Source organism: Sus scrofa, chromosome 18, assembly GCF_054392235.1.
Source record: "Sus scrofa isolate SSC_HxYL_T2T_F1_AM1 chromosome 18, Sscrofa_HxYL_maternal_Yorkshire_Landrace_v2.0, whole genome shotgun sequence".
Classification (NCBI taxonomy): domain Eukaryota; kingdom Metazoa; phylum Chordata; class Mammalia; order Artiodactyla; family Suidae; genus Sus; species Sus scrofa.
In genome coordinates, this window is record NC_139400.1 from 4,033,689 (window position 1) to 4,105,777 (window position 72,089).

Here is a 72,089-nt window from a genome sequence, read left to right on the forward strand (position 1 = left end):
TCCACTGCAATCAATCGGGATGCTTTGGGCCATGGTGCATAAAATCCACTGCATGCAATCATGCTGCATGGAATCCACTGCATTCAATAGGGTTCCATTGCTTCACGCTGCATGGAATCCACTGCATTCAATCACGCTGCATGGAATCCACTGCATTCAATCGGGATGCATTTTACCACGCTGCATGGAGTACACTGCATTCAATCACAATGCATGTAATCCACTGCATTCAATCTGGATGCATTGGGCCATGCTGCATAAAATCCACGCATTCAATAGGGTTCCATTTCTTCACACTTCATGGAATACTGCATTCAATCACGCTGAATGGAATCCACTGCATTCAATCGGGATGAATTTTACAACCCTGAATGGAGTACACTGCATTCAATCACAATGCATGGAATCCACTGCATTCCATCGGGATGCTTTGGGCCATGCCTCATAAAATCCACTGAATTCAATCGGGATGCCTTGGGCCTCGCTGCATGGACTCCACTGCATACAATCAGGATCCATTGCGCCACAATGCATGGAATCCTCGCATTCATTGACGCTGCATGTAATCCAATGTATTCAATCGGGATGCTTTGGGCCATGCTGCATAAAATCCACTGCATTCAATCATGCTTCATGGAATCCACTGCACTCAATCATGCTGCATAAAATCCACTGCATACAATAGGGTTCCATAACTTCACACTGTATGGAATACACTTCATTCCATCACGCTGCATGGAATCCACTGCATTTAATTGGGATGCATTTTACCACGCTGCATGGATTACACTGCATTCAATCATGCTGCAGGGAATCCACTGTATTCAATCGGGATGTTTTGAGCCATGCTGCTTAAAATCCACTGCATTCAATCAGGATGCATTTGGCCTCGCTGCATGGACTCCACTGCATAAAATCTGGATCCATTGCGCAACAATGCATGGAATCCTCTGCATTCAATGACGCTGCATGGAATCCACTGCATTCAATCGGGATGTTTTGGGCCATGCTGCATATAATCCACTGCATTCAATCGGGATGCCTTTGGCCTCACTGCATGGACTCCACTGCATACAATCGGGATCCATTGCGCCACAATGCATGGAATCCTCTGCATTCAATGACGCTGCATGGAATCCACTGCATTCAATCGGGATGCTTTGGGCCATGCTGTATAAAATCCACTGCATCAATCATGCTGCATGGAATCCACTGCATTCAATCATGCTGCATAATATTCACTGCATTCAATAGTGTACCTTTTCTTCACACTGCATGAAATACACTGCATTCAATCACGCTGTATGGAATAAACTGCATTCAATCGGGATGCATTTAACCACGCTGCATGGATTACACTGCATTCAATGACGCTGCATGGAATCCACTGCATTCAATCGGGATGCTTTGGGGCATGCTTCATGAAATCCACTGCATTCAATCATGCTGCATGGAATCCACTGCATTCAATAGGGTTCCATTTCTTCACGCTGAATGGAATACAGTGCATGCAATCACGCTGCATTGACTCCACTTGATAAAATCGGGATCCATTGCGCCACAATGCATGGAATCCTCTGAATTCAATGACGCTGCATGGAATCCACTGCAATCAATCGGGATGCTTTGGGCCATGGTGCATAAAATCCACTGCATGCAATCATGCTGCATGGAATCCACTGCATTCAATAGGGTTCCATTGCTTCACGCTGCATGGAATCCACTGCATTCAATCACGCTGCATGGAATCCACTGCATTCAATCGGGATGCATTTTACCACGCTGCATGGAGTACACTGCATTCAATCACAATGCATGTAATCCACTGCATTCAATCTGGATGCATTGGGCCATGCTGCATAAAATCCACTGCATTCAATCGTGCTGCATAAAATCCACTGCATTCAATTGGGTTCCATTTCGTAACACTACATGGAATACACTGCATTCAATCACGCTGTATGGAATAAACTGCATTCAATCGGGATGCATTTAACCACGCTGCATGGATTACACTTCATTCAATCACAATGCATGGAATCCACTGCATTCTATCAGGATGCTTTGGGCCATCCTGCATAAAATCCACTGCATTCAATAGGGTTCCATTTCTTCACGCTGCATGGAATCCACTGCATTCAATAGGGTTCCATTCCTTCACGCTGCATGGAATCCACCTCATTCAATCGGGATGCATTTTACCACGCTGCATGGATTACACTGCATTCAATCGCAATGCATAGAATCCACTGCATTCAATCGGGGTGCATTTTACACCGCTGAATGAAATCCACTGCATTTAATCACGCTGCATGTAATCCATGGAATTTAAACGGGATTCATTTTACTAAGCTGTATGGAATTGACTGTATTTAATCACGCTGCATGGAATCAACTGCATTCAATCGGGATTCATTTTACAAGGCTGCATGGAGTTCACTGCATTCAATCACAATGCATGGAATCCACTGCATTCAATCGGGATAATTTGGGCCATGCTGCATAAAATCCACTGCATTCAATCATGCTGCATGGAATCCACTGCATTCGACCATGCTGAATAAAATCCCATGCATTAAATATAGTTCAATTTCTTCACGCTGCATGGAATCCACTGCATTCAATCAGAATCCATTTTACAACGCTGCATGTATTACACTGTTTCAATCACGCTGCATGGAATCCACTGCATTCAATCGGGATGCTTTCGGCCATGCTACATAAAATACACTGCATTCAATCATGCTGCATAATATCCGCTCCATAGTATCCCCTGCATTCATTCATGCTGTAAAAAAACCACTGCATTCAATAAGGTTCCATTTCTTCACGATGCATGTTATACACTGCATTCAATCATGCTGCATTTAATTCACTGCATTCAATCGGGATGCATTTTACCACGCTGCATGGATTACACTGCATTCAATCACAATGCATGGACTCCACCGCATAAAATCGGGATCCATTGCGCCACAATGCATGGAATCCTCTGCATTCAATGACGCTGCATGGAATCCACTGCATTCAAAAGGGATGGTTTGGGCCATGCTGCATAAAATCCACTGCATTCAATCGGGATGCATTGGGCCTCTCTGCATGGACTCCACAGCATTACATCTGGCTGCATGGACTCCACTGCATTATATCTCGCTGCATGGAATCCTCTGCATTCAATGACGCTGCATGGAATCCACTGCATTCAATCGGGATGCATTTTACCAGGCTGCATGGAATCCACTGCATTCAATCGGGATGCATTGGGCCTCACTGCATGGACTCCACTGCATTCAATCGGGATCCATTGCACCACAATGAATGGAATCCTCTGCATTCAATGACGCTACATGTAATCCACTGCTACCAATCGGGATGCATTTTACCAGGCTTCATGGAATGCACTGCATTCAATCACGCTGCATGGAATCCACTGCTTTCAATCGGAATTCATTTTACCACGCTGCATGGATTACACTGCATTCAATCACAATGCATGGAATCCACTGCATTCAATGAAGCTGCATGGAATCCACTGCATTCAATCGGGATGCTTTGGGCCAGGCTGAATAAAATCCACTGCATTCACTCGGGATGCATGGGCCTCGCTGCATGGACTCCACTGCATTAAATCTCGCTGCATGGAATCCTCTGCATTCAATGACGCTACATGGAATCCACTGCGCTCAATCAGGATGCATTTTACAACGCTGCATGTATTACAATGCATTCAATCACAATGCATGGAATCCACTGCATTCAATCGGGATGCTTTCAGCCATGCTGCATAAAATCCACTACATTCAATTGGGATGCATTGGGTCTCACTGCATGGACTCCACCACATAAAATCGGGATCCATTGCGCAACAATGCATGGAATCCTCTGCATTCAATGACGCTGCATTGAATCCACTGCATTCAATCGGGATGCTTTGGGCCATTCTGCATAAACTACACTGCAATCAATAGGGTTCCCTTTCTTCATGCTGCATGGAATACACTGATATCAATCACGCTGCATGGAATCCACTGCATTCAATCAGGAGGCATTTTACCAAGCTGCATGGAATCCACTGCATTTAATCACGCTGCATGGAATCCACTGCATTCAATCAGGATGCATTTTTCCAGGGTGCATGGAATCCACTGCATTCAATAATGCTGCAGGAAACCACTGCATTCTATCATGCTGCATGGAATCCACTGCATTAAATAGGGTTCCATTTCTTCACCCTGCATGGAATCCACTGCATTCAATCACGCTGCATGTAAACCACTGCATTCAATCGGGATGCATTTAACCAGGCTGCATGGAATCCATGCATTCATCACGCTGCATGGACTCCACTGCATACAATCGGGATCCATTGCGCCACAAGGCATGGAATACTCTGCATTCAATCGGGATGCTTTGGGCCATGCTGCATAAAATCTACTGCATTCAATCATGCTGCATGAAATCCACTGCATTGAATGACGCTGCATAAAATCCACTGCATTCAATAGGGTTCCATTTCTTCACACTTCATGGAATACTGCATTCAATCACGCTTCATGGAATCCACTGCATTCAATCGGGATGAATTTTACAACCCTGAATGGAGTACACTGCATTCAATCACAATGCATGGAATCCACTGCATTCCATCGGGATGCTTTGGGCCATGCCTCATAAAATCCACTGAATTCAATCGGGATGCCTTGGGCCTCGCTGCATGGACTCCACTGCATACAATCAGGATCCATTGCGCCACAATGCATGGAATCCTCGCATTCATTGACGCTGCATGTAATCCAATGTATTCAATCGGGATGCTTTGGGCCATGCTGCATAAAATCCACTACATTCAATCATGCTTCATGGAATCCACTGCACTCAATCATGCTGCATAAAATCCACTGCATACAATAGGGTTCCATAACTTCACACTGTATGGAATACACTTCATTCCATCACGCTGCATGGAATCCACGGCATTTAATCGGGATGCATTTTACCACGCTGCATGGATTACACTGCATTCAATCATGCTGCAGGGAATCCACTGTATTCAATCGGGATGTTTTGAGCCATGCTGCTTAAAATCCACTGCATTCAATCAGGATGCATTTGGCCTCGCTGCATGGACTCCACTGCATAAAATCTGGATCCATTGCGCAACAATGCATGGAATCCTCTGCATTCAATGACGCTGCATGGAATCCAGTGCATTCAATCGGGATGTTTTGGGCCATGCTGCATATAATCCACTGCATTCAATCGGGATGCCTTTGGCCTCACTGCATGGACTCCACTGCATACAATCGGGATCCATTGCGCCACAATGCATGGAATCCTCTGCATTCAATGACGCTGCATGGAATCCACTGCATTCAATCGGGATGCTTTGGGCCATGCTGTATAAAATCCACTGCATCAATCATGCTGCATGGAATCCACTGCATTCAATCATGCTGCATAATATTCACTGCATTCAATAGTGTACCTTTTCTTCACACTGCATGAAATACACTGCATTCAATCACGCTGTATGGAATAAACTGCATTCAATCGGGATGCATTTAACCACGCTGCATGGATTACACTGCATTCAATGACGCTGCATGGAATCCACTGCATTCAATCGGGATGCTTTGGGGCATGCTTCATGAAATCCACTGCATTCAATCATGCTGCATGGAATCCACTGCATTCAATAGGGTTCCATTTCTTCACGCTGAATGGAATACAGTGCATGCAATCACGCTGCATTGACTCCACTTGATAAAATCGGGATCCATTGCGCCACAATGCATGGAATCCTCTGAATTCAATGACGCTGCATGGAATCCACTGCAATCAATCGGGATGCTTTGGGCCATGGTGCATAAAATCCACTGCATGCAATCATGCTGCATGGAATCCACTGCATTCAATAGGGTTCCATTGCTTCACGCTGCATGGAATCCACTGCATTCAATCACGCTGCATGGAATCCACTGCATTCAATCGGGATGCATTTTACCACGCTGCATGGAGTACACTGCATTCAATCACAATGCATGTAATCCACTGCATTCAATCTGGATGCATTGGGCCATGCTGCATAAAATCCACTGCATTCAATCGTGCTGCATAAAATCCACTGCATTCAATTGGGTTCCATTTCGTAACACTACATGGAATACACTGCATTCAATAACGCTGTATGGAATAAACTGCATTCAATCGGGATGCATTTAACCACGCTGCATGGATTACACTTCATTCAATCACAATGCATGGAATCCACTGCATTCTATCAGGATGCTTTGGGCCATGCTGCATAAAATCCACTGCATTCAATAGGGTTCCATTTCTTCACGCTGCATGGAATCCACTGCATTCAATAGGGTTCCATTCCTTCACGCTGCATGGAATCCACCTCATTCAATAGGGATGCATTTTACCACGCTGCATGGATTACACTGCATTCAATCGCAATGCATAGAATCCACTGCATTCAATCGGGGTGCATTTTACACCGCTGAATGAAATCCACTGCATTTAATCACGCTGCATGTAATCCATGGAATTTAATCGGGATTCATTTTACTAAGCTGTATGGAATCGACTGTATTTAATCACGCTGCATGGAATCAACTGCATTCAATCGGGATTCATTTTACAAGGCTGCATGGAGTTCACTGCATTCAATCACAATGCATGGAATCCACTGCATTCAATCGGGATAATTTGGGCCATGCTGCATAAAATCCACTGCATTCAATCATGCTGCATGGAATCCACTGCATTCGACCATGCTGAATAAAATCCCATGCATTAAATATAGTTCAATTTCTTCACGCTGCATGGAATCCACTGCATTCAATCAGAATCCATTTTACAACGCTGCATGTATTACACTGTTTCAATCACGCTGCATGGAATCCACTGCATTCAATCGGGATGCTTTCGGCCATGCTACATAAAATACACTGCATTCAATCATGCTGCATAATATCCGCTCCATAGTATCCCCTGCATTCATTCATGCTGTAAAAAAACCACTGCATTCAATAAGGTTCCATTTCTTCACGATGCATGTTATACACTGCATTCAATCATGCTGCATTTAATTCACTGCATTCAATCGGGATGCATTTTACCACGCTGCATGGATTACACTGCATTCAATCACAATGCATGGACTCCACCGCATAAAATCGGGATCCATTGCGCCACAATGCATGGAATCCTCTGCATTCAATGACGCTGCATGGAATCCACTGCATTCAAAAGGGATGGTTTGGGCCATGCTGCATAAAATCCACTGCATTCAATCGGGATGCATTGGGCCTCTCTGCATGGACTCCACAGCATTACATCTGGCTGCATGGACTCCACTGCATTATATCTCGCTGCATGTAATCCTCTGCATTCAATGACGCTGCATGGAATCCACTGCATTCAATCGGGATGCATTTTACCAGGCTGCATGGAATCCACTGCATTCAATCGGGATGCATTGGGCCTCACTGCATGGACTCCACTGCATTCAATCGGGATCCATTGCACCACAATGAATGGAATCCTCTGCATTCAATGACGCTACATGTAATCCACTGCTACCAATCGGGATGCATTTTACCAGGCTTCATGGAATGCACTGCATTCAATCACGCTGCATGGAATCCACTGCTTTCAATCGGAATTCATTTTACCACGCTGCATGGATTACACTGCATTCAATCACAATGCATGGAATCCACTGCATTCAATGAAGCTGCATGGAATCCACTGCATTCAATCGGGATGCTTTGGGCCAGGCTGAATAAAATCCACTGCATTCACTCGGGATGCATGGGCCTCGCTGCATGGACTCCACTGCATTAAATCTCGCTGCATGGAATCCTCTGCATTCAATGATGCTACATGGAATCCACTGCGCTCAATCAGGATGCATTTTACAACGCTGCATGTATTACAATGCATTCAATCACAATGCATGGAATCCACTGCATTCAATCGGGATGCTTTCAGCCATGCTGCATAAAATCCACTACATTCAATTGGGATGCATTGGGTCTCACTGCATGGACTCCACCGCATAAAATCGGGATCCATTGCGCAACAATGCATGGAATCCTCTGCATTCAATGACGCTGCATTGAATCCACTGCATTCAATCGGGATGCTTTGGGCCATTCTGCATAAACTCCACTGCAATCAATAGGGTTCCCTTTCTTCATGCTGCATGGAATACACTGATATCAATCACGCTGCATGGAATCCACTGCATTCAATCAGGAGGCATTTTACCAAGCTGCATGGAATCCACTGCATTTAATCACGCTGCATGGAATCCACTGCATTCAATCAGGATGCATTTTTCCAGGGTGCATGGAATCCACTGCATTCAATAATGCTGCAGGAAACCACTGCATTCTATCATGCTGCATGGAATCCACTGCATTAAATAGGGTTCCATTTCTTCACCCTGCATGGAATCCACTGCATTCAATCACGCTGCATGTAAACCACTGCATTCAATCGGGATGCATTTAACCAGGCTGCATGGAATCCATGCATTCATCACGCTGCATGGACTCCACTGCATACAATCGGGATCCATTGCGCCACAAGGCATGGAATACTCTGCATTCAATCGGGATGCTTTGGGCCATGCTGCATAAAATCTACTGCATTCAATCATGCTGCATGAAATCCACTGCATTGAATGACGCTGCATAAAATCCACTGCATTCAATAGGGTTCCATTTCTTCACACTTCATGGAATACTGCATTCAATCACGCTTCATGGAATCCACTGCATTCAATCGGGATGAATTTTACAACCCTGAATGGAGTACACTGCATTCAATCTCAATGCATGGAATCCACTGCATTCCATCGGGATGCTTTGGGCCATGCCTCATAAAATCCACTGAATTCAATCGGGATGCCTTGGGCCTCGCTGCATGGACTCCACTGCATACAATCAGGATCCATTGCGCCACAATGCATGGAATCCTCGCATTCATTGACGCTGCATGTAATCCAATGTATTCAATCGGGATGCTTTGGGCCATGCTGCATAAAATCCACTACATTCAATCATGCTTCATGGAATCCACTGCACTCAATCATGCTGCATAAAATCCACTGCATACAATAGGGTTCCATAACTTCACACTGTATGGAATACACTTCATTCCATCACGCTGCATGGAATCCACTGCATTTAATCGGGATGCATTTTACCACGCTGCATGGATTACACTGCATTCAATCATGCTGCAGGGAATCCACTGTATTCAATCGGGATGTTTTGAGCCATGCTGCTTAAAATCCACTGCATTCAATCAGGATGCATTTGGCCTCGCTGCATGGACTCCACTGCATAAAATCTGGATCCATTGCGCAACAATGCATGGAATCCTCTGCATTCAATGACGCTGCATGGAATCCACTGCATTCAATCGGGATGTTTTGGGCCATGCTGCATATAATCCACTGCATTCAATCGGGATGCCTTGGGCCTCACTGCATGGACTCCACTGCATGCAATCGGGATCCATTGCGCCACAATGCATGGAATCCTCTGCATTCAATGACGCTGCATGGAATCCACTGCATTCAATCGGGATGCTTTGGGCCATGCTGTATAAAATCCACTGCATCAATCATGCTGCATGGAATCCACTGCATTCAATCATGCTGCATAATATTCACTGCATTCAATAGTGTACCTTTTCTTCACACTGCATGAAATACACTGCATTCAATCACGCTGTATGGAATAAACTGCATTCAATCGGGATGCATTTAACCACGCTGCATGGATTACACTGCATTCAATGACGCTGCATGGAATCCACTGCATTCAATCGGGATGCTTTGGGGCATGCTTCATGAAATCCACTGCATTCAATCATGCTGCATGGAATCCACTGCATTCAATAGGGTTCCATTTCTTCACGCTGAATGGAATACAGTGCATGCAATCACGCTGCATTGACTCCACTTGATAAAATCGGGATCCATTGCGCCACAATGCATGGAATCCTCTGAATTCAATGACGCTGCATGGAATCCACTGCAATCAATCGGGATGCTTTGGGCCATGGTGCATAAAATCCACTGCATGCAATCATGCTGCATGGAATCCACTGCATTCAATAGGGTTCCATTGCTTCACGCTGCATGGAATCCACTGCATTCAATCACGCTGCATGGAATCCACTGCATTCAATCGGGATGCATTGGGCCATGCTGCATAAAATCCACTGCATTCAATCGTGCTGCATATAATCCACTGCATTCAATTGGGTTCCATTTCGTAACACTACATGGAATACACTGCATTCAATCACGCTGTATGGAATAAACTGCATTCAATCGGGATGCATTTAACCACGCTGCATGGATTACACTTCATTCAATCACAATGCATGGAATCCACTGCATTCTATCAGGATGCTTTGGGCCATGCTGCATAAAATCCACTGCATTCAATAGGGTTCCATTTCTTCACGCTGCATGGAATCCACTGCATTCAATAGGGTTCCATTCCTTCACGCTGCATGGAATCCACCTCATTCAATAGGGATGCATTTTACCACGCTGCATGGATTACACTGCATTCAATCGCAATGCATAGAATCCACTGCATTCAATCGGGGTGCATTTTACACCGCTGAATGAAATCCACTGCATTTAATCACGCTGCATGTAATCCATGGAATTTAATCGGGATTCATTTTACTAAGCTGTATGGAATCGACTGTATTTAATCACGCTGCATGGAATCAACTGCATTCAATCGGGATTCATTTTACAAGGCTGCATGGAGTTCACTGCATTCAATCACAATGCATGGAATCCACTGCATTCAATCGGGATAATTTGGGCCATGCTGCATAAAATCCACTGCATTCAATCATGCTGCATGGAATCCACTGCATTCGACCATGCTGAATAAAATCCCATGCATTAAATATAGTTCAATTTCTTCACGCTGCATGGAATCCACTGCATTCAATCAGAATCCATTTTACAACGCTGCATGTATTACACTGTTTCAATCACGCTGCATGGAATCCACTGCATTCAATCGGGATGCTTTCGGCCATGCTACATAAAATACACTGCATTCAATCATGCTGCATAATATCCGCTCCATAGTATCCCCTGCATTCATTCATGCTGTAAAAAAACCACTGCATTCAATAAGGTTCCATTTCTTCACGATGCATGTTATACACTGCATTCAATCATGCTGCATTTAATTCACTGCATTCAATCGGGATGCATTTTACCACGCTGCATGGATTAAACCGCATTCAATCACAATGCATGGAATCCACTGCATTCAATCGGGGTGATTTTGGCCATGCTGCATAAAATCCACTGCATTCAATCGGGATGCCTTGGGCCTCACTGCATGGACTCCACTGCATGCAATCGGGATCCATTGCGCCACAATGCATGGAATCCTCTGCATTCAATGACGCTGCATGGAATCCACTGCATTCAATCGGGATGCTTTGGGCCATGCTGTATAAAATCCACTGCATCAATCATGCTGCATGGAATCCACTGCATTCAATCATGCTGCATAATATTCACTGCATTCAATAGTGTACCTTTTCTTCACACTGCATGAAATACACTGCATTCAATCACGCTGTATGGAATAAACTGCATTCAATCGGGATGCATTTAACCACGCTGCATGGATTACACTGCATTCAATGACGCTGCATGGAATCCACTGCATTCAATCGGGATGCTTTGGGGCATGCTTCATGAAATCCACTGCATTCAATCATGCTGCATGGAATCCACTGCATTCAATAGGGTTCCATTTCTTCACGCTGAATGGAATACAGTGCATGCAATCACGCTGCATTGACTCCACTTGATAAAATCGGGATCCATTGCGCCACAATGCATGGAATCCTCTGAATTCAATGACGCTGCATGGAATCCACTGCAATCAATCGGGATGCTTTGGGCCATGGTGCATAAAATCCACTGCATGCAATCATGCTGCATGGAATCCACTGCATTCAATAGGGTTCCATTGCTTCACGCTGCATGGAATCCACTGCATTCAATCACGCTGCATGGAATCCACTGCATTCAATCGGGATGCATTGGGCCATGCTGCATAAAATCCACTGCATTCAATCGTGCTGCATATAATCCACTGCATTCAATTGGGTTCCATTTCGTAACACTACATGGAATACACTGCATTCAATCACGCTGTATGGAATAAACTGCATTCAATCGGGATGCATTTAACCACGCTGCATGGATTACACTTCATTCAATCACAATGCATGGAATCCACTGCATTCTATCAGGATGCTTTGGGCCATGCTGCATAAAATCCACTGCATTCAATAGGGTTCCATTTCTTCACGCTGCATGGAATCCACTGCATTCAATAGGGTTCCATTCCTTCACGCTGCATGGAATCCACCTCATTCAATAGGGATGCATTTTACCACGCTGCATGGATTACACTGCATTCAATCGCAATGCATAGAATCCACTGCATTCAATCGGGGTGCATTTTACACCGCTGAATGAAATCCACTGCATTTAATCACGCTGCATGTAATCCATGGAATTTAATCGGGATTCATTTTACTAAGCTGTATGGAATCGACTGTATTTAATCACGCTGCATGGAATCAACTGCATTCAATCGGGATTCATTTTACAAGGCTGCATGGAGTTCACTGCATTCAATCACAATGCATGGAATCCACTGCATTCAATCGGGATAATTTGGGCCATGCTGCATAAAATCCACTGCATTCAATCATGCTGCATGGAATCCACTGCATTCGACCATGCTGAATAAAATCCCATGCATTAAATATAGTTCAATTTCTTCACGCTGCATGGAATCCACTGCATTCAATCAGAATCCATTTTACAACGCTGCATGTATTACACTGTTTCAATCACGCTGCATGGAATCCACTGCATTCAATCGGGATGCTTTCGGCCATGCTACATAAAATACACTGCATTCAATCATGCTGCATAATATCCGCTCCATAGTATCCCCTGCATTCATTCATGCTGTAAAAAAAACACTGCATTCAATAAGGTTCCATTTCTTCACGATGCATGTTATACACTGCATTCAATCATGCTGCATTTAATTCACTGCATTCAATCGGGATGCATTTTACCACGCTGCATGGATTAAACCGCATTCAATCACAATGCATGGAATCCACTGCATTCAATCGGGGTGATTTTGGCCATGCTGCATAAAATCCACTGCATTATTTCGGGATGCATTGGGCCTCACTGCATGGACTCCACTGCATACAATCGGGATCCATTGCGCCAAAATGCATTGAATCTTCTGCATTCAATGACGCTGCATGGAATCCACTGCATTCAATCGGGATGCTTTGGGCCATGCTGCATAAAATCCACTGCATTCAATCATGCTGCATGGAATCCACTGCATTCAATCATGCTGCATAAAATTCACTGCATTCAATAGGGTTTCATTTTTTCATGCTGCATGGAATCCACTGCATTCAATCATGCTGCATGGAATCCAATGCATTCCATCGGGATGCATTTTACCAGGCTGCATGGAATTCACTGCATTCAATCAACATGCACGGAATCCACTGCATTCAATCGGGATGCATTTTACTAGGCTGCATGGAATCCTCTGCATTCAATGATGCTGCATGGAATCCACTGCATTCAATCGGGATGTATTTTAACACGCTGCGTGGTATCCACCGCAATGAATAACGCTGCATGGAATCCAATGCATTCAATCGGGATGAATTTTAAAAGGCCGCATGGAATCCAGTGCATTCAATCAGGAACCATTGCGCCTTGATGCATGGAATTAGTGCATTCAATGAGAATCAATTGCACCACACTGCATGAAATCCACTGACTCAATCGGGATGTTTTGGGCCATGCTGCATAAAATCCACTGCATTCAACGGGATGCATTGGGCCTCGCTGAATGGACTCCACTGCATACAATCGGGATCCATTGCGCCAAAATGCAAGGAATCCTCTGCATTCAATGACGCTGCATGGAATCCACTGCATTCAATCGGGATGCATTTTACCAGGCTGCATGGAATCCACTGCATTCAATCGGGATGCATTGGGCCTCACTGCATGGACTCCACTGCATTCAATCGGGATCCATTGCACCACAATGAATGGAATCCTCTGCATTCAATGACGCTACATGTAATCCACTGCTACCAATCGGGATGCATTTTACCAGGCTTCATGGAATGCACTGCATTCAATCACGCTGCATGGAATCCACTGCTTTCAATCGGGATTCATTTTACCACGCTGCATGAATTACACTGCATTCAATCACAATGCATGGAATCCACTGCATTCAATGAAGCTGCATGGAATCCACTGCATTCAATCGGGATGCTTTGGGCCAGGCTGAATAAAATCCACTGCATTCACTCGGGATGCATGGGCCTCGCTGCATGGACTCCACTGCATTAAATCTCTCTGCATGGAATCCTCTGCATTCAATGACGCTACATGGAATCCACTGCGCTCAATCAGGATGCATTTTACAACGCTGCATGTATTACAATGCATTCAATCACAATGCATGGAATCCACTGCATTCAATCGGGATGCTTTCAGCCATGCTGCATAAAATCCACTACATTCAATTGGGATGCATTGGGTCTCACTGCATGGACTCCACCACATAAAATCGGGATCCATTGCGCAACAATGCATGGAATCCTCTGCATTCAATGACGCTGCATTGAATCCACTGCATTCAATCGGGATGCTTTGGGCCATTCTGCATTAACTCCACTGCATTCAATAGGGTTCCCTTTCTTCATGCTGCATGGAATACACTGATATCAATCACGCTGCATGGAATCCACTGCATTCAAACAGGAGGCATTTTACCAAGCTGCATGGAATCCACTGCATTTAATCACGCTGCATGGAATCCACTGCATTCAATCAGGATGCATTTTTCCAGGGTGCATGGAATCCACTGCATTCAATAATGCTGCAGGAAACCACTGCATTCTATCATGCTGCATGGAATCCACTGCATTAAATAGGGTTCCATTTCTTCACCCTGCATGGAATCCACTGCATTCAATCACGCTGCATGTAAACCACTGCATTCAATCGGGATGCATTTAACCAGGCTGCATGGAATCCATGCATTCATCACGCTGCATGGACTCCACTGCATACAATCGGGATCCATTGCGCCACAAGGCATGGAATACTCTGCATTCAATCGGGATGCTTTGGGCCATGCTGCATAAAATCTACTGCATTCAATCATGCTGCATGAAATCCACTGCATTGAATGACGCTGCATAAAATCCACTGCATTCAATAGGGTTCCATTTCTTCACACTTCATGGAATACTGCATTCAATCACGCTTCATGGAATCCACTGCATTCAATCGGGATGAATTTTACAACCCTGAATGGAGTACACTGCATTCAAACACGCTGCATGGAATCCACTGCATTCCATCGGGATGCTTTGGGCCATGCTGCATAAAATCCACTGCATTCAATCGGGATGCCTTGGGCCTCGCTGCATGGACTCCACTGCATACAATCGGGATCCATTGCGCCAAAATGCATGGAATCCTCTGCATTCAATCACGCTGCATGGAATCCACTGCATTCAATCGGGATGCTTTGGGCCATGCTGCATAAAATCCACTGCATTCAATCATGCTGCATGGAATCCACTGCACTCAATCATGTTGCATAAAATTCACTGCATTCAATAGGGTTTCATTTTTTCATGCTGAATGGAATCCAGTGCATTCAATCATGCTGCATGGAATCCACTGCATTCGACCATGCTGAATAAAATCCCATGCATTAAATATAGTTCAATTTCTTCACGCTGCATGGAATCCACTGCATTCAATCAGAATCCATTTTACAACGCTGCATGTATTACACTGTTTCAATCACGCTGCATGGAATCCACTGCATTCAATCGGGATGCTTTCGGCCATGCTACATAAAATACACTGCATTCAATCATGCTGCATAATATCCGCTCCATAGTATCCCCTGCATTCATTCATGCTGTAAAAAAACCACTGCATTCAATAAGGTTCCATTTCTTCACGATGCATGTTATACACTGCATTCAATCATGCTGCATTTAATTCACTGCATTCAATCGGGATGCATTTTACCACGCTGCATGGATTAAACCGCATTCAATCACAATGCATGGAATCCACTGCATTCAATCGGGGTGATTTTGGCCATGCTGCATAAAATCCACTGCATTAGTTCGGGATGCATTGGGCCTCACTGCATGGACTCCACTGCATACAATCGGGATCCATTGCGCCAAAATGCATTGAATCTTCTGCATTCAATGACGCTGCATGGAATCCACTGCATTCAATCGGGATGCTTTGGGCCATGCTGCATAAAATCCACTGCATTCAATCATGCTGCATGGAATCCACTGCATTCAATCATGCTGCATAAAATTCACTGCATTCAATAGGGTTTCATTTTTTCATGCTGCATGGAATCCACTGCATTCAATCATGCTGCATGGAATCCAATGCATTCCATCGGGATGCATTTTACCAGGCTGCATGGAATTCACTGCATTCAATCAACATGCACGGAATCCACTGCATTCAATCGGGATGCATTTTACTAGGCTGCATGGAATCCTCTGCATTCAATGATGCTGCATGGAATCCACTGCATTCAATCGGGATGTATTTTAACACGCTGCGTGGTATCCACCGCAATGAATAACGCTGCATGGAATCCAATGCATTCAATCGGGATGAATTTTAAAAGGCCGCATGGAATCCAGTGCATTCAATCAGGAACCATTGCGCCTTGATGCATGGAATTAGTGCATTCAATGAGAATCAATTGCACCACACTGCATGAAATCCACTGACTCAATCGGGATGTTTTGGGCCATGCTGCATAAAATCCACTGCATTCAACGGGATGCATTGGGCCTCGCTGAATGGACTCCACTGCATACAATCGGGATCCATTGCGCCAAAATGCAAGGAATCCTCTGCATTCAATGACGCTGCATGGAATCCACTGCATTCAATCGGGATGCATTTTACCACGCTGCATGGATTACACTGCATTCAATCACAATGCATGGACTCCACCGCATAAAATCGGGATCCATTGCGCCACAATGCATGGAATCCTCTGCATTCAATGACGCTGCATGGAATCCACTGCATTCAAAAGGGATGGTTTGGGCCATGCTGCATAAAATCCACTGCATTCAATCGGGATGCATTGGGCCTCTCTGCATGGACTCCACAGCATTACATCTGGCTGCATGGACTCCACTGCATTATATCTCGCTGCATGGAATCCTCTGCATTCAATGACGCTGCATGGAATCCACTGCATTCAATCGGGATGCATTTTACCAGGCTGCATGGTATCCACTGCATTCAATCAGGATGCATTGGGCCTCACTGCATGGACTCCACTGCATTCAATCGGGATCCATTGCACCACAATGAATGGAATCCTCTGCATTCAATGATGCTACATGTAATCCACTGCTACCAATCGGGATGCATTTTACCAGGCTTCATGGAATGCACTGCATTCAATCACGCTGCATGGAATCCACTGCTTTCAATCGGGATTCATTTTACCACGCTGCATGGATTACACTGCATTCAATCACAATGCATGGAATCCACTGCATTCAATGAAGCTGCATGGAATCCACTGCATTCAATCGGGATGCTTTGGGCCAGGCTGAATAAAATCCACTGCATTCACTCGGGATGCATGGGCCTCGCTGCATGGACTCCACTGCATTAAATCTCGCTGCATGGAATCCTCTGCATTCAATGACGCTACATGGAATCCACTGCGCTCAATCAGGATGCATTTTACAACGCTGCATATATTACAATGCATTCAATCACAATGCATGGAATCCACTGCATTCAATCGGGATGCTTTCAGCCATGCTGCATAAAATCCACTACATTCAATTGGGATGCATTGGGTCTCACTGCATGGACTCCACCGCATAAAATCGGGATCCATTGCGCAACAATGCATGGAATCCTCTGCATTCAATGACGCTGCATTGAATCCACTGCATTCAATCGGGATGCTTTGGGCCATTCTGCATAAACTGCACTGCAATCAATAGGGTTCCCTTTCTTCATGCTGCATGGAATACACTGATATCAATCACGCTGCATGGAATCCACTGCATTCAATCAGGAGGCATTTTACCAAGCTGCATGGAATCCACTGCATTTAATCACGCTGCATGGAATCCACTGCATTCAATCAGGATGCATTTTTCCAGGGTGCATGGAATCCACTGCATTCAATAATGCTGCAGGAAACCACTGCATTCTATCATGCTGCATGGAATCCACTGCATTAAATAGGGTTCCATTTCTTCACCCTGCATGGAATCCACTGCATTCAATCACGCTGCATGTAAACCACTGCATTCAATCGGGATGCATTTAACCAGGCTGCATGGAATCCATGCATTCATCACGCTGCATGGACTCCACTGCATACAATCGGGATCCATTGCGCCACAAGGCATGGAATACTCTGCATTCAATCGGGATGCTTTGGGCCATGCTGCATAAAATCTACTGCATTCAATCATGCTGCATGAAATCCACTGCATTGAATGACGCTGCATAAAATCCACTGCATTCAATAGGGTTCCATTTCTTCACACTTCATGGAATACTGCATTCAATCACGCTTCATGGAATCCACTGCATTCAATCGGGATGAATTTTACAACCCTGAATGGAGTACACTGCATTCAATCACAATGCATGGAATCCACTGCATTCCATCGGGATGCTTTGGGCCATGCCTCATAAAATCCACTGAATTCAATCGGGATGCCTTGGGCCTCGCTGCATGGACTCCACTGCATACAATCAGGATCCATTGCGCCACAATGCATGGAATCCTCGCATTCATTGACGCTGCATGTAATCCAATGTATTCAATCGGGATGCTTTGGGCCATGCTGCATAAAATCCACTACATTCAATCATGCTTCATGGAATCCACTGCACTCAATCATGCTGCATAAAATCCACTGCATACAATAGGGTTCCATAACTTCACACTGTATGGAATACACTTCATTCCATCACGCTGAATGGAATCCACTGCATTTAATCGGGATGCATTTTACCACGCTGCATGGATTACACTGCATTCAATCATGCTGCAGGGAATCCACTGTATTCAATCGGGATGTTTTGAGCCATGCTGCTTAAAATCCACTGCATTCAATCAGGATGCATTTGGCCTCGCTGCATGGACTCCACTGCATAAAATCTGGATCCATTGCGCAACAATGCATGGAATCCTCTGCATTCAATGACGCTGCATGGAATCCAGTGCATTCAATCGGGATGTTTTGGGCCATGCTGCATATAATCCACTGCATTCAATCGGGATGCCTTGGGCCTCACTGCATGGACTCCACTGCATACAATCGGGATCCATTGCGCCACAATGCATGGAATCCTCTGCATTCAATGACGCTGCATGGAATCCACTGCATTCAATCGGGATGCTTTGGGCCATGCTGTATAAAATCCACTGCATCAATCATGCTGCATGGAATCCACTGCATTCAATCATGCTGCATAATATTCACTGCATCAATAGTGTACCTTTTCTTCACACTGCATGAAATACACTGCATTCAATCACGCTGTATGGAATAAACTGCATTCAATCGGGATGCATTTAACCACGCTGCATGGATTACACTGCATTCAATGACGCTGCATGGAATCCACTGCATTCAATCGGGATGCTTTGGGGCATGCTTCATGAAATCCACTGCATTCAATCATGCTGCATGGAATCCACTGCATTCAATAGGGTTCCATTTCTTCACGCTGAATGGAATACAGTGCATGCAATCACGCTGCATTGACTCCACTTGATAAAATCGGGATCCATTGCGCCACAATGCATGGAATCCTCTGAATTCAATGACGCTGCATGGAATCCACTGCAATCAATCGGGATGCTTTGGGCCATGGTGCATAAAATCCACTGCATGCAATCATGCTGCATGGAATCCACTGCATTCAATAGGGTTCCATTGCTTCACGCTGCATGGAATCCACTGCATTCAATCACGCTGCATGGAATCCACTGCATTCAATCGGGATGCATTGGGCCATGCTGCATAAAATCCACTGCATTTAATCGTGCTGCATAAAATCCACTGCATTCAATTGGGTTCCATTTCGTAACACTACATGGAATACACTGCATTCAATCACGCTGTATGGAATAAACTGCATTCAATCGGGATGCATTTAACCACGCTGCATGGATTACACTTCATTCAATCACAATGCATGGAATCCACTGCATTCTATCAGGATGCTTTGGGCCATGCTGCATAAAATCCACTGCATTCAATAGGGTTCCATTTCTTCACGCTGCATGGAATCCACTGCATTCAATAGGGTTCCATTCCTTCACGCTGCATGGAATCCACCTCATTCAATAGGGATGCATTTTACCACGCTGCATGGATTACACTGCATTCAATCGCAATGCATAGAATCCACTGCATTCAATCGGGGTGCATTTTACACCGCTGAATGAAATGCACTGCATTTAATCACGCTGCATGTAATCCATGGAATTTAAACGGGATTCATTTTACTAAGCTGTATGGAATTGACTGTATTTAATCACGCTGCATGGAATCAACTGCATTCAATCGGGATTCATTTTACAAGGCTGCATGGAGTTCACTGCATTCAATCACAATGCATGGAATCCACTGCATTCAATCGGGATAATTTGGGCCATGCTGCATAAAATCCACTGCATTCAATCATGCTGCATGGAATCCACTGCATTCGACCATGCTGAATAAAATCCCATGCATTAAATATAGTTCAATTTCTTCACGCTGCATGGAATCCACTGCATTCAATCAGAATCCATTTTACAACGCTGCATGTATTACACTGTTTCAATCACGCTGCATGGAATCCACTGCATTCAATCGGGATGCTTTCGGCCATGCTACATAAAATACACTGCATTCAATCATGCTGCATAATATCCGCTCCATAGTATCCCCTGCATTCATTCATGCTGTAAAAAAACCACTGCATTCAATAAGGTTCCATTTCTTCACGATGCATGTTATACACTGCATTCAATCATGCTGCATTTAATTCGCTGCATTCAATCGGGATGCATTTTACCACGCTGCATGGATTACACTGCATTCAATCACAATGCATGGACTCCACCGCATAAAATCGGGATCCATTGCGCCACAATGCATGGAATCCTCTGCATTCAATGACGCTGCATGGACTCCACTGCATTCAAAAGGGATGGTTTGGGCCATGCTGCATAAAATCCACTGCATTCAATCGGGATGCATTGGGCCTCTCTGCATGGACTCCACATCATTACATCTGGCTGCATGGACTCCACTGCATTATATCTCGCTGCATGGAATCCTCTGCATTCAATGACGCTGCATGGAATCCACTGCATTCAATCGGGATGCATTTTACCAGGCTGCATGGAATCCACTGCATTCAATCGGGATGCATTGGGCCTCACTGCATGGACTCCACTGCATTCAATCGGGATCCATTGCACCACAATGAATGGAATCCTCTGCATTCAATGACGCTACATGTAATCCACTGCTACCAATCGGGATGCATTTTACCAGGCTTCATGGAATGCACTGCATTCAATCACGCTGCATGGAATCCACTGCTTTCAATCGGAATTCATTTTACCACGCTGCATGGATTACACTGCATTCAATCACAATGCATGGAATCCACTGCATTCAATGAAGCTGCATGGAATCCACTGCATTCAATCGGGATGCTTTGGGCCAGGCTGAATAAAATCCACTGCATTCACTCGGGATGCATGGGCCTCGCTGCATGGACTCCACTGCATTAAATCTCGCTGCATGGAATCCTCTGCATTCAATGACGCTACATGGAATCCACTGCGCTCAATCAGGATGCATTTTACAACGCTGCATGTATTACAATGCATTCAATCACAATGCATGGAATCCACTGCATTCAATCGGGATGCTTTCAGCCATGCTGCATAAAATCCACTACATTCAATTGGGATGCATTGGGTCTCACTGCATGGACTCCACCGCATAAAATCGGGATCCATTGCGCAACAATGCATGGAATCCTCTGCATTCAATGACGCAGCATTGAATCCACTGCATTCAATCGGGATGCTTTGGGCCATTCTGCATAATCTGCACTGCAATCAATAGGGTTCCCTTTCTTCATGCTGCATGGAATACACTGATATCAATCACGCTGCATGGAATCCACTGCATTCAATCGGGATGCTTTGGGCCATGCTGCATAAAATCCACTGCATTCAATCATGCTGCATGGAATCCACTGCACTCAATCATGTTGCATAAAATTCACTGCATTCAATAGGGTTTCATTTTTTCATGCTGAATGGAATCCACTGCATTCAATCATGCTGCATGGAATCCACTGCATTCGACCATGCTGAATAAAATCCCATGCATTAAATATAGTTCAATTTCTTCACGCTGCATGGAATCCACTGCATTCAATCAGAATCCATTTTACCACGCTGCATGGATTACACTGCATTCAATCACAATGCATGGAATCCACCGCATAAAATCGGGATCCATTGCGCCACAATGCATGGAATCCTCTGCATTCAATGACGCTGCATGGAATCCACTGCATTCAAAAGGGATGGTTTGGGCCATGCTGCATAAAATCCACTGCATTCAATCGGAATGCATTGGGCCTCTCTGCATGGACTCCACAGCATTACATCTGGCTGCATGGACTCCACTGCATTATATCTCGCTGCATGGAATCCTCTGCATTCAATGACGCTGCATGGAATCCACTGCATTCAATCGGGATGCATTTTACCAGGCTGCATGGAATCCACTGCATTCAATCGGGATGCATTGGGCCTCACTGCATGGACTCCACTGCATTCAATCGGGATCCATTGCACCACAATGAATGGAATCCTCTGCATTCAATGACGCTACATGTAATCCACTGCTACCAATCGGGATGCATTTTACCAGGCTTCATGGAATGCACTGCATTCAATCACGCTGCATGGAATCCACTGCTTTCAATCGGAATTCATTTTACCACGCTGCATGGATTACACTGCATTCAATCACAATGCATGGAATCCACTGCATTCAATGAAGCTGCATGGAATCCACTGCATTCAATCGGGATGCTTTGGGCCAGGCTGAATAAAATCCACTGCATTCACTCGGGATGCATGGGCCTCGCTGCATGGACTCCACTGCATTAAATCTCGCTGCATGGAATCCTCTGCATTCAATGACGCTACATGGAATCCACTGCGCTCAATCAGGATGCATTTTACAACGCTGCATGTATTACAATGCATTCAATCACAATGCATGGAATCCACTGCATTCAATCGGGATGCTTTCAGCCATGCTGCATAAAATCCACTACATTCAATTGGGATGCATTGGGTCTCACTGCATGGACTCCACCGCATAAAATCGGGATCCATTGCGCAACAATGCATGGAATCCTCTGCATTCAATGACGCTGCATTGAATCCACTGCATTCAATCGGGATGCTTTGGGCCATTCTGCATAAACTGCACTGCAATCAATAGGGTTCCCTTTCTTCATGCTGCATGGAATACACTGATATCAATCACGCTGCATGGAATCCACTGCATTCAATCGGGATGCTTTGGGCCATGCTGCATAAAATCCACTGCATTCAATCATGCTGCATGGAATCCACTGCACTCAATCATGTTGCATAAAATTCACTGCATTCAATAGGGTTTCATTTTTTCATGCTGAATGGAATCCACTTCATTCAATCATGCTGCATGGAATCCACTGCATTCGACCATGCTGAATAAAATCCCATGCATTAAATATAGTTCAATTTCTTCACGCTGCATGGAATCCACTGCATTCAATCAGAATCCATTTTACAACGCTGCATGTATTACACTGTTTCAATCACGCTGCATGGAATCCACTGCATTCAATCGGGATGCTTTCGGCCATGCTACATAAAATACACTGCATTCAATCATGCTGCATAATATCCGCTCCATAGTATCCCCTGCATTCATTCATGCTGTAAAAAAACCACTGCATTCAATAAAGTTCCATTTCTTCACGATGCATGTTATACACTGCATTCAATCATGCTGCATTTAATTCACTGCATTCAATCGGGATGCATTTTACCACGCTGCATGGATTAAACCGCATTCAATCACAATGCATGGAATCCACTGCATTCAATCGGGGTGATTTTGGCCATGCTGCATAAAATCCACTGCATTAGTTCGGGATGCATTGGGCCTCACTGCATGGACTCCACTGCATACAATCGGGATCCATTGCGCCAAAATGCATTGAATCTTCTGCATTCAATGACGCTGCATGGAATCCACTGCATTCAATCGGGATGCTTTGGGCCATGCTGCATAAAATCCACTGCATTCAATCATGCTGCATGGAATCCACTGCATTCAATCATGCTGCATAAAATTCACTGCATTCAATAGGGTTTCATTTTTTCATGCTGCATGGAATCCACTGCATTCAATCATGCTGCATGGAATCCAATGCATTCCATCGGGATGCATTTTACCAGGCTGCATGGAATTCACTGCATTCAATCAACATGCACGGAATCCACTGCATTCAATCGGGATGCATTTTACTAGGCTGCATGGAATCCTCTGCATTCAATGATGCTGCATGGAATCCACTGCATTCAATCGGGATGTATTTTAACACGCTGCGTGGTATCCACCGCAATGAATAACGCTGCATGGAATCCAATGCATTCAATCGGGATGAATTTTAAAAGGCCGCATGGAATCCAGTGCATTCAATCAGGAACCATTGCGCCTTGATGCATGGAATTAGTGCATTCAATGAGAATCAATTGCACCACACTGCATGAAATCCACTGACTCAATCGGGATGTTTTGGGCCATGCTGCATAAAATCCACTGCATTCAACGGGATGCATTGGGCCTCGCTGAATGGACTCCACTGCATACAATCGGGATCCATTGCGCCAAAATGCAAGGAATCCTCTGCATTCAATGACGCTGCATGGAATCCACTGCATTCAATCGGGATGCATTTTACCACGCTGCATGGATTACACTGCATTCAATCACAATGCATGGACTCCACCGCATAAAATCGGGATCCATTGCGCCACAATGCATGGAATCCTCTGCATTCAATGACGCTGCATGGAATCCACTGCATTCAAAAGGGATGGTTTGGGCCATGCTGCATAAAATCCACTGCATTCAATCGGGATGCATTGGGCCTCTCTGCATGGACTCCACAGCATTACATCTGGCTGCATGGACTCCACTGCATTATATCTCGCTGCATGGAATCCTCTGCATTCAATGACGCTGCATGGAATCCACTGCATTCAATCGGGATGCATTTTACCAGGCTGCATGGAATCCACTGCATTCAATCAGGATGCATTGGGCCTCACTGCATGGACTCCACTGCATTCAATCGGGATCCATTGCACCACAATGAATGGAATCCTCTGCATTCAATGACGCTACATGTAATCCACTGCTACCAATCGGGATGCATTTTACCAGGCTTCATGGAATGCACTGCATTCAATCACGCTGCATGGAATCCACTGCATTCAATAGGGTTCCATTTCTTCACGCTGAATGGAATACAGTGCATGCAATCACGCTGCATTGACTCCACTTGATAAAATCGGGATCCATTGCGCCACAATGCATGGAATCCTCTGAATTCAATGACGCTGCATGGAATCCACTGCAATCAATCGGGATGCTTTGGGCCATGGTGCATAAAATCCACTGCATGCAATCATGCTGCATGGAATCCACTGCATTCAATAGGGTTCCATTGCTTCACGCTGCATGGAATCCACTGCATTCAATCACGCTGCATGGAATCCACTGCATTCAATCGGGATGCATTTTACCACGCTGCATGGAGTACACTGCATTCAATCACAATGCATGTAATCCACTGCATTCAATCTGGATGCATTGGGCCATGCTGCATAAAATCCACTGCATTCAATCGTGCTGCATAAAATCCACTGCATTCAATTGGGTTCCATTTCGTAACACTACATGGAATACACTGCATTCAATCACGCTGTATGGAATAAACTGCATTCAATCGGGATGCATTTAACCACGCTGCATGGATTACACTTCATTCAATCACAATGCATGGAATCCACTGCATTCTATCAGGATGCTTTGGGCCATGCTGCATAAAATCCACTGCATTCAATAGGGTTCCATTTCTTCACGCTGCATGGAATCCACTGCATTCAATAGGGTTCCATTCCTTCACGCTGCATGGAATCCACCTCATTCAATAGGGATGCATTTTACCATGCTGCATGGATTACACTGCATTCAATCGCAATGCATAGAATCCACTGCATTCAATCGGGGTGCATTTTACACCGCTGAATGAAATCCACTGCATTTAATCACGCTGCATGTAATCCATGGAATTTAATCGGGATTCATTTTACTAAGCTGTATGGAATCGACTGTATTTAATCACGCTGCATGGAATCAACTGCATTCAATCGGGATTCATTTTACAAGGCTGCATGGAGTTCACTGCATTCAATCACAATGCATGGAATCCACTGCATTCAATCGGGATAATTTGGGCCATGCTGCATAAAATCCACTGCATTCAATCATGCTGCATGGAATCCACTGCATTCGACCATGCTGAATAAAATCCCATGCATTAAATATAGTTCAATTTCTTCACGCTGCATGGAATCCACTGCATTCAATCAGAATCCATTTTACAACGCTGCATGTATTACACTGTTTCAATCACGCTGCATGGAATCCACTGCATTCAATCGGGATGCTTTCGGCCATGCTACATAAAATACACTGCATTCAATCATGCTGCATAATATCCGCTCCATAGTATCCCCTGCATTCATTCATGCTGTAAAAAAACCACTGCATTCAATAAGGTTCCATTTCTTCACGATGCATGTTATACACTGCATTCAATCATGCTGCATTTAATTCGCTGCATTCAATCGGGATGCATTTTACCACGCTGCATGGATTACACTGCATTCAATCACAATGCATGGACTCCACCGCATAAAATCGGGATCCATTGCGCCACAATGCATGGAATCCTCTGCATTCAATGACGCTGCATGGAATCCACTGCATTCAAAAGGGATGGTTTGGGCCATGCTGCATAAAATCCACTGCATTCAATCGGAATGCATTGGGCCTCTCTGCATGGACTCCACAGCATTACATCTGGCTGCATGGACTCCACTGCATTATATCTCGCTGCATGGAATCCTCTGCATTCAATGACGCTGCATGGAATCCACTGCATTCAATCGGGATGCATTTTACCAGGCTGCATGGAATCCACTGCATTCAATCGGGATGCATTGGGCCTCACTGCATGGACTCCACTGCATTCAATCGGGATCCATTGCACCACAATGAATGGAATCCTCTGCATTCAATGACGCTACATGTAATCCACTGCTACCAATCGGGATGCATTTTACCAGGCTTCATGGAATGCACTGCATTCAATCACGCTGCATGGAATCCACTGCTTTCAATCGGGATTCATTTTACCACGCTGCATGGATTACACTGCATTCAATCACAATGCATGGAATCCACTGCATTCAATGAAGCTGCATGGAATCCACTGCATTCAATCGGGATGCTTTGGGCCAGGCTGAATAAAATCCACTGCATTCACTCGGGATGCATGGGCCTCGCTGCATGGACTCCACTGCATTAAATCTCGCTGCATGGAATCCTCTGCATTCAATGACGCTACATGGAATCCACTGTGCTCAATCAGGATGCATTTTACAACGCTGCATGTATTACAATGCATTCAATCACAATGCATGGAATCCACTGCATTCAATCGGGATGCTTTCAGCCATGCTGCATAAAATCCACTACATTCAATTGGGATGCATTGGGTCTCACTGCATGGACTCCACCGCATAAAATCGGGATCCATTGCGCAACAATGCATGGAATCCTCTGCATTCAATGACGCTGCATTGAATCCACTGCATTCAATCGGGATGCTTTGGGCCATTCTGCATAAACTGCACTGCAATCAATAGGGTTCCCTTTCTTCATGCTGCATGGAATACACTGATATCAATCACGCTGCATGGAATCCACTGCATTCAATCAGGAGGCATTTTACCAAGCTGCATGGAATCCACTGCATTTAATCACGCTGCATGGAATCCACTGCATTCAATCAGGATGCATTTTTCCAGGGTGCATGGAATCCACTGCATTCAATAATGCTGCAGGAAACCACTGCATTCTATCATGCTGCATGGAATCCACTGCATTAAATAGGGTTCCATTTCTTCACCCTGCATGGAATCCACTGCATTCAATCACGCTGCATGTAAACCACTGCATTCAATCGGGATGCATTTAACCAGGCTGCATGGAATCCATGCATTCATCACGCTGCATGGACTCCACTGCATACAATCGGGATCCATTGCGCCACAAGGCATGGAATACTCTGCATTCAATCGGGATGCTTTGGGCCATGCTGCATAAAATCCACTGCATTCCATCGGGATGCATTGGGCCTCGCTGCATAAAATCCACTGCATACAATCGGGATCCATTGCGCCACAATGCATGGAATCCTCTGAATTCAATGACGCTGCATGGAATCCACTGCAATCAATCGGGATGCTTTGGGCCATGGTGCATAAAATCCACTGCATGCAATCATGCTGCATGGAATCCACTGCATTCAATAGGGTTCCATTGCTTCACGCTGCATGGAATCCACTGCATTCAATCACGCTGCATGGAATCCACTGAATTCCATCGGGATGCTTTGGGCCATGCCTCATAAAATCCACTGAATTCAATCGGGATGCCTTGGGCCTCGCTGCATGGACTCCACTGCATACAATCAGGATCCATTGTGCCACAATGCATGGAATCCTCGCATTCATTGACGCTGCATGTAATCCAATGTATTCAATCGGGATGCTTTGGGCCATGCTGCATAAAATCCACTACATTCAATCATGCTTCATGGAATCCACTGCACTCAATCATGCTGCATAAAATCCACTGCATACAATAGGGTTCCATAACTTCACACTGTATGGAATACACTTCATTCCATCACGCTGCATGGAATCCACTGCATTTAATCGGGATGCATTTTACCACGCTGCATGGATTACACTGCATTCAATCATGCTGCAGGGAATCCACTGTATTCAATCGGGATGTTTTGAGCCATGCTGCTTAAAATCCACTGCATTCAATCAGGATGCATTTGGCCTCGCTGCATGGACTCCACTGCATAAAATCTGGATCCATTGCGCAACAATGCATGGAATCCTCTGCATTCAATGACGCTGCATGGAATCCAGTGCATTCAATCGGGATGTTTTGGGCCATGCTGCATATAATCCACTGCATTCAATCGGGATGCCTTGGGCCTCACTGCATGGACTCCACTGCATACAATCGGGATCCATTGCGCCACAATGCATGGAATCCTCTGCATTCAATGACGCTGCATGGAATCCACTGCATTCAATCGGGATGCTTTGGGCCATGCTGTATAAAATCCACTGCATCAATCATGCTGCATGGAATCCACTGCATTCAATCATGCTGCATAATATTCACTGCATTCAATAGTGTACCTTTTCTTCACACTGCATGAAATACACTGCATTCAATCACGCTGTATGGAATAAACTGCATTCAATCGGGATGCATTTAACCACGCTGCATGGATTACACTGCATTCAATGACGCTGCATGGAATCCACTGCATTCAATCGGGATGCTTTGGGCCATGCTGCATAAAATCCACTGCATTCCATCGGGATGCATTGGGCCTCGCTGCATAAAATCCACTGCATACAATCGGGATCCATTGCGCCACAATGCATGGAATCCTCTGAATTCAATGACGCTGCATGGAATCCACTGCAATCAATCGGGATGCTTTGGGCCATGGTGCATAAAATCCACTGCATGCAATCATGCTGCATGGAATCCACTGCATTCAATAGGGTTCCATTGCTTCACGCTGCATGGAATCCACTGCATTCAATCACGCTGCATGGAATCCACTGAATTCCATCGGGATGCTTTGGGCCATGCCTCATAAAATCCACTGAATTCAATCGGGATGCCTTGGGCCTCGCTGCATGGACTCCACTGCATACAATCAGGATCCATTGCGCCACAATGCATGGAATCCTCGCATTCATTGACGCTGCATGTAATCCAATGTATTCAATCGGGATGCTTTGGGCCATGCTGCATAAAATCCACTACATTCAATCATGCTTCATGGAATCCACTGCACTCAATCATGCTGCATAAAATCCACTGCATACAATAGGGTTCCATAACTTCACACTGTATGGAATACACTTCATTCCATCACGCTGCATGGAATCCACTGCATTTAATCGGGATGCATTTTACCACGCTGCATGGATTACACTGCATTCAATCATGCTGCAGGGAATCCACTGTATTCAATCGGGATGTTTTGAGCCATGCTGCTTAAAATCCACTGCATTCAATCAGGATGCATTTGGCCTCGCTGCATGGACTCCACTGCATAAAATCTGGATCCATTGCGCAACAATGCATGGAATCCTCTGCATTCAATGACGCTGCATGGAATCCAGTGCATTCAATCGGGATGTTTTGGGCCATGCTGCATATAATCCACTGCATTCAATCGGGATGCCTTGGGCCTCACTGCATGGACTCCACTGCATACAATCGGGATCCATTGCGCCACAATGCATGGAATCCTCTGCATTCAATGACGCTGCATGGAATCCACTGCATTCAATCGGGATGCTTTGGGCCATGCTGTATAAAATCCACTGCATCAATCATGCTGCATGGAATCCACTGCATTCAATCATGCTGCATAATATTCACTGCATTCAATAGTGTACCTTTTCTTCACACTGCATGAAATACACTGCATTCAATCACGCTGTATGGAATAAACTGCATTCAATCGGGATGCATTTAACCACGCTGCATGGATTACACTGCATTCAATGACGCTGCATGGAATCCACTGCATTCAATCGGGATGCTTTGGGGCATGCTTCATGAAATCCACTGCATTCAATCATGCTGCATGGAATCCACTGCATTCAATAGGGTTCCATTTCTTCACGCTGAATGGAATACAGTGCATGCAATCACGCTGCATTGACTCCACTTGATAAAATCGGGATCCATTGCGCCACAATGCATGGAATCCTCTGAATTCAATGACGCTGCATGGAATCCACTGCAATCAATCGGGATGCTTTGGGCCATGGTGCATAAAATCCACTGCATGCAATCATGCTGCATGGAATCCACTGCATTCAATAGGGTTCCATTGCTTCACGCTGCATGGAATCCACTGCATTCAATCACGCTGCATGGAATCCACTGCATTCAATCGGGATGCATTTTACCACGCTGCATGGAGTACACTGCATTCAATCACAATGCATGTAATCCACTGCATTCAATCTGGATGCATTGGGCCATGCTGCATAAAATCCACTGCATTCAATCGTGCTGCATAAAATCCACTGCATTCAATTGGGTTCCATTTCGTAACACTACATGGAATACACTGCATTCAATCACGCTGTATGGAATAAACTGCATTCAATCGGGATGCATTTAACCACGCTGCATGGATTACACTTCATTCAATCACAATGCATGGAATCCACTGCATTCTATCAGGATGCTTTGGGCCATGCTGCATAAAATCCACTGCATTCAATAGGGTTCCATTTCTTCACGCTGCATGGAATCCACTGCATTCAATAGGGTTCCATTCCTTCACGCTGCATGGAATCCACCTCATTCAATAGGGATGCATTTTACCATGCTGCATGGATTACACTGCATTCAATCGCAATGCATAGAATCCACTGCATTCAATCGGGGTGCATTTTACACCGCTGAATGAAATCCACTGCATTTAATCACGCTGCATGTAATCCATGGAATTTAATCGGGATTCATTTTACTAAGCTGTATGGAATCGACTGTATTTAATCACGCTGCATGGAATCAACTGCATTCAATCGGGAGTCATTTTACAAGGCTGCATGGAGTTCACTGCATTCAATCACAATGCATGGAATCCACTGCATTCAATCGGGATAATTTGGGCCATGCTGCATAAAATCCACTGCATTCAATCATGCTGCATGGAATCCACTGCATTCGACCATGCTGAATAAAATCCCATGCATTAAATATAGTTCAATTTCTTCACGCTGCATGGAATCCACTGCATTCAATCAGAATCCATTTTACAACGCTGCATGTATTACACTGTTTCAATCACGCTGCATGGAATCCACTGCATTCAATCGGGATGCTTTCGGCCATGCTACATAAAATACACTGCATTCAATCATGCTGCATAATATCCGCTCCATAGTATCCCCTGCATTCATTCATGCTGTAAAAAAAACACTGCATTCAATAAGGTTCCATTTCTTCACGATGCATGTTATACACTGCATTCAATCATGCTGCATTTAATTCGCTGCATTCAATCGGGATGCATTTTACCACGCTGCATGGATTACACTGCATTCAATCACAATGCATGGACTCCACCGCATAAAATCGGGATCCATTGCGCCACAATGCATGGAATCCTCTGCATTCAATGACGCTGCATGGAATCCACTGCATTCAAAAGGGATGGTTTGGGCCATGCTGCATAAAATCCACTGCATTCAATCGGGATGCATTGGGCCTCTCTGCATGGACTCCACAGCATTACATCTGGCTGCATGGACTCCACTGCATTATATCTCGCTGCATGGAATCCTCTGCATTCAATGACGCTGCATGGAATCCACTGCATTCAATCGGGATGCATTTTACCAGGCTGCATGGAATCCACTGCATTCAATCGGGATGCATTGGGCCTCACTGCATGGACTCCACTGCATTCAATCGGGATCCATTGCACCACAATGAATGGAATCCTCTGCATTCAATGACGCTACATGTAATCCACTGCTACCAATCGGGATGCATTTTACCAGGCTTCATGGAATGCACTGCATTCAATCACGCTGCATGGAATCCACTGCTTTCAATCGGGATTCATTTTACCACGCTGCATGGATTACACTGCATTCAATCACAATGCATGGAATCCACTGCATTCAATGAAGCTGCATGGAATCCACTGCATTCAATCGGGATGCTTTGGGCCAGGCTGAATAAAATCCACTGCATTCACTCGGGATGCATGGGCCTCGCTGCATGGACTCCACTGCATTAAATCTCGCTGCATGGAATCCTCTGCATTCAATGACGCTACATGGAATCCACTGCGCTCAATCAGGATGCATTTTACAACGCTGCATGTATTACAATGCATTCAATCACAATGCATGGAATCCACTGCATTCAATCGGGATGCTTTCAGCCATGCTGCATAAAATCCACTACATTCAATTGGGATGCATTGGGTCTCACTGCATGGACTCCACCGCATAAAATCGGGATCCATTGCGCAACAATGCATGGAATCCTCTGCATTCAATGACGCTGCATTGAATCCACTGCATTCAATCGGGATGCTTTGGGCCATTCTGCATAAACTACACTGCAATCAATAGGGTTCCCTTTCTTCATGCTGCATGGAATACACTGATATCAATCACGCTGCATGGAATCCACTGCATTCAATCAGGAGGCATTTTACCAAGCTGCATGGAATCCACTGCATTTAATCACGCTGCATGGAATCCACTGCATTCAATCAGGATGCATTTTTCCAGGGTGCATGGAATCCACTGCATTCAATAATGCTGCAGGAAAACACTGCATTCTATCATGCTGCATGGAATCCACTGCATTAAATAGGGTTCCATTTCTTCACCCTGCATGGAATCCACTGCATTCAATCACGCTGCATGTAAACCACTGCATTCAATCGGGATGCATTTAACCAGGCTGCATGGAATCCATGCATTCATCACGCTGCATGGACTCCACTGCATACAATCGGGATCCATTGCGCCACAAGGCATGGAATACTCTGCATTCAATCGGGATGCTTTGGGCCATGCTGCATAAAATCTACTGCATTCAATCATGCTGCATGAAATCCACTGCATTGAATGACGCTGCATAAAATCCACTGCATTCAATAGGGTTCCATTTCTTCACACTTCATGGAATACTGCATTCAATCACGCTTCATGGAATCCACTGCATTCAATCGGGATGAATTTTACAACCCTGAATGGAGTACACTGCATTCAATCACAATGCATGGAATCCACTGCATTCCATCGGGATGCTTTGGGCCATGCCTCATAAAATCCACTGAATTCAATCGGGATGCCTTGGGCCTCGCTGCATGGACTCCACTGCATACAATCAGGATCCATTGCGCCACAATGCATGGAATCCTCGCATTCATTGACGCTGCATGTAATCCAATGTATTCAATCGGGATGCTTTGGGCCATGCTGCATAAAATCCACTACATTCAATCATGCTTCATGGAATCCACTGCACTGAATCATGCTGCATAAAATCCACTGCATACAATAGGGTTCCATAACTTCACACTGTATGGAATACACTTCATTCAATCACGCTGCATGGAATCCACTGCATTTAATCGGGATGCATTTTACCACGCTGCATGGATTACACTGCATTCAATCATGCTGCAGGGAATCCACTGTATTCAATCGGGATGTTTTGAGCCATGCTGCTTAAAATCCACTGCATTCAATCAGGATGCATTTGGCCTCGCTGCATGGACTCCACTGCATAAAATCTGGATCCATTGCGCAACAATGCAGGGAATCCTCTGCATTCAATGACGCTGCATGGAATCCAGTGCATTCAATCGGGATGTTTTGGGCCATGCTGCATATAATCCACTGCATTCAATCGGGATGCCTTGGGCCTCACTGCATGGACTCCACTGCATACAATCGGGATCCATTGCGCCACAATGCATGGAATCCTCTGCATTCAATGACGCTGCATGGAATCCACTGCATTCAATCGGGATGCTTTGGGCCATGCTGTATAAAATCCACTGCATCAATCATGCTGCATGGAATCCACTGCATTCAATCATGCTGCATAATATTCACTGCATTCAATAGTGTACCTTTTCTTCACACTGCATGAAATACACTGCATTCAATCACGCTGTATGGAATAAACTGCATTCAATCGGGATGCATTTAACCACGCTGCATGGATTACACTGCATTCAATGACGCTGCATGGAATCCACTGCATTCAATCGGGATGCTTTGGGGCATGCTTCATGAAATCCACTGCATTCAATCATGCTGCATGGAATCCACTGCATTCAATAGGGTTCCATTTCTTCACGCTGAATGGAATACAGTGCATGCAATCACGCTGCATTGACTCCACTTGATAAAATCGGGATCCATTGCGCCACAATGCATGGAATCCTCTGAATTCAATGACGCTGCATGGAATCCACTGCAATCAATCGGGATGCTTTGGGCCATGGTGCATAAAATCCACTGCATGCAATCATGCTGCATGGAATCCACTGCATTCAATAGGGTTCCATTGCTTCACGCTGCATGGAATCCACTGCATTCAATCATGCTGCATGGAATCCAATGCATTCCATCGGGATGCATTTTACCAGGCTGCATGGAATTCACTGCATTCAATCAACATGCACGGAATCCACTGCATTCAATCGGGATGCATTTTACTAGGCTGCATGGAATCCTCTGCATTCAATGATGCTGCATGGAATCCACTGCATTCAATCGGGATGTATTTTAACACGCTGCGTGGTATCCACCGCAATGAATAACGCTGCATGGAATCCAATGCATTCAATCGGGATGAATTTTAAAAGGCCGCATGGAATCCAGTGCATTCAATCAGGAACCATTGCGCCTTGATGCATGGAATTAGTGCATTCAATGAGAATCAATTGCACCACACTGCATGAAATCCACTGACTCAATCGGGATGTTTTGGGCCATGCTGCATAAAATCCACTGCATTCAACGGGATGCATTGGGCCTCGCTGAATGGACTCCACTGCATACAATCGGGATCCATTGCGCCAAAATGCAAGGAAACCTCTGCATTCAATGACGCTGCATGGAATCCACTGCATTCAATCGGGATGCATTTTACCACGCTGCATGGATTACACTGCATTCAATCACAATGCATGGACTCCACCGCATAAAATCGGGATCCATTGCGCCACAATGCATGGAATCCTCTGCATTCAATGACGCTGCATGGAATCCACTGCATTCAATCGGGATGAATTTTACAACCCTGAATGGAGTACACTGCATTCAAACACGCTGCATGGAATCCACTGCATTCCATCGGGATGCTTTGGGCCATGCTGCATAAAATACACTGCATTCAATCGGGATGCATTGGGCCTCGCTGCATGGACTCCACTGCATACAATCGGGATCCATTGCGCCAAAATGCATGGAATCCTCTGCATTCAATCACGCTGCATGGAATCCACTGCATTCAATCGGGATGCTTTGGGCCATGCTGCATAAAATCCACTGCATTCAATCATGCTGCATGGAATCCACTGCACTAAATCATGTTGCATAAAATTCACTGCATTCAATAGGGTTTCATTTTTTCATGCTGCATGGAATCCACTGCATTCAATCATGCTGCATGGAATCCACTGCATTCGACCATGCTGAATAAAATCCCATGCATTAAATATAGTTCAATTTCTTCACGCTGCATGGAATCCACTGCATTCAATCAGAATCCATTTTACAACGCTGCATGTATTACACTGTTTCAATCACGCTGCATGGAATCCACTGCATTCAATCGGGATGCTTTCGGCCATGCTACATAAAATACACTGCATTCAATCATGCTGCATAATATCCGCTCCATAGTATCCCCTGCATTCATTCATGCTGTAAAAAAACCACTGCATTCAATAAGGTTCCATTTCTTCACGATGCATGTTATACACTGCATTCAATCATGCTGCATTTAATTCACTGCATTCAATCGGGATGCATTTTACCACGCTGCATGGATTAAACCGCATTCAATCACAATGCATGGAATCCACTGCATTCAATCGTGCTGCATAAAATCCACTGCATTCAATTGGGTTCCATTTCGTAACACTACATGGAATACACTGCATTCAATCACGCTGTATGGAATAAACTGCATTCAATCGGGATGCATTTAACCACGCTGCATGGATTACACTTCATTCAATCACAATGCATGGAATCCACTGCATTCTATCAGGATGCTTTGGGCCATGCTGCATAAAATCCACTGCATTCAATAGGGTTCCATTTCTTCATGCTGCATGGAATCCACTGCATTCAATAGGGTTCCATTCCTTCACGCTGCATGGAATCCACCTCATTCAATCGGGATGCATTTTACCACGCTGCATGGATTACACTGCATTCAATCGCAATGCATAGAATCCACTGCATTCAATCGGGGTGCATTTTACACCGCTGAATGAAATCCACTGCATTTAATCACGCTGCATGTAATCCATGGAATTTAATCGGGATTCATTTTACTAAGCTGTATGGAATCGACTGTATTTAATCACGCTGCATGGAATCAACTGCATTCAATCGGGATTCATTTTACAAGGCTGCATGGAGTTCACTGCATTCAATCACAATGCATGGAATCCACTGCATTCAATCGGGATAATTTGGGCCATGCTGCATAAAATCCACTGCATTCAATCATGCTGCATGGAATCCACTGCATTCGACCATGCTGAATAAAATCCCATGCATTAAATATAGTTCAATTTCTTCACGCTGCATGGAATCCACTGCATTCAATCAGAATCCATTTTACAACGCTGCATGTATTACACTGTTTCAATCACGCTGCATGGAATCCACTGCATTCAATCGGGATGCTTTCGGCCATGCTACATAAAATACACTGCATTCAATCATGCTGCATAATATCCGCTCCATAGTATCCCCTGCATTCATTCATGCTGTAAAAAAACCACTGCATTCAATAAGGTTCCATTTCTTCACGATGCATGTTATACACTGCATTCAATCATGCTGCATTTAATTCACTGCATTCAATCGGGATGCATTTTACCACGCTGCATGGATTAAACCGCATTCAATCACAATGCATGGAATCCACTGCATTCAATCGGGGTGATTTTGGCCATGCTGCATAAAATCCACTGCATTAGTTCGGGATGCATTGGGCCTCACTGCATGGACTCCACTGCATACAATCGGGATCCATTGCGCCAAAATGCATTGAATCTTCTGCATTCAATGACGCTGCATGGAATCCACTGCATTCAATCGGGATGCTTTGGGCCATGCTGCATAAAATCCACTGCATTCAATCATGCTGCATGGAATCCACTGCATTCAATCATGCTGCATAAAATTCACTGCATTCAATAGGGTTTCATTTTTTCATGCTGCATGGAATCCACTGCATTCAATCATGCTGCATGGAATCCAATGCATTCCATCGGGATGCATTTTACCAGGCTGCATGGAATTCACTGCATTCAATCAACATGCACGGAATCCACTGCATTCAATCGGGATGCATTTTACTAGGCTGCATGGAATCCTCTGCATTCAATGATGCTGCATGGAATCCACTGCATTCAATCGGGATGTATTTTAACACGCTGCGTGGTATCCACCGCAATGAATAACGCTGCATGGAATCCAATGCATTCAATCGGGATGAATTTTAAAAGGCCGCATGGAATCCAGTGCATTCAATCAGGAACCATTGCGCCTTGATGCATGGAATTAGTGCATTCAATGAGAATCAATTGCACCACACTGCATGAAATCCACTGACTCAATCGGGATGTTTTGGGCCATGCTGCATAAAATCCACTGCATTCAACGGGATGCATTGGGCCTCGCTGAATGGACTCCACTGCATACAATCGGGATCCATTGCGCCAAAATGCAAGGAATCCTCTGCATTCAATGACGCTGCATGGAATCCACTGCATTCAATCGGGATGCATTTTACCACGCTGCATGGATTACACTGCATTCAATCACAATGCATGGACTCCACCGCATAAAATCGGGATCCATTGCGCCACAATGCATGGAATCCTCTGCATTCAATGACGCTGCATGGAATCCACTGCATTCAAAAGGGATGGTTTGGGCCATGCTGCATAAAATCCACTGCATTCAATCGGGATGCATTGGGCCTCTCTGCATGGACTCCACAGCATTACATCTGGCTGCATGGACTCCACTGCATTATATCTCGCTGCATGGAATCCTCTGCATTCAATGACGCTGCATGGAATCCACTGCATTCAATCGGGATGCATTTTACCAGGCTGCATGGAATCCACTGCATTCAATCGGGATGCATTGGGCCTCACTGCATGGACTCCACTGCATTCAATCGGGATCCATTGCACCACAATGAATGGAATCCTCTGCATTCAATGACGCTACATGTAATCCACTGCTACCAATCGGGATGCATTTTACCAGGCTTCATGGAATGCACTGCATTCAATCACGCTGCATGGAATCCACTGCTTTCAATCGGGATTCATTTTACCACGCTGCATGGATTACACTGCATTCAATCACAATGCATGGAATCCACTGCATTCAATGAAGCTGCATGGAATCCACTGCATTCAATCGGGATGCTTTGGGCCAGGCTGAATAAAATCCACTGCATTCACTCGGGATGCATGGGCCTCGCTGCATGGACTCCACTGCATTAAATCTCGCTGCATGGAATCCTCTGCATTCAATGACGCTACATGGAATCCACTGCGCTCAATCAGGATGCATTTTACAACGCTGCATGTATTACAATGCATTCAATCACAATGCATGGAATCCACTGCATTCAATCGGGATGCTTTCAGCCATGCTGCATAAAATCCACTACATTCAATTGGGATGCATTGGGTCTCACTGCATGGACTCCACCGCATAAAATCGGGATCCATTGTGCAACAATGCATGGAATCCTCTGCATTCAATGACGCTGCATTGAATCCACTGCATTCAATCGGGATGCTTTGGGCCATTCTGCATAAACTGCACTGCAATCAATAGGGTTCCCTTTCTTCATGCTGCATGGAATACACTGATATCAATCACGCTGCATGGAATCCACTGCATTCAATCAGGAGGCATTTTACCAAGCTGCATGGAATCCACTGCATTCAATAATGCTGCAGGAAACCACTGCATTCTATCATGCTGCATGGAATCCACTGCATTAAATAGGGTTCCATTTCTTCACCCTGCATGGAATCCACTGCATTCAATCACGCTGCATGTAAACCACTGCATTCAATCGGGATGCATTTAACCAGGCTGCATGGAATCCATGCATTCATCACGCTGCATGGACTCCACTGCATACAATCGGGATCCATTGCGCCACAAGGCATGGAATACTCTGCATTCAATCGGGATGCTTTGGGCCATGCTGCATAAAATCTACTGCATTCAATCATGCTGCATGAAATCCACTGCATTGAATGACGCTGCATAAAATCCACTGCATTCAATAGGGTTCCATTTCTTCACACTTCATGGAATACTGCATTCAATCACGCTTCATGGAATCCACTGCATTCAATCGGGATGAATTTTACAACCCTGAATGGAGTACACTGCATTCAATCACAATGCATGGAATCCACTGCATTCCATCGGGATGCTTTGGGCCATGCCTCATAAAATCCACTGAATTCAATCGGGATGCCTTGGGCCTCGCTGCATGGACTCCACTGCATACAATCAGGATCCATTGCGCCACAATGCATGGAATCCTCGCATTCATTGACGCTGCATGTAATCCAATGTATTCAATCGGGATGCTTTGGGCCATGCTGCATAAAATCCACTACATTCAATCATGCTTCATGGAATCCACTGCACTCAATCATGCTGCATAAAATCCACTGCATACAATAGGGTTCCATAACTTCACACTGTATGGAATACACTTCATTCCATCACGCTGCATGGAATCCACTGCATTTAATCGGGATGCATTTTACCACGCTGCATGGATTACACTGCATTCAATCATGCTGCAGGGAATCCACTGTATTCAATCGGGATGTTTTGAGCCATGCTGCTTAAAATCCACTGCATTCAATCAGGATGCATTTGGCCTCGCTGCATGGACTCCACTGCATAAAATCTGGATCCATTGCGCAACAATGCATGGAATCCTCTGCATTCAATGACGCTGCATGGAATCCACTGCATTCAATCGGGATGTTTTGGGCCATGCTGCATATAATCCACTGCATTCAATCGGGATGCCTTGGGCCTCACTGCATGGACTCCACTGCATACAATCGGGATCCATTGCGCCACAATGCATGGAATCCTCTGCATTCAATGACGCTGCATGGAATCCACTGCATTCAATCGGGATGCTTTGGGCCATGCTGTATAAAATCCACTGCATCAATCATGCTGCATGGAATCCACTGCATTCAATCATGCTGCATAATATTCACTGCATTCAATAGTGTACCTTTTCTTCACACTGCATGAAATACACTGCATTCAATCACGCTGTATGGAATAAACTGCATTCAATCGGGATGCATTTAACCACGCTGCATGGATTACACTGCATTCAATGACGCTGCATGGAATCCACTGCATTCAATCGGGATGCTTTGGGGCATGCTTCATGAAATCCACTGCATTCAATCATGCTGCATGGAATCCACTGCATTCAATAGGGTTCCATTTCTTCACGCTGAATGGAATACAGTGCATGCAATCACGCTGCATTGACTCCACTTGATAAAATCGGGATCCATTGCGCCACAATGCATGGAATCCTCTGAATTCAATGACGCTGCATGGAATCCACTGCAATCAATCGGGATGCTTTGGGCCATGGTGCATAAAATCCACTGCATGCAATCATGCTGCATGGAATCCACTGCATTCAATAGGGTTCCATTGCTTCACGCTGCATGGAATCCACTGCATTCAATCACGCTGCATGGAATCCACTGCATTCAATCGGGATGCATTGGGCCATGCTGCATAAAATCCACTGCATTCAATCGTGCTGCATAAAATCCACTGCATTCAATTGGGTTCCATTTCGTAACACTACATGGAATACACTGCATTCAATCACGCTGTATGGAATAAACTGCATTCAATCGGGATGCATTTAACCACGCTGCATGGATTACACTTCATTCAATCACAATGCATGGAATCCACTGCATTCTATCAGGATGCTTTGGGCCATGCTGCATAAAATCCACTGCATTCAATAGGGTTCCATTTCTTCACGCTGCATGGAATCCACTGCATTCAATAGGGTTCCATTCCTTCACGCTGCATGGAATCCACCTCATTCAATAGGGATGCATTTTACCACGCTGCATGGATTACACTGCATTCAATCGCAATGCATAGAATCCACTGCATTCAATCGGGGTGCATTTTACACCGCTGAATGAAATCCACTGCATTTAATCACGCTGCATGTAATCCATGGAATTTAATCGGGATTCATTTTACTAAGCTGTATGGAATCGACTGTATTTAATCACGCTGCATGGAATCAACTGCATTCAATCGGGATTCATTTTACAAGGCTGCATGGAGTTCACTGCATTCAATCACAATGCATGGAATCCACTGCATTCAATCGGGATAATTTGGGCCATGCTGCATAAAATCCACTGCATTCAATCATGCTGCATGGAATCCACTGCATTCGACCATGCTGAATAAAATCCCATGCATTAAATATAGTTCAATTTCTTCACGCTGCATGGAATCCACTGCATTCAATCCGAATCCATTTTACAACGCTGCATGTATTACACTGTTTCAATCACGCTGCATGGAATCCACTGCATTCAATCGGGATGCTTTCGGCCATGCTACATAAAATACACTGCATTCAATCATGCTGCATAATATCCGCTCCATAGTATCCCCTGCATTCATTCATGCTGTAAAAAAACCACTGCATTCAATAAGGTTCCATTTCTTCACGATGCATGTTATACACTGCATTCAATCATGCTGCATTTAATTCGCTGCATTCAATCGGGATGCATTTTACCACGCTGCATGGATTACACTGCATTCAATCACAATGCATGGACTCCACCGCATAAAATCGGGATCCATTGCGCCACAATGCATGGAATCCTCTGCATTCAATGACGCTGCATGGAATCCACTGCATTCAAAAGGGATGGTTTGGGCCATGCTGCATAAAATCCACTGCATTCAATCGGGATGCATTGGGCCTCTCTGCATGGACTCCACAGCATTACATCTGGCTGCATGGACTCCACTGCATTATATCTCGCTGCATGGAATCCTCTGCATTCAATGACGCTGCATGGAATCCACTGCATTCAATCGGGATGCATTTTACCAGGCTGCATGGAATCCACTGCATTCAATCGGGATGCATTGGGCCTCACTGCATGGACTCCACTGCATTCAATCGGGATCCATTGCACCACAATGAATGGAATCCTCTGCATTCAATGACGCTACATGTAATCCACTGCTACCAATCGGGATGCATTTTACCAGGCTTCATGGAATGCACTGCATTCAATCACGCTGCATGGAATCCACTGCTTTCAATCGGGATTCATTTTACCACGCTGCATGGATTACACTGCATTCAATCACAATGCATGGAATCCACTGCATTCAATGAAGCTGCATGGAATCCACTGCATTCAATCGGGATGCTTTGGGCCAGGCTGAATAAAATCCACTGCATTCACTCGGGATGCATGGGCCTCGCTGCATGGACTCCACTGCATTAAATCTCGCTGCATGGAATCCTCTGCATTCAATGACGCTACATGGAATCCACTGCGCTCAATCAGGATGCATTTTACAACGCTGCATGTATTACAATGCATTCAATCACAATGCATGGAATCCACTGCATTCAATCGGGATGCTTTCAGCCATGCTGCATAAAATCCACTACATTCAATTGGGATGCATTGGGTCTCACTGCATGGACTCCACCGCATAAAATCGGGATCCATTGCGCAACAATGCATGGAATCCTCTGCATTCAATGACGCTGCATTGAATCCACTGCATTCAATCGGGATGCTTTGGGCCATTCTGCATAAACTGCACTGCAATCAATAGGGTTCCCTTTCTTCATGCTGCATGGAATACACTGATATCAATCACGCTGCATGGAATCCACTGCATTCAATCAGGAGGCATTTTACCAAGCTGCATGGAATCCACTGCATTCAATAATGCTGCAGGAAACCACTGCATTCTATCATGCTGCATGGAATCCACTGCATTAAATAGGGTTCCATTTCTTCACCCTGCATGGAATCCACTGCATTCAATCACGCTGCATGTAAACCACTGCATTCAATCGGGATGCATTTAACCAGGCTGCATGGAATCCATGCATTCATCACGCTGCATGGACTCCACTGCATACAATCGGGATCCATTGCGCCACAAGGCATGGAATACTCTGCATTCAATCGGGATGCTTTGGGCCATGCTGCATAAAATCTACTGCATTCAATCATGCTGCATGAAATCCACTGCATTGAATGACGCTGCATAAAATCCACTGCATTCAATAGGGTTCCATTTCTTCACACTTCATGGAATACTGCATTCAATCACGCTTCATGGAATCCACTGCATTCAATCGGGATGAATTTTACAACCCTGAATGGAGTACACTGCATTCAATCACAATGCATGGAATCCACTGCATTCCATCGGGATGCTTTGGGCCATGCCTCATAAAATCCACTGAATTCAATCGGGATGCCTTGGGCCTCGCTGCATGGACTCCACTGCATACAATCAGGATCCATTGCGCCACAATGCATGGAATCCTCGCATTCATTGACGCTGCATGTAATCCAATGTATTCAATCGGGATGCTTTGGGCCATGCTGCATAAAATCCACTACATTCAATCATGCTTCATGGAATCCACTGCACTCAATCATGCTGCATAAAATCCACTGCATACAATAGGGTTCCATAACTTCACACTGTATGGAATACACTTCATTCCATCACGCTGCATGGAATCCACTGCATTTAATCGGGATGCATTTTACCACGCTGCATGGATTACACTGCATTCAATCATGCTGCAGGGAATCCACTGTATTCAATCGGGATGTTTTGAGCCATGCTGCTTAAAATCCACTGCATTCAATCAGGATGCATTTGGCCTCGCTGCATGGACTCCACTGCATAAAATCTGGATCCATTGCGCAACAATGCATGGAATCCTCTGCATTCAATGACGCTGCATGGAATCCACTGCATTCAATCGGGATGTTTTGGGCCATGCTGCATATAATCCACTGCATTCAATCGGGATGCCTTGGGCCTCACTGCATGGACTCCACTGCATGCAATCGGGATCCATTGCGCCACAATGCATGGAATCCTCTGCATTCAATGACGCTGCATGGAATCCACTGCATTCAATCGGGATGCTTTGGGCCATGCTGTATAAAATCCACTGCATCAATCATGCTGCATGGAATCCACTGCATTCAATCATGCTGCATAATATTCACTGCATTCAATAGTGTACCTTTTCTTCACACTGCATGAAATACACTGCATTCAATCACGCTGTATGGAATAAACTGCATTCAATCGGGATGCATTTAACCACGCTGCATGGATTACACTGCATTCAATGACGCTGCATGGAATCCACTGCATTCAATCGGGATGCTTTGAGGCATGCTTCATGAAATCCACTGCATTCAATCATGCTGCATGGAATCCACTGCATTCAATAGGGTTCCATTTCTTCACGCTGAATGGAATACAGTGCATGCAATCACGCTGCATTGACTCCACTTGATAAAATCGGGATCCATTGCGCCACAATGCATGGAATCCTCTGAATTCAATGACGCTGCATGGAATCCACTGCAATCAATCGGGATGCTTTGGGCCATGGTGCATAAAATCCACTGCATGCAATCATGCTGCATGGAATCCACTGCATTCAATAGGGTTCCATTGCTTCACGCTGCATGGAATCCACTGCATTCAATCACGCTGCATGGAATCCACTGCATTCAATCGGGATGCATTGGGCCATGCTGCATAAAATCCACTGCATTCAATCGTGCTGCATAAAATCCACTGCATTCAATTGGGTTCCATTTCTTCACGCTGCATGGAATCCACTGCATTCAATAGGGTTCCATTCCTTCACGCTGCATGGAATCCACCTCATTCAATAGGGATGCATTTTACCACGCTGCATGGATTACACTGCATTCAATCGCAATGCATAGAATCCACTGCATTCAATCGGGGTGCATTTTACACCGCTGAATGAAATCCACTGCATTTAATCACGCTGCATGTAATCCATGGAATTTAATCGGGATTCATTTTACTAAGCTGTATGGAATCGACTGTATTTAATCACGCTGCATGGAATCAACTGCATTCAATCGGGATTCATTTTACAAGGCTGCATGGAGTTCACTGCATTCAATCACAATGCATGGAATCCACTGCATTCAATCGGGATAATTTGGGCCATGCTGCATAAAATCCACTGCATTCAATCATGCTGCATGGAATCCACTGCATTCGACCATGCTGAATAAAATCCCATGCATTAAATATAGTTCAATTTCTTCACACTGCATGGAATCCACTGCATTCAATCAGAATCCATTTTACAACGCTGCATGTATTACACTGTTTCAATCACGCTGCATGGAATCCACTGCATTCAATCGGGATGCTTTCGGCCATGCTACATAAAATACACTGCATTCAATCATGCTGCATAATATCCGCTCCATAGTATCCCCTGCATTCATTCATGCTGTAAAAAAACCACTGCATTCAATAAGGTTCCATTTCTTCACGATGCATGTTATACACTGCATTCAATCATGCTGCATTTAATTCGCTGCATTCAATCGGGATGCATTTTACCACGCTGCATGGATTACACTGCATTCAATCACAATGCATGGACTCCACCGCATAAAATCGGGATCCATTGCGCCACAATGCATGGAATCCTCTGCATTCAATGACGCTGCATGGAATCCACTGCATTCAAAAGGGATGGTTTGGGCCATGCTGCATAAAATCCACTGCATTCAATCGGGATGCATTGGGCCTCTTTGCATGGACTCCACAGCATTACATCTGGCTGCATGGACTCCACTGCATTATATCTCGCTGCATGGAATCCTCTGCATTCAATGACGCTGCATGGAATCCACTGCATTCAATCGGGATGCATTTTACCAGGCTGCATGGAATCCACTGCATTCAATCGGGATGCATTGGGCCTCACTGCATGGACTCCACTGCATTCAATCGGGATCCATTGCACCACAATGAATGGAATCCTCTGCATTCAATGACGCTACATGTAATCCACTGCTACCAATCGGGATGCATTTTACCAGGCTTCATGGAATGCACTGCATTCAATCACGCTGCATGGAATCCACTGCTTTCAATCGGGATTCATTTTACCACGCTGCATGGATTACACTGCATTCAATCACAATGCATGGAATCCACTGCATTCAATGAAGCTGCATGGAATCCACTGCATTCAATCGGGATGCTTTGGGCCAGGCTGAATAAAATCCACTGCATTCACTCGGGATGCATGGGCCTCGCTGCATGGACTCCACTGCATTAAATCTCGCTGCATGGAATCCTCTGCATTCAATGACGCTACATGGAATCCACTGCGGTCAATCAGGATGCATTTTACAACGCTGCATGTATTACAATGCATTCAATCACAATGCATGGAATCCACTGCATTCAATCGGGATGCTTTCAGCCATGCTGCATAAAATCCACTACATTCAATTGGGATGCATTGGGTCTCACTGCATGGACTCCACCGCATAAAATCGGGATCCATTGCGCAACAATGCATGGAATCCTCTGCATTCAATGACGCTGCATTGAATCCACTGCATTCAATCGGGATGCTTTGGGCCATTCTGCATAAACTGCACTGCAATCAATAGGGTTCCCTTTCTTCATGCTGCATGGAATACACTGATATCAATCACGCTGCATGGAATCCACTGCATTCAATCAGGAGGCATTTTACCAAGCTGCATGGAATCCACTGCATTCAATAATGCTGCAGGAAACCACTGCATTCTATCATGCTGCATGGAATCCACTGCATTAAATAGGGTTCCATTTCTTCACCCTGCATGGAATCCACTGCATTCAATCACGCTGCATGTAAACCACTGCATTCAATCGGGATGCATTTAACCAGGCTGCATGGAATCCATGCATTCATCACGCTGCATGGACTCCACTGCATACAATCGGGATCCATTGCGCCACAAGGCATGGAATACTCTGCATTCAATCGGGATGCTTTGGGCCATGCTGCATAAAATCTACTGCATTCAATCATGCTGCATGAAATCCACTGCATTGAATGACGCTGCATAAAATCCACTGCATTCAATAGGGTTCCATTTCTTCACACTTCATGGAATACTGCATTCAATCACGCTTCATGGAATCCACTGCATTCAATCGGGATGAATTTTACAACCCTGAATGGAGTACACTGCATTCAATCACAATGCATGGAATCCACTGCATTCCATCGGGATGCTTTGGGCCATGCCTCATAAAATCCACTGAATTCAATCGGGATGCCTTGGGCCTCGCTGCATGGACTCCACTGCATACAATCAGGATCCATTGCGCCACAATGCATGGAATCCTTGCATTCATTGACGCTGCATGTAATCCAATGTATTCAATCGGGATGCTTTGGGCCATGCTGCATAAAATCCACTACATTCAATCATGCTTCATGGAATCCACTGCACTCAATCATGCTGCATAAAATCCACTGCATACAATAGGGTTCCATAACTTCACACTGTATGGAATACACTTCATTCCATCACGCTGCATGGAATCCACTGCATTTAATCGGGATGCATTTTACCACGCTGCATGGATTACACTGCATTCAATCATGCTGCAGGGAATCCACTGTATTCAATCGGGATGTTTTGAGCCATGCTGCTTAAAATCCACTGCATTCAATCAGGATGCATTTGGCCTCGCTGCATGGACTCCACTGCATAAAATCTGGATCCATTGCGCAACAATGCATGGAATCCTCTGCATTCAATGACGCTGCATGGAATCCACTGCATTCAATCGGGATGTTTTGGGCCATGCTGCATATAATCCACTGCATTCAATCGGGATGCCTTGGGCCTCACTGCATGGACTCCACTGCATGCAATCGGGATCCATTGCGCCACAATGCATGGAATCCTCTGCATTCAATGACGCTGCATGGAATCCACTGCATTCAATCGGGATGCTTTGGGCCATGCTGTATAAAATCCACTGCATCAATCATGCTGCATGGAATCCACTGCATTCAATCATGCTGCATAATATTCACTGCATTCAATAGTGTACCTTTTCTTCACACTGCATGAAATACACTGCATTCAATCACGCTGTATGGAATAAACTGCATTCAATCGGGATGCATTTAACCACGCTGCATGGATTACACTGCATTCAATGACGCTGCATGGAATCCACTGCATTCAATCGGGATGCTTTGGGGCATGCTTCATGAAATCCACTGCATTCAATCATGCTGCATGGAATCCACTGCATTCAATAGGGTTCCATTTCTTCACGCTGAATGGAATACAGTGCATGCAATCACGCTGCATTGACTCCACTTGATAAAATCGGGATCCATTGCGCCACAATGCATGGAATCCTCTGAATTCAATGACGCTGCATGGAATCCACTGCAATCAATCGGGATGCTTTGGGCCATGGTGCATAAAATCCACTGCATGCAATCATGCTGCATGGAATCCACTGCATTCAATAGGGTTCCATTGCTTCACGCTGCATGGAATCCACTGCATTCAATCACGCTGCATGGAATCCACTGCATTCAATCGGGATGCATTGGGCCATGCTGCATAAAATCCACTGCATTCAATCGTGCTGCATAAAATCCACTGCATTCAATTGGGTTCCATTTCGTAACACTACATGGAATACACTGCATTCAATCACGCTGTATGGAATAAACTGCATTCAATCGGGATGCATTTAACCACGCTGCATGGATTACACTTCATTCAATCACAATGCATGGAATCCACTGCATTCTATCAGGATGCTTTGGGCCATGCTGCATAAAATCCACTGCATTCAATAGGGTTCCATTTCTTCACGCTGCATGGAATCCACTGCATTCAATAGGGTTCCATTCCTTCACGCTGCATGGAATCCACCTCATTCAATAGGGATGCATTTTACCACGCTGCATGGATTACACTGCATTCAATCGCAATGCATAGAATCCACTGCATTCAATCGGGGTGCATTTTACACCGCTGAATGAAATCCACTGCATTTAATCACGCTGCATGTAATCCATGGAATTTAATCGGGATTCATTTTACTAAGCTGTATGGAATCGACTGTATTTAATCACGCTGCATGGAATCAACTGCATTCAATCGGGATTCATTTTACAAGGCTGCATGGAGTTCACTGCATTCAATCACAATGCATGGAATCCACTGCATTCAATCGGGATAATTTGGGCCATGCTGCATAAAATCCACTGCATTCAATCATGCTGCATGGAATCCACTGCATTCGACCATGCTGAATAAAATCCCATGCATTAAATATAGTTCAATTTCTTCACGCTGCATGGAATCCACTGCATTCAATCAGAATCCATTTTACAACGCTGCATGTATTACACTGTTTCAATCACGCTGCATGGAATCCACTGCATTCAATCGGGATGCTTTCGGCCATGCTACATAAAATACACTGCATTCAATCATGCTGCATAATATCCGCTCCATAGTATCCCCTGCATTCATTCATGCTGTAAAAAAACCACTGCATTCAATAAGGTTCCATTTCTTCACGATGCATGTTATACACTGCATTCAATCATGCTGCATTTAATTCGCTGCATTCAATCGGGATGCATTTTACCACGCTGCATGGATTACACTGCATTCAATCACAATGCATGGACTCCACCGCATAAAATCGGGATCCATTGCGCCACAATGCATGGAATCCTCTGCATTCAATGACGCTGCATGGAATCCACTGCATTCAAAAGGGATGGTTTGGGCCATGCTGCATAAAATCCACTGCATTCAATCGGGATGCATTGGGCCTCTCTGCATGGACTCCACAGCATTACATCTGGCTGCATGGACTCCACTGCATTATATCTCGCTGCATGGAATCCTCTGCATTCAATGACGCTGCATGGAATCCACTGCATTCAATCGGGATGCATTTTACCAGGCTGCATGGAATCCACTGCATTCAATCGGGATGCATTGGGCCTCACTGCATGGACTCCACTGCATTCAATCGGGATCCATTGCACCACAATGAATGGAATCCTCTGCATTCAATGACGCTACATGTAATCCACTGCTACCAATCGGGATGCATTTTACCAGGCTTCATGGAATGCACTGCATTCAATCACGCTGCATGGAATCCACTGCTTTCAATCGGGATTCATTTTACCACGCTGCATGGATTACACTGCATTCAATCACAATGCATGGAATCCACTGCATTCAATGAAGCTGCATGGAATCCACTGCATTCAATCGGGATGCTTTGGGCCAGGCTGAATAAAATCCACTGCATTCACTCGGGATGCATGGGCCTCGCTGCATGGACTCCACTGCATTAAATCTCGCTGCATGGAATCCTCTGCATTCAATGACGCTACATGGAATCCACTGCGCTCAATCAGGATGCATTTTACAACGCTGCATGTATTACAATGCATTCAATCACAATGCATGGAATCCACTGCATTCAATCGGGATGCTTTCAGCCATGCTGCATAAAATCCACTACATTCAATTGGGATGCATTGGGTCTCACTGCATGGATTCCACCGCATAAAATCGGGATCCATTGCGCAACAATGCATGGAATCCTCTGCATTCAATGACGCTGCATTGAATCCACTGCATTCAATCGGGATGCTTTGGGCCATTCTGCATAAACTACACTGCAATCAATAGGGTTCCCTTTCTTCATGCTGCATGGAATACACTGATATCAATCACGCTGCATGGAATCCACTGCATTCAATCAGGAGGCATTTTACCAAGCTGCATGGAATCCACTGCATTTAATCACGCTGCATGGAATCCACTGCATTCAATCAGGATGCATTTTTCCAGGGTGCATGGAATCCACTGCATTCAATAATGCTGCAGGAAACCACTGCATTCTATCATGCTGCATGGAATCCACTGCATTAAATAGGGTTCCATTTCTTCACCCTGCATGGAATCCACTGCATTCAATCACGCTGCATGTAAACCACTGCATTCAATCGGGATGCATTTAACCAGGCTGCATGGAATCCATGCATTCATCACGCTGCATGGACTCCACTGCATACAATCGGGATCCATTGCGCCACAAGGCATGGAATACTCTGCATTCAATCGGGATGCTTTGGGCCATGCTGCATAAAATCCACTGCATTCCATCGGGATGCATTGGGCCTCGCTGCATGGACTCCACTGCATACAATCGGGATCCATTGTGCCACAATGCATGGAATCCTCTGAATTCAATGACGCTGCATGGAATCCACTGCAATCAATCGGGATGCTTTGGGCCATGGTGCATAAAATCCACTGCATGCAATCATGCTGCATGTAATCCACTGCATTCAATAGGGTTCCATTGCTTCACGCTGCATGGAATCCACTGCATTCAATCACGCTGCATGGAATCCACTGCATTCAATCGGGATGCATTTTACCACGCTGCATGGAGTACACTGCATTCAATCACAATGCATGTAATCCACTGCATTCAATCTGGATGCATTGGGCCATGGTGCATAAAATCCACTGCATTCAATAGGGTTCCATTTCTTCACACTTCATGGAATACTGCATTCAATCACGCTTCATGGAATCCACTGCATTCAATCGGGATGAATTTTACAACCCTGAATGGAGTACACTGCATTCAATCACAATGCATGGAATCCACTGCATTCCATCGGGATGCTTTGGGCCATGCCTCATAAAATCCACTGAATTCAATCGGGATGCCTTGGGCCTCGCTGCATGGACTCCACTGCATACAATCAGGATCCATTGCGCCACAATGCATGGAATCCTCGCATTCATTGACGCTGCATGTAATCCAATGTATTCAATCGGGATGCTTTGGGCCATGCTGCATAAAATCCACTACATTCAATCATGCTTCATGGAATCCACTGCACTCAATCATGCTGCATAAAATCCACTGCATACAATAGGGTTCCATAACTTCACACTGTATGGAATACACTTCATTCCATCACGCTGCATGGAATCCACTGCATTTAATCGGGATGCATTTTACCACGCTGCATGGATTACACTGCATTCAATCATGCTGCAGGGAATCCACTGTATTCAATCGGGATGTTTTGAGCCATGCTGCTTAAAATCCACTGCATTCAATCAGGATGCATTTGGCCTCGCTGCATGGACTCCACTGCATAAAATCTGGATCCATTGCGCAACAATGCATGGAATCCTCTGCATTCAATGACGCTGCATGGAATCCACTGCATTCAATCGGGATGTTTTGGGCCATGCTGCATATAATCCACTGCATTCAATCGGGATGCCTTTGGCCTCACTGCATGGACTCCACTGCATACAATCGGGATCCATTGCGCCACAATGCATGGAATCCTCTGCATTCAATGACGCTGCATGGAATCCACTGCATTCAATCGGGATGCTTTGGGCCATGCTGTATAAAATCCACTGCATCAATCATGCTGCATGGAATCCACTGCATTCAATCATGCTGCATAATATTCACTGCATTCAATAGTGTACCTTTTCTTCACACTGCATGAAATACACTGCATTCAATCACGCTGTATGGAATAAACTGCATTCAATCGGGATGCATTTAACCACGCTGCATGGATTACACTGCATTCAATGACGCTGCATGGAATCCACTGCATTCAATCGGGATGCTTTGGGGCATGCTTCATGAAATCCACTGCATTCAATCATGCTGCATGGAATCCACTGCATTCAATAGGGTTCCATTTCTTCACGCTGAATGGAATACAGTGCATGCAATCACGCTGCATTGACTCCACTTGATAAAATCGGGATCCATTGCGCCACAATGCATGGAATCCTCTGAATTCAATGACGCTGCATGGAATCCACTGCAATCAATCGGGATGCTTTGGGCCATGGTGCATAAAATCCACTGCATGCAATCATGCTGCATGGAATCCACTGCATTCAATAGGGTTCCATTGCTTCACGCTGCATGGAATCCACTGCATTCAATCACGCTGCATGGAATCCACTGCATTCAATCGGGATGCATTTTACCACGCTGCATGGAGTACACTGCATTCAATCACAATGCATGTAATCCACTGCATTCAATCTGGATGCATTGGGCCATGCTGCATAAAATCCACTGCATTCAATCGTGCTGCATAAAATCCACTGCATTCAATTGGGTTCCATTTCGTAACACTACATGGAATACACTGCATTCAATCACGCTGTATGGAATAAACTGCATTCAATCGGGATGCATTTAACCACGCTGCATGGATTACACTTCATTCAATCACAATGCATGGAATCCACTGCATTCTATCAGGATGCTTTGGGCCATGCTGCATAAAATCCACTGCATTCAATAGGGTTCCATTTCTTCACGCTGCATGGAATCCACTGCATTCAATAGGGTTCCATTCCTTCACGCTGCATGGAATCCACCTCATTCAATCGGGATGCATTTTACCACGCTGCATGGATTACACTGCATTCAATCGCAATGCATAGAATCCACTGCATTCAATCGGGGTGCATTTTACACCGCTGAATGAAATCCACTGCATTTAATCACGCTGCATGTAATCCATGGAATTTAATCGGGATTCATTTTACTAAGCTGTATGGAATCAACTGTATTTAATCACGCTGCATGGAATCAACTGCATTCAATCGGGATTCATTTTACAAGGCTGCATGGAGTTCACTGCATTCAATCACAATGCATGGAATCCACTGCATTCAATCGGGATAATTTGGGCCATGCTGCATAAAATCCACTGCATTCAATCATGCTGCATGGAATCCACTGCATTCGACCATGCTGAATAAAATCCCATGCATTAAATATAGTTCAATTTCTTCACGCTGCATGGAATCCACTGCATTCAATCAGAATCCATTTTACAACGCTGCATGTATTACACTGTTTCAATCACGCTGCATGGAATCCACTGCATTCAATCGGGATGCTTTCGGCCATGCTACATAAAATACACTGCATTCAATCATGCTGCATAATATCCGCTCCATAGTATCCCCTGCATTCATTCATGCTGTAAAAAAACCACTGCATTCAATAAGGTTCCATTTCTTCACGATGCATGTTATACACTGCATTCAATCATGCTGCATTTAATTCGCTGCATTCAATCGGGATGCATTTTACCACGCTGCATGGATTACACTGCATTCAATCACAATGCATGGACTCCACCGCATAAAATCGGGATCCATTGCGCCACAATGCATGGAATCCTCTGCATTCAATGACGCTGCATGGAATCCACTGCATTCAAAAGGGATGGTTTGGGCCATGCTGCATAAAATCCACTGCATTCAATCGGAATGCATTGGGCCTCTCTGCATGGACTCCACAGCATTACATCTGGCTGCATGGACTCCACTGCATTATATCTCGCTGCATGGAATCCTCTGCATTCAATGACGCTGCATGGAATCCACTGCATTCAATCGGGATGCATTTTACCAGGCTGCATGGAATCCACTGCATTCAATCGGGATGCATTGGGCCTCACTGCATGGACTCCACTGCATTCAATCGGGATCCATTGCACCACAATGAATGGAATCCTCTGCATTCAATGACGCTACATGTAATCCACTGCTACCAATCGGGATGCATTTTACCAGGCTTCATGGAATGCACTGCATTCAATCACGCTGCATGGAATCCACTGCTTTCAATCGGAATTCATTTTACCACGCTGCATGGATTACACTGCATTCAATCACAATGCATGGAATCCACTGCATTCAATGAAGCTGCATGGAATCCACTGCATTCAATCGGGATGCTTTGGGCCAGGCTGAATAAAATCCACTGCATTCACTCGGGATGCATGGGCCTCGCTGCATGGACTCCACTGCATTAAATCTCGCTGCATGGAATCCTCTGCATTCAATGACGCTACATGGAATCCACTGCGCTCAATCAGGATGCATTTTACAACGCTGCATGTATTACAATGCATTCAATCACAATGCATGGAATCCACTGCATTCAATCGGGATGCTTTCAGCCATGCTGCATAAAATCCACTACATTCAATTGGGATGCATTGGGTCTCACTGCATGGACTCCACCGCATAAAATCGGGATCCATTGCGCAACAATGCATGGAATCCTCTGCATTCAATGACGCTGCATTGAATCCACTGCATTCAATCGGGATGCTTTGGGCCATTCTGCATAAACTGCACTGCAATCAATAGGGTTCCCTTTCTTCATGCTGCATGGAATACACTGATATCAATCACGCTGCATGGAATCCACTGCATTCAATCAGGAGGCATTTTACCAAGCTGCATGGAATCCACTGCATTTAATCACGCTGCATGGAATCCACTGCATTCAATCAGGATGCATTTTTCCAGGGTGCATGGAATCCACTGCATTCAATAATGCTGCAGGAAACCACTGCATTCTATCATGCTGCATGGAATCCACTGCATTAAATAGGGTTCCATTTCTTCACCCTGCATGGAATCCACTGCATTCAATCACGCTGCATGTAAACCACTGCATTCAATCGGGATGCATTTAACCAGGCTGCATGGAATCCATGCATTCATCACGCTGCATGGACTCCACTGCATACAATCGGGATCCATTGCGCCACAAGGCATGGAATACTCTGCATTCAATCGGGATGCTTTGGGCCATGCTGCATAAAATCTACTGCATTCAATCATGCTGCATGAAATCCACTGCATTGAATGACGCTGCATAAAATCCACTGCATTCAATAGGGTTCCATTTCTTCACACTTCATGGAATACTGCATTCAATCACGCTTCATGGAATCCACTGCATTCAATCGGGATGAATTTTACAACCCTGAATGGAGTACACTGCATTCAATCACAATGCATGGAATCCACTGCATTCCATCGGGATGCTTTGGGCCATGCCTCATAAAATCCACTGAATTCAATCGGGATGCCTTGGGCCTCGCTGCATGGACTCCACTGCATACAATCAGGATCCATTGCGCCACAATGCATGGAATCCTCGCATTCATTGACGCTGCATGTAATCCAATGTATTCAATCGGGATGCTTTGGGCCATGCTGCATAAAATCCACTACATTCAATCATGCTTCATGGAATCCACTGCACTCAATCATGCTGCATAAAATCCACTGCATACAATAGGGTTCCATAACTTCACACTGTATGGAATACACTTCATTCCATCACGCTGCATGGAATCCACTGCATTTAATCGGGATGCATTTTACCACGCTGCATGGATTACACTGCATTCAATCATGCTGCAGGGAATCCACTGTATTCAATCGGGATGTTTTGAGCCATGCTGCTTAAAATCCACTGCATTCAATCAGGATGCATTTGGCCTCGCTGCATGGACTCCACTGCATAAAATCTGGATCCATTGCACAACAATGCATGGAATCCTCTGCATTCAATGACGCTGCATGGAATCCACTGCATTCAATCGGGATGTTTTGGGCCATGCTGCATATAATCCACTGCATTCAATCGGGATGCCTTGGGCCTCACTGCATGGACTCCACTGCATGCAATCGGGATCCATTGCGCCACAATGCATGGAATCCTCTGCATTCAATGACGCTGCATGGAATCCACTGCATTCAATCGGGATGCTTTGGGCCATGCTGTATAAAATCCACTGCATCAATCATGCTGCATGGAATCCACTGCATTCAATCATGCTGCATAATATTCACTGCATTCAATAGTGTACCTTTTCTTCACACTGCATGAAATACACTGCATTCAATCACGCTGTATGGAATAAACTGCATTCAATCGGGATGCATTTAACCACGCTGCATGGATTACACTGCATTCAATGACGCTGCATGGAATCCACTGCATTCAATCGGGATGCTTTGGGGCATGCTTCATGAAATCCACTGCATTCAATCATGCTGCATGGAATCCACTGCATTCAATAGGGTTCCATTTCATCACGCTGAATGGAATACAGTGCATGCAATCACGCTGCATTGACTCCACTTGATAAAATCGGGATCCATTGCGCCACAATGCATGGAATCCTCTGAATTCAATGACGCTGCATGGAATCCACTGCAATCAATCGGGATGCTTTGGGCCATGGTGCATAAAATCCACTGCATGCAATCATGCTGCATGGAATCCACTGCATTCAATAGGGTTCCATTGCTTCACGCTGCATGGAATCCACTGCATTCAATCACGCTGCATGGAATCCACTGCATTCAATCGGGATGCATTTTACCACGCTGCATGGAGTACACTGCATTCAATCACAATGCATGTAATCCACTGCATTCAATCTGGATGCATTGGGCCATGCTGCATAAAATCCACGCATTCAATAGGGTTCCATTTCTTCACACTTCATGGAATACTGCATTCAATCACGCTGAATGGAATCCACTGCATTCAATCGGGATGAATTTTACAACCCTGAATGGAGTACACTGCATTCAATCACAATGCATGGAATCCACTGCATTCCATCGGGATGCTTTGGGCCATGCCTCATAAAATCCACTGAATTCAATCGGGATGCCTTGGGCCTCGCTGCATGGACTCCACTGCATACAATCAGGATCCATTGCGCCACAATGCATGGAATCCTCGCATTCATTGACGCTGCATGTAATCCAATGTATTCAATCGGGATGCTTTGGGCCATGCTGCATAAAATCCACTGCATTCAATCATGCTTCATGGAATCCACTGCACTCAATCATGCTGCATAAAATCCACTGCATACAATAGGGTTCCATAACTTCACACTGTATGGAATACACTTCATTCCATCACGCTGCATGGAATCCACTGCATTTAATTGGGATGCATTTTACCACGCTGCATGGATTACACTGCATTCAATCATGCTGCAGGGAATCCACTGTATTCAATCGGGATGTTTTGAGCCATGCTGCTTAAAATCCACTGCATTCAATCAGGATGCATTTGGCCTCGCTGCATGGACTCCACTGCATAAAATCTGGATCCATTGCGCAACAATGCATGGAATCCTCTGCATTCAATGACGCTGCATGGAATCCACTGCATTCAATCGGGATGTTTTGGGCCATGCTGCATATAATCCACTGCATTCAATCGGGATGCCTTTGGCCTCACTGCATGGACTCCACTGCATACAATCGGGATCCATTGCGCCACAATGCATGGAATCCTCTGCATTCAATGACGCTGCATGGAATCCACTGCATTCAATCGGGATGCTTTGGGCCATGCTGTATAAAATCCACTGCATCAATCATGCTGCATGGAATCCACTGCATTCAATCATGCTGCATAATATTCACTGCATTCAATAGTGTACCTTTTCTTCACACTGCATGAAATACACTGCATTCAATCACGCTGTATGGAATAAACTGCATTCAATCGGGATGCATTTAACCACGCTGCATGGATTACACTGCATTCAATGACGCTGCATGGAATCCACTGCATTCAATCGGGATGCTTTGGGGCATGCTTCATGAAATCCACTGCATTCAATCATGCTGCATGGAATCCACTGCATTCAATAGGGTTCCATTTCTTCACGCTGAATGGAATACAGTGCATGCAATCACGCTGCATTGACTCCACTTGATAAAATCGGGATCCATTGCGCCACAATGCATGGAATCCTCTGAATTCAATGACGCTGCATGGAATCCACTGCAATCAATCGGGATGCTTTGGGCCATGGTGCATAAAATCCACTGCATGCAATCATGCTGCATGGAATCCACTGCATTCAATAGGGTTCCATTGCTTCACGCTGCATGGAATCCACTGCATTCAATCACGCTGCATGGAATCCACTGCATTCAATCGGGATGCATTTTACCACGCTGCATGGAGTACACTGCATTCAATCACAATGCATGTAATCCACTGCATTCAATCTGGATGCATTGGGCCATGCTGCATAAAATCCACTGCATTCAATCGTGCTGCATAAAATCCACTGCATTCAATTGGGTTCCATTTCGTAACACTACATGGAATACACTGCATTCAATCACGCTGTATGGAATAAACTGCATTCAATCGGGATGCATTTAACCACGCTGCATGGATTACACTTCATTCAATCACAATGCATGGAATCCACTGCATTCTATCAGGATGCTTTGGGCCATCCTGCATAAAATCCACTGCATTCAATAGGGTTCCATTTCTTCACGCTGCATGGAATCCACTGCATTCAATAGGGTTCCATTCCTTCACGCTGCATGGAATCCACCTCATTCAATCGGGATGCATTTTACCACGCTGCATGGATTACACTGCATTCAATCGCAATGCATAGAATCCACTGCATTCAATCGGGGTGCATTTTACACCGCTGAATGAAATCCACTGCATTTAATCACGCTGCATGTAATCCATGGAATTTAAACGGGATTCATTTTACTAAGCTGTATGGAATTGACTGTATTTAATCACGCTGCATGGAATCAACTGCATTCAATCGGGATTCATTTTACAAGGCTGCATGGAGTTCACTGCATTCAATCACAATGCATGGAATCCACTGCATTCAATCGGGATAATTTGGGCCATGCTGCATAAAATCCACTGCATTCAATCATGCTGCATGGAATCCACTGCATTCGACCATGCTGAATAAAATCCCATGCATTAAATATAGTTCAATTTCTTCACGCTGCATGGAATCCACTGCATTCAATCAGAATCCATTTTACAACGCTGCATGTATTACACTGTTTCAATCACGCTGCATGGAATCCACTGCATTCAATCGGGATGCTTTCGGCCATGCTACATAAAATACACTGCATTCAATCATGCTGCATAATATCCGCTCCATAGTATCCCCTGCATTCATTCATGCTGTAAAAAAACCACTGCATTCAATAAGGTTCCATTTCTTCACGATGCATGTTATACACTGCATTCAATCATGCTGCATTTAATTCACTGCATTCAATCGGGATGCATTTTACCACGCTGCATGGATTACACTGCATTCAATCACAATGCATGGACTCCACCGCATAAAATCGGGATCCATTGCGCCACAATGCATGGAATCCTCTGCATTCAATGACGCTGCATGGAATCCACTGCATTCAAAAGGGATGGTTTGGGCCATGCTGCATAAAATCCACTGCATTCAATCGGGATGCATTGGGCCTCTCTGCATGGACTCCACAGCATTACATCTGGCTGCATGGACTCCACTGCATTATATCTCGCTGCATGGAATCCTCTGCATTCAATGACGCTGCATGGAATCCACTGCATTCAATCGGGATGCATTTTACCAGGCTGCATGGAATCCACTGCATTCAATCGGGATGCATTGGGCCTCACTGCATGGACTCCACTGCATTCAATCGGGATCCATTGCACCACAATGAATGGAATCCTCTGCATTCAATGACGCTACATGTAATCCACTGCTACCAATCGGGATGCATTTTACCAGGCTTCATGGAATGCACTGCATTCAATCACGCTGCATGGAATCCACTGCTTTCAATCGGAATTCATTTTACCACGCTGCATGGATTACACTGCATTCAATCACAATGCATGGAATCCACTGCATTCAATGAAGCTGCATGGAATCCACTGCATTCAATCGGGATGCTTTGGGCCAGGCTGAATAAAATCCACTGCATTCACTCGGGATGCATGGGCCTCGCTGCATGGACTCCACTGCATTAAATCTCGCTGCATGGAATCCTCTGCATTCAATGACGCTACATGGAATCCACTGCGCTCAATCAGGATGCATTTTACAACGCTGCATGTATTACAATGCATTCAATCACAATGCATGGAATCCACTGCATTCAATCGGGATGCTTTCAGCCATGCTGCATAAAATCCACTACATTCAATTGGGATGCATTGGGTCTCACTGCATGGACTCCACCACATAAAATCGGGATCCATTGCGCAACAATGCATGGAATCCTCTGCATTCAATGACGCTGCATTGAATCCACTGCATTCAATCGGGATGCTTTGGGCCATTCTGCATAAACTACACTGCAATCAATAGGGTTCCCTTTCTTCATGCTGCATGGAATACACTGATATCAATCACGCTGCATGGAATCCACTGCATTCAATCAGGAGGCATTTTACCAAGCTGCATGGAATCCACTGCATTTAATCACGCTGCATGGAATCCACTGCATTCAATCAGGATGCATTTTTCCAGGGTGCATGGAATCCACTGCATTCAATAATGCTGCAGGAAACCACTGCATTCTATCATGCTGCATGGAATCCACTGCATTAAATAGGGTTCCATTTCTTCACCCTGCATGGAATCCACTGCATTCAATCACGCTGCATGTAAACCACTGCATTCAATCGGGATGCATTTAACCAGGCTGCATGGAATCCATGCATTCATCACGCTGCATGGACTCCACTGCATACAATCGGGATCCATTGCGCCACAAGGCATGGAATACTCTGCATTCAATCGGGATGCTTTGGGCCATGCTGCATAAAATCTACTGCATTCAATCATGCTGCATGAAATCCACTGCATTGAATGACGCTGCATAAAATCCACTGCATTCAATAGGGTTCCATTTCTTCACACTTCATGGAATACTGCATTCAATCACGCTTCATGGAATCCACTGCATTCAATCGGGATGAATTTTACAACCCTGAATGGAGTACACTGCATTCAATCACAATGCATGGAATCCACTGCATTCCATCGGGATGCTTTGGGCCATGCCTCATAAAATCCACTGAATTCAATCGGGATGCCTTGGGCCTCGCTGCATGGACTCCACTGCATACAATCAGGATCCATTGCGCCACAATGCATGGAATCCTCGCATTCATTGACGCTGCATGTAATCCAATGTATTCAATCGGGATGCTTTGGGCCATGCTGCATAAAATCCACTACATTCAATCATGCTTCATGGAATCCACTGCACTCAATCATGCTGCATAAAATCCACTGCATACAATAGGGTTCCATAACTTCACACTGTATGGAATACACTTCATTCCATCACGCTGCATGGAATCCACGGCATTTAATCGGGATGCATTTTACCACGCTGCATGGATTACACTGCATTCAATCATGCTGCAGGGAATCCACTGTATTCAATCGGGATGTTTTGAGCCATGCTGCTTAAAATCCACTGCATTCAATCAGGATGCATTTGGCCTCGCTGCATGGACTCCACTGCATAAAATCTGGATCCATTGCGCAACAATGCATGGAATCCTCTGCATTCAATGACGCTGCATGGAATCCAGTGCATTCAATCGGGATGTTTTGGGCCATGCTGCATATAATCCACTGCATTCAATCGGGATGCCTTGGGCCTCACTGCATGGACTCCACTGCATACAATCGGGATCCATTGCGCCACAATGCATGGAATCCTCTGCATTCAATGACGCTGCATGGAATCCACTGCATTCAATCGGGATGCTTTGGGCCATGCTGTATAAAATCCACTGCATCAATCATGCTGCATGGAATCCACTGCATTCAATCATGCTGCATAATATTCACTGCATTCAATAGTGTACCTTTTCTTCACACTGCATGAAATACACTGCATTCAATCACGCTGTATGGAATAAACTGCATTCAATCGGGATGCATTTAACCACGCTGCATGGATTACACTGCATTCAATGACGCTGCATGGAATCCACTGCATTCAATCGGGATGCTTTGGGGCATGCTTCATGAAATCCACTGCATTCAATCATGCTGCATGGAATCCACTGCATTCAATAGGGTTCCATTTCTTCACGCTGAATGGAATACAGTGCATGCAATCACGCTGCATTGACTCCACTTGATAAAATCGGGATCCATTGCGCCACAATGCATGGAATCCTCTGAATTCAATGACGCTGCATGGAATCCACTGCAATCAATCGGGATGCTTTGGGCCATGGTGCATAAAATCCACTGCATGCAATCATGCTGCATGGAATCCACTGCATTCAATAGGGTTCCATTGCTTCACGCTGCATGGAATCCACTGCATTCAATCACGCTGCATGGAATCCACTGCATTCAATCGGGATGCATTTTACCACGCTGCATGGAGTACACTGCATTCAATCACAATGCATGTAATCCACTGCATTCAATCTGGATGCATTGGGCCATGCTGCATAAAATCCACTGCATTCAATCGTGCTGCATAAAATCCACTGCATTCAATTGGGTTCCATTTCGTAACACTACATGGAATACACTGCATTCAATAACGCTGTATGGAATAAACTGCATTCAATCGGGATGCATTTAACCACGCTGCATGGATTACACTTCATTCAATCACAATGCATGGAATCCACTGCATTCTATCAGGATGCTTTGGGCCATGCTGCATAAAATCCACTGCATTCAATAGGGTTCCATTTCTTCACGCTGCATGGAATCCACTGCATTCAATAGGGTTCCATTCCTTCACGCTGCATGGAATCCACCTCATTCAATAGGGATGCATTTTACCACGCTGCATGGATTACACTGCATTCAATCGCAATGCATAGAATCCACTGCATTCAATCGGGGTGCATTTTACACCGCTGAATGAAATCCACTGCATTTAATCACGCTGCATGTAATCCATGGAATTTAATCGGGATTCATTTTACTAAGCTGTATGGAATCGACTGTATTTAATCACGCTGCATGGAATCAACTGCATTCAATCGGGATTCATTTTACAAGGCTGCATGGAGTTCACTGCATTCAATCACAATGCATGGAATCCACTGCATTCAATCGGGATAATTTGGGCCATGCTGCATAAAATCCACTGCATTCAATCATGCTGCATGGAATCCACTGCATTCGACCATGCTGAATAAAATCCCATGCATTAAATATAGTTCAATTTCTTCACGCTGCATGGAATCCACTGCATTCAATCAGAATCCATTTTACAACGCTGCATGTATTACACTGTTTCAATCACGCTGCATGGAATCCACTGCATTCAATCGGGATGCTTTCGGCCATGCTACATAAAATACACTGCATTCAATCATGCTGCATAATATCCGCTCCATAGTATCCCCTGCATTCATTCATGCTGTAAAAAAACCACTGCATTCAATAAGGTTCCATTTCTTCACGATGCATGTTATACACTGCATTCAATCATGCTGCATTTAATTCACTGCATTCAATCGGGATGCATTTTACCACGCTGCATGGATTACACTGCATTCAATCACAATGCATGGACTCCACCGCATAAAATCGGGATCCATTGCGCCACAATGCATGGAATCCTCTGCATTCAATGACGCTGCATGGAATCCACTGCATTCAAAAGGGATGGTTTGGGCCATGCTGCATAAAATCCACTGCATTCAATCGGGATGCATTGGGCCTCTCTGCATGGACTCCACAGCATTACATCTGGCTGCATGGACTCCACTGCATTATATCTCGCTGCATGTAATCCTCTGCATTCAATGACGCTGCATGGAATCCACTGCATTCAATCGGGATGCATTTTACCAGGCTGCATGGAATCCACTGCATTCAATCGGGATGCATTGGGCCTCACTGCATGGACTCCACTGCATTCAATCGGGATCCATTGCACCACAATGAATGGAATCCTCTGCATTCAATGACGCTACATGTAATCCACTGCTACCAATCGGGATGCATTTTACCAGGCTTCATGGAATGCACTGCATTCAATCACGCTGCATGGAATCCACTGCTTTCAATCGGAATTCATTTTACCACGCTGCATGGATTACACTGCATTCAATCACAATGCATGGAATCCACTGCATTCAATGAAGCTGCATGGAATCCACTGCATTCAATCGGGATGCTTTGGGCCAGGCTGAATAAAATCCACTGCATTCACTCGGGATGCATGGGCCTCGCTGCATGGACTCCACTGCATTAAATCTCGCTGCATGGAATCCTCTGCATTCAATGATGCTACATGGAATCCACTGCGCTCAATCAGGATGCATTTTACAACGCTGCATGTATTACAATGCATTCAATCACAATGCATGGAATCCACTGCATTCAATCGGGATGCTTTCAGCCATGCTGCATAAAATCCACTACATTCAATTGGGATGCATTGGGTCTCACTGCATGGACTCCACCGCATAAAATCGGGATCCATTGCGCAACAATGCATGGAATCCTCTGCATTCAATGACGCTGCATTGAATCCACTGCATTCAATCGGGATGCTTTGGGCCATTCTGCATAAACTGCACTGCAATCAATAGGGTTCCCTTTCTTCATGCTGCATGGAATACACTGATATCAATCACGCTGCATGGAATCCACTGCATTCAATCAGGAGGCATTTTACCAAGCTGCATGGAATCCACTGCATTTAATCACGCTGCATGGAATCCACTGCATTCAATCAGGATGCATTTTTCCAGGGTGCATGGAATCCACTGCATTCAATAATGCTGCAGGAAACCACTGCATTCTATCATGCTGCATGGAATCCACTGCATTAAATAGGGTTCCATTTCTTCACCCTGCATGGAATCCACTGCATTCAATCACGCTGCATGTAAACCACTGCATTCAATCGGGATGCATTTAACCAGGCTGCATGGAATCCATGCATTCATCACGCTGCATGGACTCCACTGCATACAATCGGGATCCATTGCGCCACAAGGCATGGAATACTCTGCATTCAATCGGGATGCTTTGGGCCATGCTGCATAAAATCTACTGCATTCAATCATGCTGCATGAAATCCACTGCATTGAATGACGCTGCATAAAATCCACTGCATTCAATAGGGTTCCATTTCTTCACACTTCATGGAATACTGCATTCAATCACGCTTCATGGAATCCACTGCATTCAATCGGGATGAATTTTACAACCCTGAATGGAGTACACTGCATTCAATCTCAATGCATGGAATCCACTGCATTCCATCGGGATGCTTTGGGCCATGCCTCATAAAATCCACTGAATTCAATCGGGATGCCTTGGGCCTCGCTGCATGGACTCCACTGCATACAATCAGGATCCATTGCGCCACAATGCATGGAATCCTCGCATTCATTGACGCTGCATGTAATCCAATGTATTCAATCGGGATGCTTTGGGCCATGCTGCATAAAATCCACTACATTCAATCATGCTTCATGGAATCCACTGCACTCAATCATGCTGCATAAAATCCACTGCATACAATAGGGTTCCATAACTTCACACTGTATGGAATACACTTCATTCCATCACGCTGCATGGAATCCACTGCATTTAATCGGGATGCATTTTACCACGCTGCATGGATTACACTGCATTCAATCATGCTGCAGGGAATCCACTGTATTCAATCGGGATGTTTTGAGCCATGCTGCTTAAAATCCACTGCATTCAATCAGGATGCATTTGGCCTCGCTGCATGGACTCCACTGCATAAAATCTGGATCCATTGCGCAACAATGCATGGAATCCTCTGCATTCAATGACGCTGCATGGAATCCAGTGCATTCAATCGGGATGTTTTGGGCCATGCTGCATATAATCCACTGCATTCAATCGGGATGCCTTGGGCCTCACTGCATGGACTCCACTGCATACAATCGGGATCCATTGCGCCACAATGCATGGAATCCTCTGCATTCAATGACGCTGCATGGAATCCACTGCATTCAATCGGGATGCTTTGGGCCATGCTGTATAAAATCCACTGCATCAATCATGCTGCATGGAATCCACTGCATTCAATCATGCTGCATAATATTCACTGCATTCAATAGTGTACCTTTTCTTCACACTGCATGAAATACACTGCATTCAATCACGCTGTATGGAATAAACTGCATTCAATCGGGATGCATTTAACCACGCTGCATGGATTACACTGCATTCAATGACGCTGCATGGAATCCACTGCATTCAATCGGGATGCTTTGGGGCATGCTTCATGAAATCCACTGCATTCAATCATGCTGCATGGAATCCACTGCATTCAATAGGGTTCCATTTCTTCACGCTGAATGGAATACAGTGCATGCAATCACGCTGCATTGACTCCACTTGATAAAATCGGGATCCATTGCGCCACAATGCATGGAATCCTCTGAATTCAATGACGCTGCATGGAATCCACTGCAATCAATCGGGATGCTTTGGGCCATGGTGCATAAAATCCACTGCATGCAATCATGCTGCATGGAATCCACTGCATTCAATAGGGTTCCATTGCTTCACGCTGCATGGAATCCACTGCATTCAATCACGCTGCATGGAATCCACTGCATTCAATCGGGATGCATTGGGCCATGCTGCATAAAATCCACTGCATTCAATCGTGCTGCATATAATCCACTGCATTCAATTGGGTTCCATTTCGTAACACTACATGGAATACACTGCATTCAATCACGCTGTATGGAATAAACTGCATTCAATCGGGATGCATTTAACCACGCTGCATGGATTACACTTCATTCAATCACAATGCATGGAATCCACTGCATTCTATCAGGATGCTTTGGGCCATGCTGCATAAAATCCACTGCATTCAATAGGGTTCCATTTCTTCACGCTGCATGGAATCCACTGCATTCAATAGGGTTCCATTCCTTCACGCTGCATGGAATCCACCTCATTCAATAGGGATGCATTTTACCACGCTGCATGGATTACACTGCATTCAATCGCAATGCATAGAATCCACTGCATTCAATCGGGGTGCATTTTACACCGCTGAATGAAATCCACTGCATTTAATCACGCTGCATGTAATCCATGGAATTTAATCGGGATTCATTTTACTAAGCTGTATGGAATCGACTGTATTTAATCACGCTGCATGGAATCAACTGCATTCAATCGGGATTCATTTTACAAGGCTGCATGGAGTTCACTGCATTCAATCACAATGCATGGAATCCACTGCATTCAATCGGGATAATTTGGGCCATGCTGCATAAAATCCACTGCATTCAATCATGCTGCATGGAATCCACTGCATTCGACCATGCTGAATAAAATCCCATGCATTAAATATAGTTCAATTTCTTCACGCTGCATGGAATCCACTGCATTCAATCAGAATCCATTTTACAACGCTGCATGTATTACACTGTTTCAATCACGCTGCATGGAATCCACTGCATTCAATCGGGATGCTTTCGGCCATGCTACATAAAATACACTGCATTCAATCATGCTGCATAATATCCGCTCCATAGTATCCCCTGCATTCATTCATGCTGTAAAAAAAACACTGCATTCAATAAGGTTCCATTTCTTCACGATGCATGTTATACACTGCATTCAATCATGCTGCATTTAATTCACTGCATTCAATCGGGATGCATTTTACCACGCTGCATGGATTAAACCGCATTCAATCACAATGCATGGAATCCACTGCATTCAATCGGGGTGATTTTGGCCATGCTGCATAAAATCCACTGCATTAGTTCGGGATGCATTGGGCCTCACTGCATGGACTCCACTGCATACAATCGGGATCCATTGCGCCAAAATGCATTGAATCTTCTGCATTCAATGACGCTGCATGGAATCCACTGCATTCAATCGGGATGCTTTGGGCCATGCTGCATAAAATCCACTGCATTCAATCATGCTGCATGGAATCCACTGCATTCAATCATGCTGCATAAAATTCACTGCATTCAATAGGGTTTCATTTTTTCATGCTGCATGGAATCCACTGCATTCAATCATGCTGCATGGAATCCAATGCATTCCATCGGGATGCATTTTACCAGGCTGCATGGAATTCACTGCATTCAATCAACATGCACGGAATCCACTGCATTCAATCGGGATGCATTTTACTAGGCTGCATGGAATCCTCTGCATTCAATGATGCTGCATGGAATCCACTGCATTCAATCGGGATGTATTTTAACACGCTGCGTGGTATCCACCGCAATGAATAACGCTGCATGGAATCCAATGCATTCAATCGGGATGAATTTTAAAAGGCCGCATGGAATCCAGTGCATTCAATCAGGAACCATTGCGCCTTGATGCATGGAATTAGTGCATTCAATGAGAATCAATTGCACCACACTGCATGAAATCCACTGACTCAATCGGGATGTTTTGGGCCATGCTGCATAAAATCCACTGCATTCAACGGGATGCATTGGGCCTCGCTGAATGGACTCCACTGCATACAATCGGGATCCATTGCGCCAAAATGCAAGGAATCCTCTGCATTCAATGACGCTGCATGGAATCCACTGCATTCAATCGGGATGCATTTTACCACGCTGCATGGATTACACTGCATTCAATCACAATGCATGGACTCCACCGCATAAAATCGGGATCCATTGCGCCACAATGCATGGAATCCTCTGCATTCAATGACGCTGCATGGAATCCACTGCATTCAAAAGGGATGGTTTGGGCCATGCTGCATAAAATCCACTGCATTCAATCGGGATGCATTGGGCCTCTCTGCATGGACTCCACAGCATTACATCTGGCTGCATGGACTCCACTGCATTATATCTCGCTGCATGGAATCCTCTGCATTCAATGACGCTGCATGGAATCCACTGCATTCAATCGGGATGCATTTTACCAGGCTGCATGGAATCCACTGCATTCAATCGGGATGCATTGGGCCTCACTGCATGGACTCCACTGCATTCAATCGGGATCCATTGCACCACAATGAATGGAATCCTCTGCATTCAATGATGCTACATGTAATCCACTGCTACCAATCGGGATGCATTTTACCAGGCTTCATGGAATGCACTGCATTCAATCACGCTGCATGGAATCCACTGCTTTCAATCGGAATTCATTTTACCACGCTGCATGGATTACACTGCATTCAATCACAATGCATGGAATCCACTGCATTCAATGAAGCTGCATGGAATCCACTGCATTCAATCGGGATGCTTTGGGCCAGGCTGAATAAAATCCACTGCATTCACTCGGGATGCATGGGCCTCGCTGCATGGACTCCACTGCATTAAATCTCGCTGCATGGAATCCTCTGCATTCAATGACGCTACATGGAATCCACTGCGCTCAATCAGGATGCATTTTACAACGCTGCATATATTACAATGCATTCAATCACAATGCATGGAATCCACTGCATTCAATCGGGATGCTTTCAGCCATGCTGCATAAAATCCACTACATTCAATTGGGATGCATTGGGTCTCACTGCATGGACTCCACCGCATAAAATCGGGATCCATTGCGCAACAATGCATGGAATCCTCTGCATTCAATGACGCTGCATTGAATCCACTGCATTCAATCGGGATGCTTTGGGCCATTCTGCATAAACTGCACTGCAATCAATAGGGTTC